Source organism: Cajanus cajan, chromosome 1 (assembly GCF_000230855.2).
Source record: "Cajanus cajan strain Asha chromosome 1, NIPB_CcT2T_4, whole genome shotgun sequence".
Classification (NCBI taxonomy): domain Eukaryota; kingdom Viridiplantae; phylum Streptophyta; class Magnoliopsida; order Fabales; family Fabaceae; genus Cajanus; species Cajanus cajan.
Window position 1 is genome coordinate 10,899,446 of NC_138517.1, and position 72,089 is coordinate 10,971,534.

Here is a 72,089-nt window from a genome sequence, read left to right on the forward strand (position 1 = left end):
TATGTTGATGGATTGTTGGATTGTATGATGAAAATGTTGAATTTGGTGTTTTAGTTCCAAGGAGGAGAAATTGGTGAAATTGGTGGATTTGAGTGATTTTGATTGTGTTGGAATTCTTATGTGAAATGGAAGCTTATTGATGTGTATAAGTGTTATCTTGCTATGCATATTGGTGATTTTCTAATTTTCAAGTGGTTTGAGCCAAATTTGTGAGTCTATAAATGCAAAACTCACCATCGTGCCAAGCACGCCTTCATGGTGTCAATTAAGGCTTAAATTAGGGGCCTTTGTCTTGTTCACGTTGAGTGTAGGATTGATGGCATTGGGAGTGAGGAGAAAGAATAAATTCCAACCTAGTCACGTCAAGCGTGGTTTGTATGGTGTTAGGCATAAGGTGAAAAAATTGACTCTACTTGAATTGACGTTGAGTGTGAGAAAAGAGAATCATCTCAGGTTGGTTTGAAGTCGAGCATTAGACCTTGCCACACCAAACATGAAGGGCTAGGGTGTCTCCACCTAATCCTTGCTAGGTATGGGTTATATGGCATCAAACATGGGCGAAGTAGAAAAACTCCTTGCCTCGATGGTGTTAGGTGTTGAATGTGTGGCGCTAAGTGCAAGTTGCTTAATGATATCTTGTTATTTGATGAATTAAATGGTGAACAAGGATTTGTTAGGTGAATTTATTGCATATTGTATGTTGATTGACAATAATTGTTCTATGTATGTTGATCAGGAATAACATATACAGATGATTATATCATTGGATTGTTGAGATGCATTGGTATGCCATAAATCAATTTATGCCAATAGTTTAATATACATTGATATAGGGTAATGCATATAGATGCATGTTGTTGAGGTGTGATGTTGAGAATGTTATAGACACTTAAACATGATTTATTGATATGTGAAGGTGTTAATGCTGAGAGTGTTATAGGTATTTAGGCATGTTGAAAGAGAGTTGCCTTATGTTGTGTATATGCTAGTGGGAGAGGCAGATTATTGGTGGAGAGTAGAGGAGTGGTAGTTGACTGGGAGTTTTAAGAGGGTATTCCTTTTAACTCTCCCTTAACCCCTTAATTAAAATAATTAACTATAGTTGCTAATTTCATTCCCTTTTAATTTAATTAAATAAACCAATAATAATACACCTCATTTTATATTCTAGAATATATCAAATAATTAAAATAAATATTAAATCTCTTATCAATTAAAATAAAAATATCCAAATTATTAATTAAATATTTATATTATATTTTTATGAAAAATGAGATGTTACATAAATAAAAGTTTTCTTTAGTTTAATTAATATTTACTATTATATGATCATAAATTATAATTATATATTTAATTGACTAGCAAAGAAAAAGGGGAAAAAATACTTCTAACGAAAAAGATGAATTAAGCTAAAATTAAATGTCAAGCAATATTTCGAAGGAAAAAAATGAAAAAAGAATAATACAAATAGAATTTTAAATACAAATAAAATAAAATAAATGAAGTATAAAAATAAGTTTGAAATTTATTTCTGCTAAGAAAAATAATACAAATGAGAGATCTTAAAAATTTGGAGATAGAAGTGAGTAAAAGAAAATGGAACAAAAAGTTTATTAGTACAAATCCAAAAAATAAAGGAAAAATATTGAATTAAAGGAATAAAATAGATTTTATAGTAATGTTTTAACTAAGTTGAAAATATTGAAAGAAAATAATATTCACAAACATTATTTTAGTCTCGCACGTCCCTTTAAGACATCATTAAGTCTCATAATCACCAATCCACCAATAATATAAAAAAGAATTCAAATATTTTAGAGGGATTTAAATTTTACAATGAGAGATGAAAGAAATAAGATAACATAAGAGATCTTATATATTTATGTGTATTGCATAGGAAGAGTTGTTTATAATTATAAATGTTGTTATTGAATGTGCAACAAATAAATTCTTCTCATTAAGTCTTAGTAATAGTCGTTTCTTTTGATGATTTATACAAGTATAACTGTTTTCTGTTATTTTCAATCTTCTGTTTTGCTTTCTTTTCGGTTACAGACTTTGTATATATTAATTCAGTTTTTCTGGTGCAATAATGAGTAAGCCGTTGTTGATCATTTTATAATTTTCTTTTACCTTCCGTCTGCATTTCTTTGTTATGGTATCAGAGCTCTTCTCTTGAAGGGCTCTGCTGCGTTTTCCGCGTTCTTTCTTCTATCTTCGTCACCATGAATGAAGCGTTTGAACAAAAACTTGCTGTTCATAGCTACCTCTACCTTCATCCAAATGAGAACCCTGCCACTGCGTTAGTTTCTCCTTTGCTTGATTCAACAAATTATCATTCATGGAGTCGTTCAATGCTAATTGCATTAAGTGCAAAGAATAAGGTTGAATTCGTTGATGGAAGTGCACCACAACCTTCTCCCTTAGATCCTATGCATGCTTCTTGGCGTCGCTGCAATAATATGGTAGTTTCTTGGCTTGTACATTTAGTTTCAATGCCTATCCGCCATAGCATTCTTTGGATGGATAAAGCGGATGAGATTTGGAAGGACTTGAAATCACGCTATTCGCAAGGCGATTTAATTCGTGTGTCAGATTTGCAATTTGAAGCTTCTTCAATGAAGCAAGGTGACCTTACTATCACTGAATTTTTCACCAAATTACGTGTTGTGTGGGACGAACTTGACAATTTTAGGCCGGATCCTGTTTGTACTTGTACTATCAAATGTTCATGAAAAGTATTTTCAATTATTGCTCAACGCAAATTAGAAGATCGTGCAATGCAGTTTCTACATGGCTTGAACGATCAGTATAGTAATGTTCGTTCTCACGTTTTGCTCATGGATCCTTTACCTCCTATTTCTAAAATTTTCTCTTATGTGGCTCAACAAGAGCGTCAACTTCTTAGACCTATTATTCCAGATATCAAAGAGCCATTGATTAACGCTACTACTTCTTTTTCATGCACTCATTGTGGAAGTCTTGGACACACTGAGAGCGTTTGTTATCGTAACCATGGGTTTCCATCTCACAATGATAACAAACACAATAAAGTCACTTTTAATCGTAATGGTAAGCTTTGTACACATTGTGGGAAAATGGGACACACGATTGATGTTTGTTATCGCAAGCACGGGTTCCCACCAAGACACAAATTATCTACTAAACATACTGTGATTAACAGTACCGTGACAGGTAATGGTCGAGTCACGGAAAATGATCAACAACAGCCACCTGAGAATCCAGATCTTCGCTTCTCTCCACAGCAGTTTCAAGCCTTGTTGGCTTTAATACAACAACCAGACAATGGTGGTTCAGCATCTTCTTCATCTCATGTCAATCAAATTAGTTCTATTTCACCCTCTTCTCCTGCAGGTATATGTAAACACTCTTTTGTTTGTTCTGTAAGTCAATCTGTGGCTTCTTGGATCATTGATTCGGGTGCTACGGATCACATCTCTTCTTCTTTACAAAAATTTTCTTCCTATGTCATGATCAATCCTGTCGTTATTAAACTTCCTACTAGTCAGACTGTCACTGCTACCCATTCTGGTGTAGTCAAATTTTCTGAGTCTTTATTTCTTGTTGATGTGTTATATATTCCTTCTTTTACTTTCAACCTTATTTCACTTTCTAAACTTGTTTCTTCTCTTTAATGTGAACTAATCTTTTCTCATAACTCATGTATAATTCAGGATTCGAACAACAAGAAGAGGATTAGTACAGTTGATGTAAATGGTGGTCTTTACACCCTTGCTCTTCAACCCATTGTCAATCATTTTGTGTATTCTACTATTGTCCACCCACAATGTAACAAATTGCCTATTGATTTGTGGCATTTTCGTCTAGGACATCTTTCTCATGAACGAATGTTTATCATGAAACAATATTATTCTTGTTTGTCTGTTGATAAAACATTTATCTGTAACACCTGTCATCATGCTAAGCAATGTAAGCTTCCGTACCATTAATTCATTCACACGCTTCACAACCTTTTGAACTATTGCATATGGATATTTGGGGTCCATGCACTTTAACTTCTATGCATGGTCACAGATACTTTTTAACTGTTGTGGATGATCACACACGATTCACTTGGATTTTTCTCATGACTTCAAAATCTGAAACACGCGTTCACATAATTAACTTTATCACTCAGATTGAAAAACAATTTTCTAAAACTGTTAAAGTCATATGTACTGATAATGGAGTTGAATTCAATATGCATCAATATTTTTGGTCCAAAGGCATTATACATCAAACCACTTGTATTGAGACTCCTCAACAAAACGGTATTGTTGAACGTAAGCATCAACACATTTTAAATGTCACTCGTGCATTACTTTTTCAATCTCATTTACCTTCAAGTTTCTGGTTTTTTGCTTTATTGCATGCTGTTCTTCTCATAAATTGTATCCCTACACCTTTTCTACATAATAAATCACCTTTTGAAATTCTTTATAATCATCCTTTTGATATTTCCATTTTATGTGTGTTTGGTTGTTTGTGTTACACTGGTACCATTACTGCACATCGCACAAAACTGGATCCACGTGCACATCCATCTGTATTTCTTGGTTTTAAACCTCATACTAAAGGATATTTGGTTTTCAACTTGCATTCTCATCAACTGGTTGTGTCTCGCAATGTTATTTTTTATGAGGATCACTTTCCTTATGTTCATCATACTCACCATGAATTGTCTTCTGAGCCTTCTCTTCCTTTATCTACATCTTTTTCCCCTGTTGCACTAGTCGATCCTATTTTATCTGGGTCTAATATTTCTTCTGTTCCACCCATTACTACCTCTTCCACTGATACATCTTCCACTGATATTCCTAGTCTTTCTTCTCCCCACCTTCGTCGTTCCAATCTTCCTAGACAGCCTCCCACTTATCTTAAAGATTTTCGTAGTGTTTTTACATCAACTGGCCCGTCTTCTTCCAAAGGTGTTCGTTATCCTCTTGAGCGTTCTCTTTCTTATAGTCGTCTTTCTCCTTCTTTTCACAAATTCATTTTGTCTATCTCATCTTCTACTGAACCAAAGACATATGCTGAGGCTTCCAAGTCTGATTGTTGGCTTAAAGTTATGCATGACGTGATTATTGCACTTGAAGCAAATGACACTTGGGTTCTAACTGATCTTCCTCCGAATAAAACTGCAATTGGTTGTCGATGGGTTTACAAGATTAAGCATAATGCAGACGGTTCAATTGAACGTTATAAAGCTCGACTCGTTGCTAAGGGTTACACTCAAATGGAAGGACTCGATTTTCTTGACACTTTTTCTCCTGTGGCTAAGTTAACCACTGTTCGCCTTCTCCTTGCACTTACTGCCATTCACAAATGGCATCTCAAACAACTCGACATGAACAATGCATTCTTGCATGGGGATCTTCATGAGGAAGTATATATGTAACTTCCTCCTGGTTTGCATGGTGCTAAATCAAGACAGGTTTGTCGATTGCAACGTTCAATCTACGGGCTTAAGCAAGCCAGTCGTCAGTGGTATGCTAGGCTTTCTTCTTTTCTCATGACTCATGGTTATAGAAAATCTGCTTCTGATCATTCACTTTTCCTCAAGTTCTCACAATCTATTGTTACTGCACTTCTCATTTACGTTGATGATATTGTGCTTGCTGGTGATGATATTCATGAAATTAATCTCATTACTTCCCTTCTTGATAATGCTTTTAAGATCAAAGACCTTGGTGACTTGAAATTTTTTCTTGGCCTCGAGGTGGCTCGTACTGTTGCAGGTATTCATTTGTGTCAGCGTAAATATGTTCTCGATATTCTGTCAGATAATGGTATGCTTGCGTCACGACCTGTTTCCACTCCAATGGATTATTGCAGTCGCCTTCATGCTAGTTCTGGTGAACCTCTTCATGATCCTTCAATCTATCGTCATTTAATTGGACGTCTCATATATCTTACTACAACTCGTCCCGATATTATGTATGTCGTTCAACACTTGAGTCAGTTTGTTTCGCATCCTACTTCAGCCCATTATCAAGCTGCCTTTTGAGTTCTTCGGTACTTAAAAGGTACACCTGGGTCAGGTATTTTTTTGTCTGCTACTAGCACTCTTCAACTCAAATCCTTCAATGATTCAGATTGGGTTGGGTGCATTGATTCTAGGCGTTCGATTACTGGTTTTTCTGTATATCTTGGTTCATCTTTAATATCTTGGCGTTCCAAGAAGCAATCTATTGTTTCTAGAAGTTCTTATGAGGTTGAGTATCGTGCTTTGGCATCCACAATGTGTGAGCTTCAATGGCTCACTTTTCTTTTGGAAGATTTTCGTGTTCAGTTCATTCGCCCTGCTTTATTGTATTGTGATAATCAATCTGCACTTCGTATTGCTTCTAATCAAGTATTTCATGAGCGTACAAAACATATTGATATTGATTGTCATATTGTTCGCGATAAAGTTCAAGCTGGAGTTATCAAATTGTTGCCTATTTCTTCCACTTCTCAACTTGCAGACATCTACACAAAGGCTCTTTCTCCAGCTGTGTTTCAAGGTTTTTGTTCCAAGCTGGGAATGCTCAATATTCATTCCCAACTTGAGGGGGGATCTTAGTAATTGTCGTTTCTTTGTGATGAGTTGTACAAGTGTAACTGTTTTCTGTTATTTTCAATCTTCTGTTTTGCTTTCTTTTCAGTTATAGACTTTGTATATATTCAGTTATTTTGGTGCAATAATGAGTAAGCCGTTGTTGATCATTTTATAATTTTCTTTTACCTTCCGTCTGCATTTCTTTGTTATTAAGCATTAATCATAAAGAAATTTATGTTAGAGTTAAAATAATAAATTCTTTTTTATTAATGATTGTGAGAAATCATGTGTACATTAGATAACATAAGAGGTCTCAGAGCACCTTCAATAGAGGTTTCTTAACCTATCCCTTATATCTAAGCACTATATAATAAGAAATGTTCATTGCAGTTGACTTATGTGGCATAAAAAGTTAAAAAAAATTTAACTTCATCCCTTGCTGAAGCAACAAAGCTTGGGCTATGAGTCTTCCACATGGAGTGTTGTGATTGGTTGGAGAAACCTTTTCTCTCCATGTTGGAACCAAAAACAAAACAAGGGATAAAAAAAAAAAAAGAAGAAAACAAGTTACCAGAGAACCAAAAACAAAGCAAAGTCATACAAAACATGAACAAACATCCACAATCTGTCGTCATGAACGAAGTGAAAGACAAAGTGAAGGAGGAAAAAAAAAGTTGCCACCCCCCACACTTACCCGTCACTCAGCGCCGTTGTGAACGGCCCAAAATCTGTCACCCAAAGCTTCCGCAAACAACCCAAAGAGAAGAGAGGAGAGAGAGTGAGAGGAAGAGAAGATGGTAAAGATTGGCAAAAAGTGTGGGTGCTTAGAAGCAACCCTATTGGAATATAAATTGTAAAAATATAATATGAGTTACTTATGTGTAATGTGATACAATAAAACCCATTAAAAAGTGAAAGGGAGATACTTTAGAAGTAACTCCCATTTTAGATACTTTTATATATTTATGTACATTGCATATTTGCATAAAAAGAGTTGTTTGTGATTATAAAGATTGTTATTGAATGGATAACAAAAAAAATTCCCCTTCGTATGATTATGAAAGTAAGGAAGAAGAAATTTGATAATGAAAAAAAGAAATGAAGAAAATTTAATTTAATTTTTGAATTCATCTTAAGAAATCATTCGGAGGTCTTATGTATGTATATGCATTGTATAGAAAGAATTATTTTTAGCTATGAAAGTTGTTATTGAATTAATAATAAATAAATTTTATCTTACTGGTCTTTATATATTAAATACAAATTCTTATTTTGTACGATAGTTTTTTTATAAAAAAATTTTATGAGCTCTACATGAATCCTTTAATGTAATTTTTATTTATTTATATTTATTGTAAAACTTTCCATAATTAATATATTTAATATTTCATTATAACGTTACAATTTTAGTTTCGTATAATTAATGCTTGCTTTTGTAAAAAAAAATTCCGAGGAAATAATACTTCTTGTATGTTTAGAAGGAAATAATAATTCAGAAATTGTTTTCTTTTAATTTTGTTTATTTATTTATATTATTTTAAAAAAAATTCATAATTGATAATTAATGTAATTATTTTTTTTAGAAAAATTACATGAATTTCCGTTACAATTTTCTATATGCGGATATTCTTTATGAAAATTTTGTGAGAGAAATTTTACCATAATTTTGTTATTTGTATTTATTTTAAACCTATTAATAAGTAATAATTAATACAATTAATGTTTTGTTAACTACATTACAATTTCAATTTTTTATAATTAATATTTTATTTTTGGAAAATTTTGTGGGAAAATCATATTATGAAGAGGATTATTAGGTGCAGATATTACAGAGAAGAAGAAAAAAAATTATTACATAAAAAAATTAGGATAAAATTGCTCCCTATATTATAAAATAAGATAAAATAAGGTTCTACTCTCTTCATCTTAAAATAAATGCAGTTTAAGATTTTTATATTCTCACTAAAAATAAATATATTACTTGTCGTAGTGATCCAATACTTTATGAAAAGATAAAGTAATAATAATAATAATTAATATTAATGTTCTCATTAATTATATAAAAAAAATAAATATTAAAATTACAATCAATTTGAAATGGGAAAAATCGTAAAATTTTATAAATTTTACTATCTCTATTTCTATATATAAGACTTAATTCATTAAAATTAAGAAAAATAATTAATATTTTTTTTACAAAAAGTTTAAACTAAGAAAGGATATGACTCCACACAAGGTTAAAACCAAACACAAACTCCTCGAAAATTTTTAATAGGATTATAAATTGCTGATGTGAAAAAGTCGTAAGTATATAATTGTCGTCAAATAATAAATTATTAAATTTATAAGAACTATGTTTTTGACCTTATAATTATTAATATTTAATTAAATTGAACAAATGAAATTTAAAATCAATCATAAATAAAATTTAGAAATAAAAAATAAGAGTAATAATAGATTTCACATATAAGAGAAATTTTCAGGATTGAGGGTTCATTCAATGGGTTATTATATGTTTAAATGTTTTACTCAAATATTTATATATTTTTCTTAAAGGTAAATTAATTTAAGATATTATCCGTTCTTTCTTAAGGTACAAAAGTGTATTTAATTAAATTGACTCCTATTTTTGTGATAACTTATATTTAATTAAACCATTTATTTAAGATCTATGTTAATCTAGTTTATCCTCAAAGGATTAAACATATTCCCGTGATTTAAAGCTAAAGCCTATTTTTTTAAGTTTCAATATTTAGGTTCATTTCTCAGCACTTTTTTAAATATCTAAAATTATGAAAAATGAGAAATAATCGTTTTGCATGTATAAATTGTAAAGAAATAAGATCAAGAAGAGAACAAAAATTAAATATCTAAATGATTCATAATAGCATAAAGGTTCCCAAGGACTAAGTCTCGTTAAAAAAAAAAAAAAAAAAAAAGAGGCTACTCAAACATATTCATATTAATTTTCCTAAAAGAAAAGAATATATATTAGCAAACCTAAGAATCGAAAAAACACCAATACAAATTTCTCATTTGCAATTAACATGCATTTATTATGGAACAAAAATGAAATAGGGTATAGTAGAAAACATCAAAATCAATGTATGAAAAACATAAAAATTTATCATACTTCTTGATATGTTTAACAACCTTAAACGACTATTATAAAAAAATGAAGATAATATATTCTAACCAATTAGAGTATATATCATATATTATTATTTCTCTCTTTGAATTAATATTTATCTTTCTTTTAGTCAAGTAGAATGTATACTTTTTAAATAGTTTATAATTAATAGTTTATAATTAATGTATATTACCAAATTAAGAGAATATAATTTAATCAGATATATGTTTTCTAAAAATAATTAATATACAAGATAAAATAAATTAATTCTTATATAAAAATATAAATAATTATTATAAATTAAATCTTATAAATAAGAATAAAAAGTAGATTATAGTATTTATAAATAAAAACATTTTTTAACTTTTACACATTATTTTTTCCTTCTTAATCCTTGACATTATAAGTACTAAAATATAAAATTATGAAATTATGGGATAAAAAAACAAAAATTAGTATATGAAAGAAGTAAGATAGAATATTTTTAATCATAAAAACTAAAATTTAAATTTATGAAATTACAAAGAAAAAGTAATTAATTTTTATTTTTATTAAAAAGTTCACCCATTTTTTAGGCGGCGCAAAACCTAACACATGATATCTACCAATTTAACTTTAGAGAATTATTTATTGTTTTCTTCTCAAACTTCAGAATCTGAGATGAAAAAAGTCAGAATAATTTCAGGGATTCAGTTATAATAGAATAAACTTCCAGTATTTTTTTTCTCTCTCTCTCTCTCTAATAATAATAATAATAAAAACAAACTAAAAGCATCACTATTGTATTCGAGGTTTCAAAATTCAACCGACGAAGAAGAAAAAGGTCACCAAGCACATACAAACACGTCTCTGTAGTGTGGAAATCATAATATCATTTCACTTATAAAAAGGCACAAACCAAACATAGTCTTTCCCCCTATCAAAAGCTGGCAAGACCTTTTTTCCACCTATTGATATCTTCTGCAACATCCTCTCACAGTGTTCTTCTTCATCATGTCTTTACTCTCAGATCTTATCAACCTCAATCTCTCAGAATCCACAGAAAAGGTCATTGCTGAGTACATATGGTGAGCTTTCTCACATAGGCCTCATGCAAAAAACAGGGGACTCTGTTTCGGGTTCTGTTTATGAAATCTTTTATTGGACAAAATAGTTATTATTATTACCATTAGCCAATCCCTTTATGGATATACTGTTGTTTCTGATTCAGGGTATATTTTGTCTTGAGTGATCCTTTTGGAACTTTTCTTCCTTTGACATGTTGTTCCATTAAACACACAACACAATAAGCAATGATTTTTTTTTTTTTAATGGATGAATGGTGGAATAATTTCTTGAGCATGATCAGTTCCTGAAAAAGCAAAGGAAAATTATTTAATTTTTTTTGTGTGATTATAAACAGGGTTGGTGGATCTGGTATGGACCTCAGAAGCAAAGCCAGGGTAATTTTTTTTCTTCTTTTTATTAATCACAAGTGATGAAAAATAATTAATTATGTAAACTTTTCATTTTTCTCTATTTTATTTTAATTAGTTTTTTTTGGGTGATTTTTCTATGTGCAGACTCTTCCTGGACCAGTGAGTGACCCTGCAAAACTTCCCAAATGGAACTATGATGGGTCTAGCACAGATCAAGCTCCTGGGGATGACAGTGAAGTCATCCTATAGTATGATTCAAACCCTTCATGCACTTCTCTTTACTTATTATTTTTTTTCACAAAATGTTGATGAGAGGTGTTTCCTTTTTATTTTTGTCATATTTATTGGATAACAGCCCACAAGCTATTTTCAAGGATCCTTTCAGGAGAGGCAATAATATTCTTGTAAGATTATGAAGCCAAATATTTGGCTTATATAGTTGTAGTTTAGCAAGCAATTATTTTCTTGGTTCATCAAATTGTCTTTGTGGGTCAAGTGTTAACTTTTTTTTTTTTTATTTAAAAACTATAGGTGATTTGTGATGTCTACACCCCAGCTGGAGAACCACTTCCAACAAACAAGAGGTATGATGCTGCCAAAATTTTCAGTCACCCTGAAGTTGCTAAAGAGGAACCATGGTATGTAATTCTTTGTATCCCACTTTTGATTCATTACTTTTTTTTCAACCATTGAATGCTTCCAGATTCTAGAGACTCCTTTTAGAAACCACTTTTTATATTGTATTGTGTACATGAAATTATATTTTAATATTTCCTTATATTAACAGGTATGGTATTGAGCAAGAGTATACCTTGTTGCAGAAAGATGTAAATTGGCCACTTGGGTGGCCACTTGGAGGGTTTCCTGGACCACAGGTAATTTTTTTTTAAAGTAAATAATTAATGTACTAAATCAAAATGTCATGCAATCACAAGATGCCATCATTGCCATGTAAAGTTAACTTGATTAACTTTTGTAAAATGTACAAACTTTTTACATTGGGAGTTCACACCTACCAATTAAACTGATTTTTCTTCCATTTTTTTTTTGGTATTACTTTTTATGTTCCATTTGTATTTTCTTGTTTTGGATTTGTCCCAATTCTCAAATGCTTCAAGCTAGTTACATGTTACCATTTCTTTATTTGGTACTATGTATGATGTATCCCAAATTTGATTGTGCTATATTGCAATAACTGAAACGCAGTAATTTATGTCTTGTACGTCTTTCTCATTTGCTTCAGCATCCCAAAGTGGTTTTGCTGGTTACGTAAGATTGTGGGTCATTTAATTCATTCGTAGTATCTTTGAACAAAGACAAAAGTCACAAATTATTTCTTATTTCATAAATTTCCACTAAGCAAAAAATTAAATGTTGTTTTTAATATTTTGTCCTATAGTCAATTAAACATGAGTACAAATTAAATTACTACTCCTACTTTTAATTAACTCTTCTTTAACTGCCTGGATGGGAAGTAAAATATATTGATGACATTTTAGTGACCCTTCTGTAATGAAATCAAATTCAAAGTAAAACGCAATCCCAATAATTTTTTGTTGAGAACTTGGTTTTGAAACCGTAAATTCTACTCTTGATTACAAGTTACAACACATGCATCTTCCACAGAACCAGCTTCTTTCATGTCTCTTTGCAAATAAGAGTTTGATTTTGAATTATGGAATTGTTTTGCATTTTCATCAATAACTATAAAATATCACTTTAATTATATTTTTAACAATTCTTTTTCATGGAGAATACATTTCTGCTAATCAAATATAATACAATATATAAAAGGAATTATTGACAGTTCTTGTTCAAAATATGCAGAAATGCATCAATTGGTGTGCATGAATAAGTGGGGTAGATTAAATGTTACTCATAATAAAATAAAAAATTGATGTGCAAGATGAGCACTCATGTGCTTAATTTACAGTGTAACCAAGGCCTCTTGAAAGAAAAGAGCCAAGTAAAGATACTATTTATTTTTCTTCCTTTTTTTTCTTCTTCTTAATATCCATGCTCCTTGTATAAACTAAACCAATGTTGGTTTGAACAGGGCCCTTACTACTGTGGAATTGGTGCTGATAAAGCTTATGGCCGTGATATCGTAGATGCACATTACAAAGCTTGTCTTTATGCTGGCATTAACATTAGTGGCATCAATGGAGAGGTTATGCCTGGTCAGGTATAAACAAACACTTAATTACTAGTGAGTTTGATTAACAAATTAAAAGTACAATGTTTTATCAGTAAGAATATTAGATAATGTTGTTGTCAATACATTTGCTCCGTGAATTTTACTAAAAAAGTTACAGTATTTATTAATTCCTTAACTAATACTAACTTCAAAAACAGTCTTTTTTTATTCCTACTATTTAATTGGCTTGAATTTGAAAATTAATATTTCTGAAATTTGTCCTTATTTTATAGTGGGAATTCCAAGTTGGTCCTTCTGTTGGTATTTCTGCTGGAGATGAGGTGTGGGCTGCTCGCTATATTTTGGAGGTAATTTAACATTTTATTCATTTTTCTAACTATTTTGAAGGATTACGTATTATCAACATAATTAGTGAAAATATAAATATTGATGAAATGTTTTTATGTTACAGAGGATTACAGAAATAGCTGGAGCAATTGTTTCATTTGATCCCAAGCCTATTCCGGTTAGATATGTCCTTGTCACTTCTAAAATTTGTCGATAACTTTGTCTTAGTTGAAAGCTTAAAGCATGTTAAAGAATAATTAATCTTATTATTTTCATATTTCATATTTTGACTTTATTGGTTACATTGTTGGTATTATTAGGGAGATTGGAATGGAGCTGGGGCTCACACTAACTACAGGTAACATAACTTATGTTATATATTTTTACTTCTTTGGATTATTCTTTGAAATGTTTTCATATTCTGAGACTTGCAATGGTGATTCCAGCACCAAATCCATGAGAGATGATGGTGGTTATGAGATAATCAAGAAAGCCATTGAAAAGCTTGGATTGAAACACAAGGAGCACATTGCAGCATATGGAAAAGGGAACGAGAGACGTCTCACTGGAAAACATGAAACTGCAGACATCAACACCTTCTCTTGGGTAAAAACCTACAAATATAATTATGCATGTGACGAATAATTTTATACTATCATCTAATCACAAATTACATGTTCTAATAATGTAAAAATATATTCATTGAAAATCATGCAATATAAAGTAATGATTTTCAATAACTGAGGATCTTGGTAACTTTGTTTTTTAAGGATCCTGATGTTTCAGATTAGCAATTAATATTATTTATTTATTTTGTTTAGGGTGTGGCAAACCGTGGAAGCTCAATTAGAGTTGGAAGAGACACAGAGAAAAATGGCAAGGGTTACTTTGAGGACAGAAGGCCTGCATCAAATATGGATCCCTATGTAGTCACCTCCATGATCGCAGAGACTACCATCCTCTGGAAGCCATGAAGTCACACTCATTTGCCTCTAGATTTTTATTAAACCATTCAATGTTGTGTGTTCAATCCCATTTGATCTACGGTCTGCAAGGTGTTGTTTTCTTAGGAATTGCCTAGTGCCCTTTTAAGCATAGCATTTGCTCCATGTGCCCTGTGTGTATGGCTGAGAATAATTGCTTCTTGATTTTCTCCCTTTAGATTTATAGATCAATGGTGTTATCATGTTATGGGTTACTATTATTCAATTTTTCTTTCCGTGTTGTTTAGTGCATTTAGAAGGGTTTAGTTGTGAAAAATCATTAACACAACTAATCCAGTCCTTATGCTTTTAAGACATGATCTGATATACTGTTTTACCTTTATAAAAATTATTCCGTAGAACGAGTTATACATGTTTTTAAGGAGAAAAAAAAATACACTTTCCATTACCCTATGTGCAATCAATGGACCACAATGACCTAAATGGGGATTGTAAATTCATTGTAGATTTCTAGACTCACGTGAATGAACCCGTGTTACATTGAAGAAAAAACAAAGTTGAATAAAATATATCTATCTATCTATATATATAAAAAAAATTGTGAGAGTAATTAAATGGGGCTTAATTACATTCCAAGAATTCAGTAATTGAAGATTGTGAGTGATTTTAAAATTATGGAACAAATTTGGCAATGTTGTGAGTGATAAGGGTGTCAGATATATCATCTATCATGTGGGCACGATGGGTGGCGAATCAGATAATTTGTCTGTTTCCACAAAATAAGAGTAAATATATAGATATTGGTGAAGTAAGATGGCGTATGATTTTGGGCAATTAAGATTTGGCAGAAAAATGCTCTGCCGCTAACACGACATTTCTGTCCTTATGGGTACACTTTGTCTCATATGCACGCGCCACGTTGTAGAGTTCAAAAACATACTCATGTCTTGCCCGATAATGTCTACACTTTCTCTACTTAAATATAATTTTAATTAATCCATGTGTTAATTAAAAAGTTTACATTTTCTTTTAATTATAATTATTTTTCTTTCAAATTGCACTCCTTTAGTTTCATTTACAGGACCAAAATTAAAAATCTTGTTGAGTTTTTATTTTTTAATTAATTATTTTTTATTCATAATTTCATAATTCAAACTTAAGAATTGTGCATATTATTCCAATTTTTATTATTAGGTTGATTATAGTGATTCTTAAAATCAATATAAATCTTTTATTATTAATTATTTTTAAAGAAATATTCTTGATTAAACACATTTTTTTTTATTTAATAAGTAGTTGGGAGAGCAAGTCTCATTTATATTAAAAAATAAATTAATCAACTTTCTTAATTTTTTAGAATTAAATAATAAATAAAGTGTACTAGCTTCTTCTGTTTTCCTAGGGTTGTATTAATTGTCTCTTCTGTGGCCATGAGCTATAAAAGGAGGGGTGCTCTTTCTATGAGTTTGCATAGTATGGGAGGTGTGACAAGGAAAGTCTTGAAATATTCGAATGCCTTCTCCAAACCTCATTTCGAACGAACTTAGTTGGTTTCTTTAAGAGATTGAAAAAGTGTTTAGTTCTTTTGGCCATGTTGAGGATGAAGCAAACCAACAATGCTAGTCGACTAGTTAGTTTTTGTACTTCCTTTACTATTTGTGAATTTCTCATGTTGATAAAGTCTTCACATTTATCATCAATGTCCTTGTGGGTGAGCATGTAACTTAGGAATTTTCCACATGAATTCGAAAGTGCATTTTTCAAGGTTAAGGCCCATGTTTTGTGCTTTGACTTATGTTAGGACAAGTTGTGTAGATTTAATGACGATATCGTCAATATACACTTCCATATTACGATCAATTTATCCTCGGAAGACTTTGTTCACGAGTTTTTGGTATATTATCCATACATTTTCATAAACTATAATAATCACTTTTGATAGAAAAGAAAAAAAAAATCAATAAAATACAATAGTTGTAACATACATTTACAAAGCAATGACCTTCAAATTTTAATATAGTAAAGATAAATCTTTTTAATATCTTAAAGCTTCAATTTAATAAAAATAACTACAAGGACCATTAATGTATATCTTTAAACATTCACCAAAGCAAAAAAGAAAAAAAAAATAAAAGAATAGGAAAAAAAACAAACATAAAATTCAAAATGAATAAATAAACTACATAATAATTGAATTAAAAAAAAAAAAAGCCGAAAGATCAATGTTATTTTTCATGAATGCTCTTACTTTTATTTTTATAAAATAAAAAAACAAATTCATATTCACATACAATCATGAAACATAAATTTAAAAATGAAATAAATACAAAAGAAATGAAAGAGGGAAAATGATTACGTAAGATAGGTAATTAATGGATAACCTATGCAATGCTTCCAAAATATGTCACATATGATTATCGTGCACAACATCGATCACGTAAGTCCGCAATGTTGATTTTAGTGTCTTCCAGTTTAACTTTTTCGTGTGTATTCCTTGTTAATAATAAATATATCACTTGATATATATATATATATATATATATATATATATATATATATATATATATATATATATATATATTTTAAATTATTAAATTTTAATAGAGACTAAAATTAGATAATTATGATATTTGGAATACTAAAATTACTTGATTAAAATTTGAAAGACTAAAATTCCATAAAGCATATTCATCTCAAGAACAATTCAAATTTATTACATGAAAATGAATGATTTTTTTGTATAAGCAAAATTTTTCAATTCATTAAAGGGTAGCCTTCTAAGGTGAAACAACGACTCAAATGCCTCACCAGTTTGACATCATTTTTTTTTAAATTTTACTGTAGAAATGATATTTTAATAAATAAATAATAATAAAAAATATGATTTAATTTATTTATTTTTATCAAACATTGAGATTGAAATGTCTAAAATAGCCATTCTTTGGTTTTCACTCTTCTCCTAACCACTACAGATCAAAGCCTCTCTCTTGGTGCAATAGAGTGCCACAGAGAACAACACCACCTCAATGCTTAACCCCAACGGCATGACCATACTGGTGAAATTGAGAGAGAAAAAATATATCAACGACAATTATTTTCTTCCCTCTTTTTCCCCATTTTTTCAACTAGTTTTGATTTACTTTTTCTTCTCTTTTTTTTGCAAGAGGATAATTCTTATCTTCCTCTTAGATAGACCAAGTTGAAATTTTGATAACTTGAAAGCAAAAAATCTAGACTTGAGTCTCTTGTGAGAATTTGGGTCTAATAATCTCAAATATTTTCAGTTAAAACTTTGTGATAATTTGCTTTTTATTAAATTCTTTGAAGAGGGGACATCTTTGTTTGCAACTAGAACTTGTTTGAGGGTTTTTCTTCACATGTGATCGATGCAGACACAGAAAATTATTTGGGCAAACCAAGCAATAGAGGAGGGCAAAAGGAGAGGGATAGTGGTGGCATGCGATTGAGAGAGTGGAACCATTAATAAATTGCTTCATAAAAATTTTCCATTAAAATACTCTTACACTAAGCACAAGATGTGGCCAAACTATATTTTAAAATTGAAACAAAAAGTTTGAATCTATGAAACAAACAAAAAGTGCTCCAAAGATAAATAAAGTAGATAGAGGATTTAAATCACCTAACTCAAACCGTTCAAGTTAGCCTACCGTGGACCAGCAAATTTTTGGAATGAGATGGGTTGAATAACTTTAGCATAAACTAAAGTTTTGTTAGTCTGGCTCATTAATTGTGGATGTACAAACTATTTGGTCAACCTACCTTTTCTTTTTCAGTTTTTTTATATCCTTAATTAACCTCAGAATTACATGAATAATAATAATTAAATAGTATGTTACATTTATATAAACTAATAATTTATATTATATTATAATATTTCCACAATATTTTATCTGTAAATTTATTATTTTTTAAATCTTCTCATCCTCTACTTTCAATGTATTAAACTATTATTAATCTTATGCTTTCGGTTTTGGACCGTCAAATAGGCTGATCAACAGAAAACTATTGCGTAGGGAGAAAATTAAGTAATAAGTAATTCAATATACTAACACCTGTTAAATATTTAATCATATTTTCAAATTCCTTGGAGCCATGTGGAACTCCTAATTTAATTTTTTTTAACCCATTCCTCTACATGATTTTGATTCACTTCTTTCAAGAAATTTGACTCAAGGCATGGTGAAGGGGCATTAGCCATTAACGATCATCATGCATCGGTCACTCAAATGAAGGGTAAAAATAAAAAATGATAGTGTTTTCTAATAACATGTTATCATTGTGAAATATTCACTAAAAATTATTAATTAAGTTTATCAAGAAACCTATGAATCTTATTAGAGTTTTTGTTTTATGCTTACTTTTTGCTTTCTTGGTAAATTACTAAGCAATGCCTTCTATTCACCAACCACTCTCCCCAAAATGCAATATGCTAATCATGATTCTAACAAAAAAAAATAAAAAGCCTAATCATGATTGGCGTGACATGAACACAAATGACAAATCATATTGGATTCCACTAGCATTGTACTACTTAAGTTTTCAAATGTTGATTGGCGAATGAAAAACCATTGTTTACGGCTGATCCAATGTATCTTTAATTCAAATTCAATTGTTTTTGAGTAATTAATGTGGATGTTGAGAGTTTCCAAGATAAAACGTTAAAACTACCTTTCTATATATATATATTTTTTTTTTTCTAATAAAAATTGAATAAATCCGTGAAATTTTAAATTTGTATTTGAATTTCGGTACTTTACGAAGTCCTTTATTGAAACCATGAATCTTCTCTGCCGTTTATAAAGATCCGGCAAAAATATTTAAACCTATAAAGTACGAAGAGTGAAATATAAACCTTAAAGATCTATTCAAATCTTTGGACAAAATTGAATCTTTCCTGAAAGACCAGAGCACCCAAATTAGAATCATGGAAGACTTCAAAACAAAGAATTTCGCGTTTTACAATTGAATCTTTCTTCTCTTCTAAGTTTCTTTTTTCCTATGCAACTAACTGAACCATTAAAAATTGTGAAACCCAGAAAGACCAATTCCCCAAGCCCCAACAATATAAACTTGAGATAACATATCAAAACAGAAAAGAAAAAAAATCTAAATCTAAATACACAAATAAATAAATAAAACTGCATATGATATATCCAATAACACTATTATTAATATTTACATGAAAAAAGGAAAATGGAGAATATAGCTAAATTCCTAAATATCCCCTGTTCAAAAAACAGAGGAAAACAGAACAGGAGCAGGGGAAGCAAACAAAACCTCCCTCTTCAACCTGTGTACATGAACATACTAATCCAAAGCCCTTAACCATATTCTGACCCTATGACTCACCAACTGAAATGGGTTGCCCGGAAATCCCCAACGGCGACCGGGAAATCGGCCGATCACGGCCGATTTCCCGGAGCACAGGTCGGACCTCTGGCTTGCCAGGGGACCAATCAATGATCTTCTCTGACTCTTGCTTGATCTTCCTAACCTGGCTGTGAATTGGGACACCCTTCCCTTCATCTTTCATCATCTTCATGTTCTCCATGCTCTCTTACTATAGCCAAAAAGAGAAAAAAGGAAAAAGAGGCTTCAATTGACAAAGTTTCCTAGCTATCCTTCTAATTGTGCTTCTCTATATGTGACAAAAACACTTCACAATAACATGTACCATATAATATACAAGTGTGGCTATATATATTTGTGAGTGTGAACGCAAAAGGAATTCAAGATTGAAACGTAAGGGGGAAGAGAATAGGGAAGTTTGGTGGGAAATCTCTATCTTTATGTGATCGGTTTTGAAGATGACTAAATTGGACCACGTCGTTGACACTATAACATGTGCAACCGAATCATCACCGTTGGATTGCTTTGATGGGGTCAATCGTGTGGCAACTTAGATTAGAATTTAGAAACTTAAAACTATTGTATTGTGTTCTCGGATAATTGGACCATTATGTTTTTTTTTATATTTTATGTGTTGTAATTTTTTTTGTCACGTTTTGTTTTGTTTATGGTGAATTATGTTCAAAAGCATCAACAAGATCTGTTGTTTCTGTTTCTTGTTATTTTCAAATTTCTTCATGCATATCTTTTGTGTGTATTTTTTGTGGATGGGTCGATAATGGTGCTCTGTATATGGCCATAATCAAATGGATAATTATCAATATATCCATTCGGATTTGATTCCTTTTCTTACCAAGTTGCCAAATTGGATGATGACTGAGCATTAATGGTATGAGCAAATAGCGGTTGTTTTGTTTTTTTGGTAGTAAAAGTAATTAATAGAAAGCGGTTGATATTGCATTTTATATTCTTATTATTTTGATATTATTATTAAGTTCTATATTTTTCATGTGTGGAATGTAAAAAAATAGAGTATGTTCATGGATATGGTCAAAGTTTGACCAAATACCTTTATTTTGTTTATTTGTGTATGTGAGTAGGAGTTCTACCAAATGCAAAACCTCCAAAACTTGAAAACTTTGTATTTTGACTTGTGATTTGACGGTGGAATGAGAAAGTGGATAGGGATATGTATAAAAAAAAAAAAATAGAAGATATGGATTCAATTAATCAATAAGCATAGTTTTTTTTTTTCATGCTATTAATTGACCACAGTTTTGATACTTTCTCTTTTTCTGGTTTGGGCATGCATGTAGTTTATAGAGTGGAAGCAGTTTTTTTAAATATGTTTTTTTTAAACTGTTATTGTTAATTACTCATTAAAAGAGAAATATTAAAATAAAAAATTATGTTAATATATATATATATATATATATATATATATATTTACAACCATGGTATTGATACATCAAAAACAATAAACATTTCGTGTTAATTAATGTTGATATTCGATGTTATTTATTTTAAAGTTTTGGAGATGGGTATAAAAAGCAAAAGACTCTAAATTCATTTTAATACTTATTTAAATATTTTTTATTATATTTAATTTCAAATATACTCCATTATATATATATATGATAAATAAATATACATATTACTAGAGCATCTTCATTATTGTATTAAAGATAAGAATCATTCTTGCACAAATGCACCATTAGAGAGAACTAAGTTCTTGGTTTCGAGCATATGATTTGGTAAAAGAACTCAGTTCTTGAATTTTTTTTATTCGTATGTTTTTCATAAAGAGATTTTGCACTTTTCTCCAAACACGAGCAAAATTCAAATGATTTGTCAAATTAGCATCCTACCTGCTAAGTGCTAACCACATAAAATGTTCTCAACACTTAATACAATGCGTCTCTTTCAATTTAAATATCGATAGATCTGGTTATGGCAATGAAAAGAAAATGTAGAATAATGTAAAAGAGTCGTTTTAAGTTTTTAAATGAATGCATTATTTGAGTTAAAATTTTGCTAAAATTGTTAATAAGTTAAAGTTGATTGCACCATTTAAAGTGCTCCAATAGGCAATAGACACATAGTACGGTCTTTATTATGCTAGTATAATAATTTAAATTTATTAATTATTATGATAAACATGTTTTGTCACTTTAAATAATATTTCACAGCACAGATCTTCTCACAACATTAAAAAAAAAAAAAAAGAAGTTGACTAGATATCAAGCGAAAAATAAATACCTTCACATTTTTTTATTAAACTTTTCTTAAACGCGTAATATTTTATAATATTTTAATTTCTTAAAATAATAAATTTAAATCTAGTTCAACCTTATAAAATTTACTTTAATTAATAATCTAATTTTAGTATCGTTAAGCATTAAAAAGAATACTAAAATAAGGGTTAAATTAAATCAAAACAATATGATGCCATTTTTTTTTGTTCAAAGTTTCTCTCAGTCATGCATAGAAGAAAAAAAAGTAATGAAATTCTCCTTAGAAAGACATGATCGAATCTGATCCCAAATAATTATTTTTACACAATAAAATTAAACAGGAAAAAAAAATGGAGCCTCTTCTAAAAGGAAAAGGTGAAGGAACTAGGGAAGGAATCCATGGCCACAACAGAAAAGAACGAAAACCTAACAGAAGGAGAGAAAAGTCAAAGAAGTTAGGAAGCATGATGAGGGCACTGTAGTAATTTGGAATTGAACAGAAAATGAAACATCATGGTTGAAAACTTGAAATGGTTGGGTGGCTGAGCGGTTAAGTTTGTTAGAAAAGGACACGTGTCGTTGTTCCAGTCAACTACCACTGTCCCGAAATTACGTACTTGTCCCGCTACTCACAATTTTAATATTCCTCAATGTTCTCGAAACTTTCTTTCGTATATATCATGCTTCCTACTTCCTATTCATCCACATGAACATCACCATTATCACGCCACGTGCATTCTTTATTTTATTTTTTAGTTTGAATTGTTAGGTAATGATGATTCAGGGTTGAGCTCAATAATATAATAACATTTTTTACTATTATGATTAATGATGAATGCAAGATTCTGTGTTACTATTATCAAGAGAATGCGTAGTAAATGGAAGATGACGAGGGTAAGTGGTTAGTGAGTCTCTTATCTTGCAGTTGCAGGCATTGGTATCTCAATTTTACTATTGAGCATGTGTATGAGGAATATGAGTTCTCAGGCATGTTTCCTACTCTTGGAGTTCAATATGTGCAGGGACACTTACCATATTTTTAATGCTCTGGACTGAACAAAAAATAATGTTGTTAGTCTCATAATTAATGTCCTTTATTTTATTATTAATTACAAAATCAAAAATAATCCTTTCAAAATCAAAATTCTTTAAAAAATTATTGAGTAGAAAATAAAAATTTATATGATAAGAATGTTGTTTATTTAGATAACATGTTCAAATAATTAAACAAAAATGCAAAAAAAAATATTATAATTTATGAATCAAATATAGAATTTTTAATGATGAAATGACAATAAGATAAAATAATAGTATATAATTGGTTGTTTTTAAACATTTATCTTAAGCTATCAAATTATTGTAACGGAAAAAGATTAGCAATGGTAGCATTCATATTAAAAAGAAGTTTGTCACATGCAGTTTAATTTCATAAAGAGGTCATAACTAAGACAATGGAGAGAAAATCACATTGATTAGAGATAATATAAAAAGAGAGAAAGTTTTAGGTAATTCCTTTTTATTAACACGAGAGGTTCAGATTAAGAGATATTGAAAGAAATAAGTCAATAATATATTATATTTTTTTCTTTACATTTAATATCATTCACTTATTTTCCTAAAATTATGGGTGAATTTTCCCATAATGATGGTAATTTTTTGTGTAAAAATGAAAATATCACCTATTAATTGATTAACTGTTGATGACTAATTTGTTTTTATAATACTTTTTATAATTTAATTATGTAAATTTTATTTTAATATTAATATAGAACAAAAAAAAAATGGTACCCCTTTGAAAATAGGGTCATGGACGATCACCCACCTTGACTGTGCTTAAGGCCACTACTACTTAGGTGACTATATTTCGATTCAAGAAGTCCTTTATTCCATTATAAGTAATGGGAGGTTTTAATGCTCATAGACCGAATGGATTTCAAGGTATTTGCTAAAGTAATGGAATTTTGTGGGGGAGACATTGGTGAAGTTGATCCAAGATATTTTTCAGCACCAGCAGAGAGTGGCAAAAATTAATGATACCCTTATTTCTTTGATTCCTAAGGGAGATAACTCACCTTAAGGATTTAAGGCCTATCAATTTGTGCAATGTGTCTTATAAGATTATTACTAAGATTTTAGCTCATCACTTGAGACCTTTGATGGAGAAGTTAGTTGGATCGTGCCAAGCCAATTATATTTCTAACCATCAGAATAGAGATACTATCATTTTAGTCAAGGAAGTCTTCCACACTATGATGAATACAAAGGGTTTTTCGAATTGGATGACTATTAAGATTGATTTGAAGAAGGCCTATGATCGACTTAGCTGAGATTTTATTAGGGATACTCTTTAGGACATTGGTTGTCCTGATAATTTTATTGATCTTATGTATCTCTTCTTCCCGGATGAAAGTCTCATGGAATGGGGAGGATTTAAAGGAATTTCTCCCCTAAAGGGGGTTCGTTAAAGTGACCCTATATCGTTGTACTTGTTTGTTTTATGTTTAGAATGTTTATTTCAAGTTATCTATATGGAGGTGGATGCTAAACATTGGAAAGCCATTAAAATTGTTAGGAGATCCCCTCGACTATCTCACTTTACTTTTGCAAATGAACTCCTTTTATTTGTAGAAGGCAGTGAGGATCAAGCTAATATCATTCTTACAGTTCTTGACACATTTTGTAGGAGCTCTAGTCAGAAGGTTAATAAGGATAAGACTCAAGTTTTCTTTTCAGGAATGTGTGTTGGCAAAGGCAACTCCAAATTAGTCAAAAGTTGGGTTTTCAACTTACACGGGACTTAAGAAAATACTTGGGTAACCCTATCCACTATAAGAGAGTCTCCAAAACTTTTTTCGAGTTATCTTATCCAAAGTAATGAGTGTCCATCTAATTAGAAAGCTAGGAAACTTTTTTTTTGCTACGTTGTCTTACATCAATGAAATCAGTGTTGCAAGCAATGTCCTCATATGCTATGCAATCAACTAGATTACCTTTATCTATTTGTGACAAAGTAAATAAGTAGTGCAGAAGCTTTCTTTGGGGGGACATTGCTAATCACCAAAGGATACATATGTTGTGTGGAAGGTTTTATTTAAACCCAAAGTTGTTACAATGAAATGTGGTTAGGAATTGTGCACACAGAAGGAAGCTTTATGGGAAGGAAAATTGGTTTATAAAGTTACAAGGAGTGTACCTCAAGAATTATTGTTTAAGTTGGTCAAGGACTTCATTGATGTTATGGGGGATTGGAATTTAGCTATCTGCATAATTCTACTTTGGATTATATTAGAGTGGTTCCTCTCCCTAATGATTTGAGGGTTTCATATATTGTTTCTTGGAAGGGGTCAAATGATGGTGTTTTTTCTATGTCATCTGCTTATGCTTGCATTATTTATAGTATGCTGATGGTGAAGGACCTTTTACTTATGGTTGTGTGGGGGTGGCATGGTTTTGAGAGGATTCAAGTTATGTTATGGAAAGTTTATGTTAATGCTCTGCTTATTAATGAGATTCATTGTGTTAGACATTTGTCTACTAAACCATCTTGTTTAAGATGTTGTGGACTGGTTAAGAGTTTAGATAATCTTTTCAATGGGTGTTCTCTAGCCAGTGGAGTGCAAGATCTACTCTTGCTTATATCTAAGAGAAAATAATTTTTTACTCGATTTATTTATGATTGACTTCTATCCAATTTGTGTGACAATGTCCAAATTAGGGGTCAAAATCGGTATATTATTTTTGTAGTCTCATTAGAGCATCTACAATGGGAGTTGCTTATAAGCAACTCCCAACCATTTTAAATGGGTCCTACTGTGCCACGTCACTTTTAAGCAACTCATTATATTTTTACAATTTTTACTCCAATAGAAGTTTCTTATAAGCACTCCTACTTTTTTACAACTCATACTACACTTTTTGACACTTCACATTATATTTTATTATAAATTTTTTAAAAATTAATTATTATGAATAATATATATATATATATATAAATAACAAATAAAAAATTATATAATAAAAAAATTATATAATAAAAAAATTATAATAATAAAAAGAAATAGCTTAGTATATCCTACAATAAAAAATTTAAAAACTATTTTATTTGAGAAAATATTTTTATTTTTATCTTTAAAAATATTTTTTATTTTTATCTTTAAAAATATTTTTTATTTTTGAATTTTTAGATTTAGAAAACTAGTTTAGTTTGAGTTCTTGTTTTCTATTTAGAAAATAAAAATACTGAAAATGTGTTTGATTTAATTATTTTTTAATAAAATTTTATGAAATGTATTTTTTTATTATAAAATATAAAAAATAAAAATAGAAAATAAAATGTAAAAAATAAAAACAGAAAATAAGATATAAAAATAAAAAATAAACGTCTCTCGTTCCCTCTTTCTCTTTCAGCTCTCTTTTTTCTCTCTCAATCTCTCTCTCGTCTCTCATTCTCTCTTGTGGTTGGTGGCTGGTGGCTGGTGGGTGTTGGCCGTGGCTGGTGGCTGGGGGCTGATCGGGGGAGCGCACGCGCGACTGAGGGGTTCGGTTGGGGTTTCCGCGCGCGCGGCTGGGGTTTCTGGTCGGGGGTTGCGCGCGGCTGAGGGGTCTGGTCGGGGTTTCGCGCACGCTGTTGGGAGGTCCGGTCGGTCAGGGGGTTCCGTGCGCGGCTAAGGGGTCCAGTCGGAGGTTTTGCTCGCGGCTGACGGGGTCGGTCAGGGGTTGCGCGCACAACTGAGGGGGTTCGGTGGGGGGTTTCCGCACGGCAGAGGGGTTCCGGTCAGGGGGTTTCGCGCGGCGGAGTTTTCCAGACATGCATGCACTCTGAGAACATGGCCAACGGAGGGAGTCGACCAAGAACAATAACAGGTGAGGGAGGTTTTATCAGTTTTTTTTTTTTGCAAAACCGTTTCAGCGTGGATGACCCTCATCCAATCAAATCTCTTCATTTTCAATTTGTCAGGGATAAGAACCGTTGCTTCTGCAAGCAACAAAGAGAAAAATTTAAGAACGAACGCTGCCACGTAGCTTTACTCCAACGGGGATTTCTTGTAAGCACCGTTGCTTACAATTAAGACACGGAACAGGCACCTCCCGCTGGAGGTGCTCTTAGATACTTTATGGTTCTACTCGTGCACTTGCATAAAAAATAATATTGCATTCATTGGTCAATTAATATAAATGGATATAAAAATTAATTAAAAAAATACCAATGTTTGCATCTCAGCAAATATTAAGTTAAATAGAAAATTTTTATGCAAGTTATTTCTAATGGTTAGGCTCTTCTTCAGGAAACTTCAAAAATTCAATTGAATTATAGATCAGAAGGAATTCTAATTTTGATTTTCAAACACCATCATGTGAATATGATAGCTCAAACTCACTTGAATAGAGAGTGTTGATAGTTATTAGCTATATATCATTGTTTTATTGATACACTTTTATTAGAGGATTTAACCTATTCCTAATTTTTCAATTTTGCCTCTTATTTAAAAATAAAATTTATTATTCTTTTGGTCTTTACAATTTCATAAACTTTATCTTTTGATCACTATAATTAAAAATATTTTATTTTATTTTACTTTTTATATATACTATTTTTATTTCCTGTTCTACAAAAATAATTCCATTTTCCAGTCTATTATGCAACGACCAGTTGCAGCTAAGATTCCCTGCTTTGGTTTAGGTAAATTTACTCTTAGAGTAAGTAGATTCTTTAATAATTTATGTTCTATATCAAATTTCAACGATTCAACCGTTGAATTAGAAGTTTTTAATGCATAGATCAAATTTGTAAATTTTTTTAAAATTTAAAAATTATTTGATACTCCGTTTCATTAATTCAAATTGACGGATAATCATTAAAAATATTTTATCCATTAATTTGAATTAATAAAATGGAGTATCAAATAATTTTTAAAATTTTTAAAAAATTACATATTTGATTTATGTATTAAATTTTTTTAATTTAATAGTTGGATAATTGAAATTTGGCATAGAATATAAGTTATTAAGTAATGTAAGTCTACCAATATGACAGATAATCATTAAAAGTATTTTATCTGTTGATTTGAATTAATAAAACAGAGTATCAAATAATTTTTAAAATTGTAGATTTGATCTGTATATTAATTTTTTTTTAATTTAATAGTTAAATTATTAAAATTTGACATAAAATATAAATTATTAAATAATGTAAATCTACTAAAATTTACTTTTGAAGTAATTGGATCTTGTCTCTCTTTTCCCCTCTCCCCTTCTTTTCTCTCTCTCTATATATATATATAATTAAAATATTAATCACTAATTTTCTCGTATAAGCTATACTAGTTTTCGATTAAAATTTGTAATAATCCACATTTTGTTAAATTTTAATTTAAAAATTAATATATGAATTAACATTTTGCACGTTGAAATCATGCATGTACATTTAAAAATGAACCACAATCTGCAGGAGGTCGTGATCCAACATAAGTAATTTGATCGTGCTATATATAATAAGTTAATTAATTACCGCGTGTCAGTTATTTTATATAAGATTTTTCTGCGAAACATTTTAAAACATCATATTTTGGTTTAATAATATCTATTTGTTAAACATTAATATCGTATGAGTGAAAGTAATGACGGGGTAACAGTATCAAAAGATTCAAAACTTTGTATGCTAGTTTTAGTCAAATATATACCCATTAATATAACGATGATAATAACGACCTGCACATAGTTTTACGTCAATAGATGCTTGTAATTAGATAACATGTTTTACACCAATAAAATATGAAATTTATGTCTAGTCATTTTTTAAATTCTCATAAATAAATAATTAAAATAAGAAACTTAATGGAAGGGTATGACACCTTTTATTCTACACACTAATATGAGCATGTAAATTAATGAAGATAGAGAAAAGTTTAAAAACAACATTACTAAATAACTAAAGTTTACAAATCCGGTTAAATAGAGATATCATATAAAAACACTTAATCCCGAGAAATACTAAAATAAATGCTTAATAAAGTGATTACACAAGAAAACTAACATGAAGTCTTAAACATAACAAAATTAAAGTTTTAACTAAACATTGATATGTCACATCTTATTAAAGTACAACACTCAGTACAAGACCTAAGCTTCATCTCCAACCTCGTCCTCAACATGATGATCTTCACCTGCAACACATATACAAAAGCACCAACAACAAAAAAAGCAAGTGGAAAATATCTTATTCTAACTACCGGTGTAAAATATAATCAGATAGTCAAACCCTAAATAACAAGATATAACAAGTCATATATAAACACAATATATTCAATCATCAAAATCACGAAATAGTTTAGCAAACAATTACACATGAATGCATGCAATGCAATGGACACAAACTTCGTTGTAAAGTATGTATGTGACGCCTGCAAAACACTTCAACCTTATACATTTGTCTAAATACACACATAGAGTAGTCTAGAAAAATATGTCATTTCACAATATTATTGTACTCTATATTAGGAGAATATACACTAGGACGTGTTAGATAACGGTGTCACACAAATTACACCCCACACACATAAATAGGTAGAATTGGGGCTAACTAGGTATATCCTCAAGGTCATATGAATCTTTAAGCTTTTACAAACCTTTACTGACGTACAATGTATTTCTTATCGTACCCGTCACTAAAATAACTTATGCAAATAATGCATGTCACACAAGATCCAATGCATATTCATACCACATATATTCATTGTTACATGTTCATGTTACACATGCAAATCATATCCCAATTAGGCAATCATACCCAGACTTTTATCCTGACTATGTCTCGACTTAAGATTTTACAATGCATGACCATCACATGATCTACACATAACACATCATACATCACCATAAATGACCATCAAGATAAGCTCAAGTTACAATCACCATCATTACATCAATTCGATAATAAATTAATGTACCGTACTTAATTAATTAGCATAAATCATGCAAATTACTATACATACCCAAACACAAATATATATATATATATATATATATATATATATATTAAAATCAACAATTGAACACATGTAGGGTAGCATCCCATGTGGGGTACCTTGCACCCAACATAATCCAAACAAAGAGCTCACGTCACTCTTTGTAAGAAACAAGCTCGACATGACTACACATACACTCAATGAAAATGTACATAGGAGCCCTTGAAGCTCTCATGCTCGACGTAAGTGACATAAAGAGTAGCCTATATGCTCTCTTCCACTCTCGTGCCCAACAGTCCTTCATGGCACTTAGTGTCAAATAAGAATCGTCTCAAATATAGAGAAGCAAAATCGGACAATATATGCACAATTGTGAACACATTCTAAAAGTATACCCATATGTTAATAAACCAACAATTACGTGCATTCTCATAAAGATTAATTATTACCTATTAATTTAGTTTACTCTATCATTATGTTTTCACGAGAACCATAGACACTCAAAGATTCATGATTACGTTAATTAACACAAAATCAAATACATATTATTATCATTCATTAGGAGTACAACATATAAGAAGAACATGAAACACAAATTCACAGATCTCACAACAAAATTGAGATTTTTCTCTTACAACATACAAGTATAAAGAAGAGATTAAAAGTCAATTTCATGCTACACAGATATTTCACACTCTAGAATGAGACTACTTACTCTCCCTCACCTTGATGAGAAATTGCAAACAATCGTAAGCCTCCACAGTGGTTACCTTTCATATATTCTAACAGTTCTTCAATTTCTTCAAAGTACAAAGTGTAATCCTACAACACTCTTAACCCTAATTTATAAAACTGCTATTATCCCTATTTTCTTTTTAAATATAATATAATTAAATTACCTTCAATCTAAATCATATATTTCTTAGTACACTTAATTATAAAATTAATTAAAATACAAATATAATTAAATAAATAGCTGCATTATTTCTTAAAAAATCATTTAATTAACTAAAAACTTTTATTAATTTATTTAGAAAATTTGGGACGTTAGAAATTGCTTTCTCAAATTGAATTAGTCCGTGAGAAAAGGTTTAATATATATCAGTCTCATGCACAAAAAATATGTTAAAAACGAACAAGATAAAATGATATTATCAAAACAATGTAGTATTATTATTTAAAATGAACATAATCATGATCACCCTGAGAAAAAAGGTCAAAGAAACTTAATTATCCCTTTGAACAGTTGGTAAAGGACGTTGTTTGAAGTTAACGTTTGTTTCCACGATTAAAAAGATGATAAAATTTGATTGCGTCGCATGCATGCTGTTGTGAAATGTATAAAACTTCAAAGCTAACCTTCATGGAACTTTTCCTACTTTGCCTCTTTCTCTCTCTTCCCACGTAAGTACTAATTGCCATCATGTCGATCCCATATACACATTCCATTAACTAACATGCACTCGATTCAAATGTAAAGTGCAAAGCATATGTAGGGTTCCGTTTGATTTATTCTTTGATTGAATTAATTATGAAAAGTTAAAATAGTTTGTAGTAAAATATTATTTGATATTTAAAATGATTTTTTTAGGAATGAATGTTAAAAAATGATGTGATGTGAAAAAAAATGATGATGAAAAAGAATTTAAAAATTCGAGTGTGAAAAAAATTTAAAGATTAATCTCTTTTTAGGTGAAAATTCAGTAGTGATTGCAACCAAAATTTTAAAGTAGAAGTTTTTACCTGTAATACTAGTTCAAGTTGTAAGATGTTTTGATTCTTAATTCTTAAATAAGATATCAAATACGAATTTTAAATATTGTGATTGAAAATTCACTTCAATAATTTTTTGCCTTAAAGTTATGGATTTGAATTTTAAATTTTGTTTCAATTTTTATTTATTAATTTAGCTCAGCCTCTAAATTTTGAAATCACCACTTTTTAGTCTTACAAATTTAAAATGGGTGTTTTTTTTAATCTCATAAAATATATGTATACTTTATTTTATTTCAATAACTTTTAAATCCGAAACTTTTTTTAAATCCTAATATTTATTTGAAAATATATAAATAACATTTATTTTAATAATTTCAATCTTTTTTAGGTATTATATATTCGAATCATCAAATGTGGTATCACAAACACTAATAGGCATTTTCAAAGATGGTCACTCAACCATCTAGCAAATAATAAGTTGCTAATGAGTGTCATGCAATCAGATAATAAAAATAATGATTTCGTATTTTAAAGACGTAAAAATTAACTATAATATTTTTTTCAAAGTCAAAATTAAAACTTATTCATTTTATAAAGAAAAATCTTATTTAAGCCCAAAATATATAAGTAAATTAATTAAAAATATATTGGATGATTTTCTCAATTTTTTTAACACGAAAAAAACAAAGCTAAGTTTTTTTTATTTTTATTTATTTTAAACTAGTCATATATAAATATATGTTGATCAAAGGTGGGTCAAAGGATGGATGGTACGAGGGGGTGGGTAAGGACAGGGCTATTCAGCCTGCATTACTTTTATTTTATTGATATTGGGTTTACAAACCCATTATTCCACTAGCCACTTGGGCTGCAAGCCTGCAATCGAGCCCCAATGGTTGTCTATTTTCGTTGGCAGAAGATAAACACACCTCCACTCTCATATAAACACAAATCTTTTTAAAAAAAATATATATAAAATACCTAAATTACTCTTAAAAAAAATTATTAAATTTACACCTTTCTCTGCACCCGCACCCCAAGTATATCAAATACAAACCCTCGCAGCAATCTGCGGCGTTCAATTCCTGCGCGAAGGAGAGGGTTATCAGGATGGTGGAGATGTCGGTGGATCCTCTGGAGCCTCCGAAGTTCAAGCATAAGCGTGTTTCGAAGGCCTCGGGGTCGCCGCCAGTGCCGGTGATGCACTCTCCGGCGCGGCCGGTGACGGTGAAGGACCAGCAAGATTGGAAGATTCCTCCGTGTATTTCGAATTGGAAGAATCTGAAGGGTTACACTATTCCTCTTGATAAGAGGCTTGCTGCTGATGGGAGAGGCCTTCAGGATGTTCAAATTAACGACAACTTCGCGAAATTGTCGGAGTCTTTGTATGTGGCGGAGCAGAAGGCGAGGGAGGCGGTGGCAATGAGGTCTAAGGTTCAGAAGGAGATGATGTTGAAGGAGAAGGAGAGGATGGAGCAGGAATTGAGAGCCTTGGCACAGAAGGCGCGGTCGGAGAGGATTGGAGGGGAGAGAATTGGGGTGTCTGTGGCTGCGGCAGCCCTCCGGCGGGTTGCTGCTCTTATTTATTATATATTGCGGGGAAGGGGGGTGTGTGGTGAGGGGAAGGGGGTGCGGGAACGAAGTACGGAAAGGGAGCGTAAATTTAAAATTTTCATTCTTAAGGGTAATTTAGATATTTTATATATTTTTTTTTAAAAAGGAGGTGTGTTTATACGAAAGTGGAGGTGTGTTTATCATCTGTCATTTTCGTTTTATATTTGGCTCATGATATATACACCTCCTTTTTTTTATAAGTACACTTCCTTTTAAAAAAATTATAAAATATTATAATTTTTTAAAAAAGATTTAATTTTACATTTTCAACTTTCAATTTGCTACTTTCTTCTTCTTATTCACACACTTATTTTTTTCTCTTTCAATTTTCACATGTTACCAAAATAGATGGGGTGAAAGAAAAATAAGGGGGTAAATGTAAAAATTAAAAAAAGGAGGAAAGATGTGTGAAAAAAAGTACTAAATTAAATATTGTGAATGTAAAATTAAAAAATTTAAAACAAAAAATTAAAAATATTTTAAATTTTTAATTTTTTTTAAAAAGAGGTGTAGTTATAAAAAAAAGGAGGTGTATATATCATGAACCTTTATATTTTAATACTTCGGACAACTTGTTGTTATTGGGCTAGTTTAAACAATCTTCATTAAGAAAAACGATAGTTTAGTGAAAAGACGAGATGATGATATATTACAATTTTCGTCTAAAACCAAATTTGAGCTACCTAGCATATTCTCACGCAAGTACTGTAACTTGCATAAAGATTTCAATCATCATAAAATAAATCAAAAATAAACAATATTTAAAATAAAAAAAAAGACATTTATGATGTGTAGAGATTCTCAATTTAATATATATATATATATATATATATATATATATATATATATATATATATATATATAATATGAGGAGGGTTCAAATGATATTAGTGTAATTTTTACTAACTATTACACCATTCAATAATTTTATATTAAATGAAATATTTTTCAAAATTTACCGTTAGATTGAAAATTCTTATTCTTAAATTATATATACAAAAAATTATATTAATTTAAAATGATTTGATATCTCATTTTTATAAATCAAAATTGATATAATATGTATATTTCAAAATATATTAAAATATGAAAACTTTGATTATCTATAAATTATTGTTCAAAAAATAATATAAACATACAAAGTAATATGAAATTATAAATTAAACAAACAAAATTCACAAAGTTATCTAATAGTATAATAATTGATAAAAGTTATATTAATGTTATATATATATATATATATATATATATATATATATATATTATTTAGACACTACCTCAATTTAAATTTAAGGGGGTAGTACAACAAAAGAATATAGGAGAACATCCTTTTTACCTTATAATGTATTGAATTATATTGGTATCCCCTCAATAATAATACGAAAGGGGAGTGGCAATAACATGTAATTTTTGCAAGAAATTAAAGTATTTAACATTTCACAACTTTACTAGATATATCATGGCACACAAAGCCACCAACCATATGTTGCATCAATTCATTTCAATCTCTGTAAACTCGTACATGGATGAGACCTTTAAAACACAAAAGAACAAGACAACAGTTAAAATTAAAACAATTATTGGACAAATGTTCTATGATTTCAGCAAAACTAAAATTGTAAAGAAAATAAAGAGTTAATAGTTAACTGATAAACTATCACTTTAGTATCAACCATCCATCGGATAAATTACCCATCAAAATGCATGAAGTGAACACGAGGAAGAGGAAGAAATACAATTACTTACTTCAAAAATAAAACAAAAACTATTTAAAATGTGTGTTCATCCTTCTCTAATAAGTAACAAAGTAGTAAAGCACAACAACTTCATAGCAGCCTTAATATGATCATACACCAGCTAAGTGTACTTAATTTCCAATTTCAAAATCTCATCCTTCATTACTCACCTACCACTTATCTACTCTCAAACTCGAAAATAAATACTATCCTCAAACTCGAAAATAAAATATTATATGATTCTAAAAGACTACGGGCATGTTTGACTTTGTGTCATTGTTCCATATTGATCTTTAAAACCACATCAAAAAGGAGAAATTGATAAAGAAGCAAGTACAAGTTGTTTTTTTGTTGATTCACGTCAACATGTATTAAGGATCAATATTTTTTGATCTTTATAACCATAATTAGATAATTGCAATATTGTTAGTCATTAACCATAAATAGGCAGTTACAGATTTGTTACTAGGATGATTATCTACTATTTGTAAATATATACTACTTTGTATTACTGATGCACCAGTAGAATAGAATTCAATAATAATCAAAATATGCTTTTTGCTTGGGTTCATCTTCTCACATGGTGCGGTGAGAAATTCGTCCAAGAACCCTAGGTTTTCAAAGATCCCCTTTCAGAAATTCATTGTGTCTCTTGACTTTGATTCAACCATGGCAACCCCAAATTCCAATTCAACTCCACCTGCCCTTGCCGATCATCTAGTGAATCCATCAAATCCTTTGTTTCTTCATTCTAATGAGAATCCCTCTCTTGTTCTTGTTACGCCTCTTCTAACAGAACATAATTTTCATGCCTGGTCGCGGAATATGCTTACCGCACTCGAATCAAAGAACAAGGAGCAGTTCATCGATGGTTCGCTTCCTTCTCCTCCAACCTCCGATCCTCTTCGCAGTACGTGGCGGCGCTGCAACAAAACTGTCATGTCTTGGCTGATTCGATCTATGACACCTTCTATTGCCCAATCCGTTCTTTACATGGATACTGCAGCGGAGATTTGGAAGGACCTATGTGAGCGTTTCTCTCATGGTGATAAGTTTCGCATCTCCGATCTTCAAGCTTCTGTTCACGAGTGTAAACAAGGTGATTCCACCGTTTCTCAATACTACACTCATTTAAAGACTCTTTGGAAGCAACTCGAGCAATATCGCTCTGTCTTGATCTGTTCTTGTGATAATCCATGTTCCTGTGGTATCTTGTTGAAAATCAAAAAGGAACGTGAAGATGATTGTGTGATTAAATTTTTGCGTGGTCTCAATGAGGAGTACTCTCAGGTTCGGTCCAACATCTTAATGATGGATCCTATGCCCTCCATTACCAAGACTTTTTCTCTAATTCAACAGCATGAACGCGAAATTGGTGGAACTTCCTTACTCTCCCCCTCTACTGACTCTACATCATTTGCTGCATTAACTGATGCTTCTATGAAACCTTCTTCCTTTGAGCGTGGTGGTTCTTCAAATAATCGTGGTGGTGGTCGTTTTGGTAGAGGCAATGGCAGGGGTAATCGCTTTTGTGCAAAATGCAAGAAGACCAATCACACAATTGATTCTTGTTTTGAAATTTATGGATATCCTGCTGGGTATAGAAACAGAGACAAAAGCAACTCCACTTCAAAGGCTTTTGCCAATTTGACTACGGTTGATTCAGATACAGCCTCTCGGTCTGCTACTCCAGAAGAAAGTTCTAATCAAACTCAGTTTACTCTTTCAAAAGAGCAATATCATGCTTTTTTGGCTCTCATTCAACAAAATAAGGATGTTCCTCACTCTGTGAATCATGTTCAACAAAATCCTAAAAATTCCTCACCAGGTACACCCTTTTCTTCTTCTTTATGGGTGCTTGATAGTGGTGCTACTGACCACATCTGTCCTTCTCAACACCTATTTGATTCTCTTAATCCTATTAAACCTATCTCTATTTCTCTTCCTAATCACACCACGGTTTTAGCAAAATTATCTGGTACTGTTAGATTAGGTGACTTGGTTTTGCCCAATACATTTTATGTACCTCATTTTGCAATGCATTTAATTTCTATTCCCAGGCTTACTTCTTCTGATTGTCTGATACTCTTTTGCGACACCAATTGTCACATTGTGCAGAAATCCACGTCGAAGACGATTGGTGTAGCTAAGAAGAAGCAAGGCCTCTTTTATCTTTTGAACTCTGTTGAACATGACTTGACTGCATCTACTTTACTTGATATCCATCCTTTTTTCAATCAATGTTTTTCCACTATTAATAACACTGTTCATGACACATTGTACAAAAATGCTATTAATAATAATACGTTGAATGATTCTATGTTGTGGCATTCCAAGCTTGGTCATGTTCCCAACAAAGTAATGCAACAAATCTGTTCTCAAAATTCTGCAATTCCTTTTCATAAATTTGAAGTTTGTGATGTCTGTCATTACTCTAAACAAAAGAATTTATCCTTTTCAAACAGTCATACTACATCTTCTAGATTTTTTGAACTAATACATGTTGATATCTGGGGTCCTTTAAATGTTAGCTCTTTTCAAGGATACAAATATTTTTTAACTGTTGTTGATGATTACAGTCGTTTCACTTGGACTCATTTATTAAAAACTAAATCTGAAGTAAAAGCCATACTTCCCTCTTTTATTACTCTAATTGAAAAACAGTTTGATGTTCATTTAAAACGGTTGCGTTCTGACAATGGCAAAGAATTTTATCTTCATGATTTTTTTCAAAATAAAGGTATTTTACATGAAACTTCATGTGTTGAACGCCCACAACAAAATGGAATTGTTGAACGTAAGCATCAACACATTCTAAATGTATGTCGTGCGTTACTTTTTCAAGCTAAACTTCCAAAACAATTTTGGTCATTTGCTGTTAAACAAGCTACTCACATTATTAATCGATTGCCAACTCCCTTATTATCCCAAAAATCACCCTTTGAGATGATTTATAATTGCAAACCTGATCTCACTGAGCTCAAGGTCTTTGGTTGCTTGGCTTTTGCAACCACCTTGTCTTCCAAGAGAACCAAACTTGATCGCCGTGCATCTAAATGCATTTTTCTGGGCTACAAAAATGGTACTAAAGGTTTTCTTCTTTTCAATTTACATAATAAATCTTTTTTAATATCCAGAGATGTGCTATTTTATGAAAAAATATTTCCTTATTCTGCACATGTTCCTTCTATGTCAGCCTCTGATTCTCTCTTATTAGATGTTGTCAAAGACAATGACACCACTATTTATTCTGATCCTTTTCCAACAACTACTTTTTCACATGGGTCTCCTTCCATACCACTTGACACACCTTTACCTTCTTCTGAGACAACTATTTCTACAGATAGACCTCCTTTTTCTCCTATAAACACTTGTCCTATTCCAACTGCTACTTTATCTACACCTGAATTACCCTCTTCAAACACAACTAATGATGCAAGTCAAGTCGTTATGCCTCAGACTAGGGTCTCAACCAGAATTAGAAAACCCCCAAGATATTTACAAGAATATTACTGTGAAAATCTTGCTTCTTCTTCGGCTGCATCTAACTGTCTTTATCCCCTATCTTCTTTTGTTACTTATAATAATTGTTCTCCTTGTCACACTTCTTTTTGTCTTTCTATTTCTGCACAACATGAGCCTACTTCTTTTAAGGAAGCCAACTCAGAGGAATGTTGGAGAAGAGCCATGGAAGCAGAACTTCAAGCTCTGGAGAAGAATCAAACTTGGTCACTAGTTAGACTTCCTGAAGGAAAGCGCCCTGTGGGTTGTAAATGGGTTTACCGTGTCAAATATAAGGTTGATGGCAGTGTGGAACGTTATAAGGCCAGGTTAGTGGCTAAGGGATTCACTCAAACAGAAGGGGTGGACTATTTTGAGACTTTTTCTCCTGTGGTCAAGCTTAGTACTGTTCGATTTCTACTTTCTTTAGCAGCTGCTCATAATTGGTTTCTTCACCAATTAGATGTTGACAATGCCTTTTTGCATGGAGATCTCTTTGAGGAAGTATATATGAAGCCTCCACCAGGTTTCAAGCTTTCCCATCCACGCCTTGTTTGTAAGCTACACAAATCTCTCTACGGCCTTAAACAAGCCAGCAGACAGTGGAACCAAAAATTAACTGAGGCTCTTATTTCCCTTAATTTCATTCAGAGCTCCACAGATCACTCCCTTTTTATCAAAAAGTCTCATTCTTCTATCATAGCTCTTCTGGTTTATGTTGATGATGTGGTATTAACTGGTAATGATATGGCTGAAATTTCTGCTGTCAAAGCATATTTGCATGCTCAATTTCACATCAAGGATCTCGGTCCTCTCAAATTCTTTTTAGGTCTTGAAATTGCTCGATCTCAATCTGGTCTTATCCTTAATCAACGAAAATATTGTTTGGAGCTTCTCTCTGAACATGGTTTAACAGATTGCAAACCTGTGAGCACTCCTATTGATGCTTCTGTTAAGCTTTATGCTTCTGAAGGTCTTCCTTTGGATGATCCTACTATTTTTTGAAGGCTTATTGGTCGCCTTCTTTATTTAACAAATACTAGACCTGATATTAGTTTTGCTGTCCAGCAACTAAGTCAGTTTGTTGACTCTCCAAGGGCCACTCACTTCCAGGCTGCTCTTCGCATTCTAAGATATCTGAAGTCTTCTCCAGCACTTGGTCTATTTTATCCTTCTCAAACTGAGCATCGTCTTCAAGCCTTCTCTGATTCTGACTGGGCTTCTTGTCCCAATACTAGACGCTCTGTTACTGGTTTTTGCATATTTTATGGTTCAGCCTTAATCTCTTGGAAATCTAAGAAACAATCCACTGTTTCTAGATCCTCTTCTGAGGCTGAGTATAGAGCCTTGGCCTCTGTTACTTGTGAGCTCCAATGGCTGTTGTTTTTATGTCATGACTTATCTATCAACATTCCTACTCCATTTTCTATTTTCTGTGATAGTCAGTCTGCAATTTATATAGCAAAAAATCCCACTTTTCATGAACGAACAAAACACATTGAAGTGGACTGTCATCTCACAAGATTAAAGATTCAGCAAGGCTTGATTCATTTGTTTCATGTGCCATCAAAATCTCAACTAGCAGATGTCTTCACCAAAGCTTTGTATCCAAGGAATTTTACAGAAGCTGTCTCCAAGTTGTGTCTCATTGATATATACAACCCAACTTGAGAAGGGGTATTAAGGATCAATATTTTTTGATCTTTATAACCATAATTAGATAATTGCAATATTGTTAGTCATTAACCATAAATAGGCAGTTACAGATTTGTTACTAGGATGATTATCTACTATTTGTAAATATATACTACTTTGTATTACTGATGCACCAGTAGAATAGAATTCAATAATAATCAAAATATGCTTTTTGCTTGGGTTCATCTTCTCACAACATGTAAATGAAGAGTTACCAAATATGCACTACATGTATCTATGATTTTAGACAATTTTTAGGTGATAAGTAATTTATTTTGATCAATTCTTTTTCGTAAATTAATTTTTTTAATTATATATCATATAACAATTTATCTTAATAGCTAGTAAACATGTGTAATTTATAGCTAGTCTTGACTCTCGATTAAGAAGTGAGGAGTAATAAGTCTTCTCTCATATTCAAATTGAGAGGTGGTCACATTTTTGGTACATGATTTTAGTCACAAATTAATAAAAAGTTGAGTTATGTTTTCATCTAAAAACTGTTCTATTTTACTCTCAGTTTCATATTATTTTATTTTAACTTATTCCTTTATAATTACTTTTCTATCACTAAACATCCAATAGTTTAGCCTAAACCAAAAATTCACCACGATAAAAAATTGTGGTTAATAAATAATAAGCCTAATAAAATTATTGTTAAATGAAATAAAAGTAAGAGATAAGGAGATTTATTGATGCAAAAGTGTACAGAGTGAGTTCAGTGATAAAAAGTATAAAAAAGAATAAGTTGAAAAAATGTAAAATAAGATGATAAAACATAAGTGTGCAATTCTCCCACTTGAAACTCATCACATGCATAGACTGTAACGCAAATGACAGCCTAGTGTTGGAGTTTGAAAATGACATTCTCTTGTTCACCTCTTTGCACTCTCATCCATCTTGATCTCTTTAAAGTCTCTCTTCCTTTATTTGTTCATATAAAGTAACCTTCTTTGTTTTATTCATTTATGGACTTTGATCCTTTAAAAAAAAAAGTTAAATCACCAACGACTATGTAAAGTTTTTTTACAATGACAATCAATCATATCTTTTAATAGTATCATGTTATTTGTTTATTTGATGAAATAAAAATAAAATAAAATAATTTAAAAGATATGATTGGTTATCAGTGTAAAAAATTTTACACTAACAGTGTATATGTGATTAACTCTTAAAAAATATATATAGTTTACCTTTTATTTAAGAATTAATCACTTATACACTGTCAGTATAAATTTTTTTTACATTGTCAACTAATTATATCTTTTAATTGTATCATGTCACTGTTAAAAGTAAATGTATTTATAGTGACATGACACAATTAAAAAATATAATTGATTGTTAGTGTAAAAAAACTTTACACTGACAGTGTACAGGTGATTAACTCTTTATTTAATCCATACAAATGATAATGATACTTGTTTCTTAATCAAATTCTTTAGAATTTAAATCATATTTTTTTGGTATGAAATAAATTATTTCTTATATTGTGTGTGTTTGTAAAAATGTCATACTCCTTCAACAAACTACAACAAAATACAAATTAAAAACGACCCATCATACTTTGCACATACAACTTAATTTATGTATGGAAAATTTGTTGAGATGTGTAGAACTTGGGTGATTGATTATTGGTGCATTTGAGGTGTGGAATTTTGATGTTCATTGAGTTGAGGGTGACCCTCTAGGTAGGTAGGTAGCACACTTATCCTGTGGCCATTTCTATATGAAGGTATGTATGTATGCATATTGCTTGTGAACTTGACATAGTGGTGAATAGTGACACGTAAACCCTAGATGAACCAGTTATTTATGGAGACGTGGGCCTCACAAACTAGAACTTAACCTCTTTGTGGAAAGTGTGTTGGATTCTTCCCTATCTTAGCCCAATAGCCACGTCAACCACTCATTGCATTTGCATTACATCAACACGTTAATTACTTTACTTGGACTTTCACATCCCCTCTCTAATCATCATCAACTAGTAGCACACAAACATCCAACTGCTCAAAACTCAAAAGTTTTTCCTCCTTTATAGAATCAAAAATCATACAATTTACTCTTTTTTTTCAATAATTTTTTATTAATATTCAAATTACCTAATTCTTCTTAAGTTCTTTCTTATAAGACACAAATCAAGATTTCTTTTATAACAATCGACTAAAATGCTTCTTCTATTAACTATTTTACAAATATATATATATATATATATATATATATATATATATATATATACCTTTAAGTAGAGTCCCTTTTCTGAATTCAGTAAGTAATTAATAGAATGAGAGTTTTATTAATATTAGAGGTGATTTTGAGAATACATATTATATAAATATTTAAATATATTTTTAATTTATGTAAAACGGACGAGTTTTGATCTTGTTTTTCTAAAAGAAATTATATATTTTTCATCTCTTAAAATTTAAAATCATTTTTTTGGTCTTGATAAATAAAATTTATTTTGATGATTATAAAATATTTTTGTTTAACTTTCATCCTTCTAAAAAAATGAAATTAATTTCAATCTCTAGTTTTATTTTAAGATAAATAAATAATATTTATTTTAAGTATCTTAAAAAAAAATAGAAATGTCATATATTAATATAATATTGTAAACACTATTAAGTATTTGATGATATTTGATCTTTTATTCATATAAGTAATTAATGAGTATCAGTTATAATAATGAACTAAAATGATTATCAATTTTATTGGGATGAAAAATGTGAAATTTGCTTTATATCTATCTAAGATAAAATTAACTTATTTTATATTGATTAAAAATATATTTAAGTTATATATAAATTTAAGATAAATTTAATGCTATCAATTAGTTATCTTGATTATAATAAACCAGGTAATTAGATCTTAAAAAAATTAAAGGGGTATTTTTTTCTCAATGAATGCTACACCAATCTCAATTGATCAAGTAGCATAATAAGTTTTTCTTTTAATTTTTCTTGAATGTGTGGTAACTTTGTTGGCCGTAAATAGTGAATGGACCACACCTAGAACATTAATTGTTGCGCCTATAAAGCAATAGAACCATATGTTATCTTCACATGTTAATCGATATCATATCACAGATTTTTAAATATTATCTATCGGCGAAACTTTTATTTTTATGTTAGTTTTTAGACTTACACTTAATTTTAATGAATCTTGATATATATATATATATATATATATATATATATATATATATATATATATATATATATATATATATATATAAAATTTATTCTTTATTTCAATTATTTTAAAAACAAATAAAAATTGGATATTGTTAAGATACGTAAAGTGTCGTGGTCAACTATCGAAAATAATATCGGTATTGTGGTTTAATAACAACTCAATCAACTAATTGCTCTTTTAATTTTAGAATAAAAAGATTATAAAGTTTTAGGTTTTTTATTCAATCGAAATAACAAATAACACAAGTATTAGAAAATTCAATAAATAATAATATATAAAAAAGTTACGTGTCAAAAATCTCTTACGAGTCAATGGCAATGGAAAAAGAAGCCAAACTATTACTCACTTCTTCTATATATGTAGGTAAATAAATTCTTTCTCACAAAATTTGCAATCTTTGAAACAGAAAATGAGACCAATAGGAGCTAAATCAAGACCTTTTGAGTGAACATTTAGGTTTTGATTAACCAGGAAAAATGATCTTTTCTAGAAAGCTTTAGTGGTTTCAAAGATTGATTTCACATGAATTTTCTAGAAAACTTGTGTAGTTTCAAAGATTCACATAGAGTGGAAAAGTCTATGTAGTAACCCAATTTCGTCCGGGAAATGTCAATTTTTGTTTTAAAAAAAAATATATATATATATATATATAGCAAAAAAGGTATATTTTAAAAAAAATAAAAATAAAAAAAAAATAATAAAAAAAAAAATGTGAACAGTAATTTCGGTGTGAATAGTATTTCCGTGAGTGAATAGTATTTTTACTGTTCATGAATAGTATTTTTTACTGTTCATGAATAGTATTTCCGTGAGTGAATAGTACCTGAATAGTAACTTTGTAATTCCTATAAATAGAGGGAGGGAGTGAAAGAAAAAAAGGGGAGAGGGAGAGAGAGAGAAAAAAAAAAGAGAAAGAGAGAGAGAGAGAGAGAAAGAGAGAGGAGGTTCTGCCCTAGTTCCGATCCCTAAGAGAGGAGGAGGTTCTGCCCGAAGTTTCTGTTTATCCAGAGGCTAGTAGCTGAAAGAGGAAATAGAGAGAAAGGGAGGGAGATCCGTGGTGGAAGTCACGTTCATCATCTCTTGTGTACAGTTCTATTTGTCATACTCTCCATTTAAATATCTAAGACATTTTTAATAATCAATTTCAAGTTTATTATTCCAAAATATTCATTGAATGGAAGGCTGAGCCTCCTATTAATTTATGAATTGTAATCATGTTTAGATGGAAGGCCGAGCCTCCTTATTTTCTCTTATCCTCTGTTATTTCCTTTTAAGCTTTCTACTTTACTCTATTTATCTTTAATTTCGTCTAAAACCTCATAACAATCTCTAGCAATAATTATAATTAAAATTTCATTGAATTGACTTTGGTGTACACCTTAGTTAATTTTATATTTTTAAGATGAATGAGCTGCGACAGTTCAAGAATCCTATATTTAACAAAAATAAATTTAAATAAAAAAATATCAACACACAAACATTTTCTACAAAGAACTACGTGACTCTGATTCTTCATTACACATGAAGATACGTAGGAGCAAGAACTAAATCTTGTCGAGCCAAAAAATAAAAAAATATATTATCCTCCTTTTTATATAACAATAATAATTTTAACCTTTTTTTCAATGCATAATTTAAATTAGTTAAATAAAATATATTTGATAATTTTAGTGAGATAAATATTTTATAAATTATAAATAATTAGTTTAATTAATTAAAGGTAATCGTCTTAGGACGAACGTTGTGAGGTGCTAATACCTTCCTCATACGTAATCGACTCCCGAACTCAAAAATTTGGTTTTCGCAGACTATTTTCTATTTTATGGTTTTTCCAATGTTTTTTCCGTAAAAAATAACATTGGTGGCGACTCCTCTTTTCCAATTTATTTTTTGCCGTCCCGTCGCGACTGAGGTTGCTACAGATGGCGACTCCACTGGGGACTATTTTTGAGAGTCAAGCCTATAATAATTAGTTAAACTAATTAATAATTTTTTTTAAAATGTTTATCTCACTTTTTATTTTATTTTATTTTTTGTTTATGTTCCTTATTTGTTGTTTGTCTTATATGCATGAATTATATAAATATGTGTTGTGGAATTTGAACTTTAGGATAGAAGAATTTTATTTTCTATATCATATGTGATGTGTTTTGTAGATTGGATAGTATAGGATTGCTCCCTTCACACACTTCACTTGCACAATTTCACACACGTTTATGAGTGGGGTCCTATGCCCGGACTTGAGTGCAACTTAGGATAGTAAGAGGTTGAGTAGTAGTAACCTTCTTGATGAACATCTTGTTTGGTTATTATGAAGGCCTCACTTAGAGTTTGATCCTTTCAAGGGTATTATCACCTCTAATAGTTTACCTATTATTGTGACTAATATCCTAAGAAGGGTTATTGGCTCTAGGAACCTGTTTTAGAACCATAGTCCCACCCTTTTGAGAGGAACACATATTAGGGGTCTATAGAGCTTTCAACTTAGGAATGCCCTTGTTAAGTATCACAGGAGCAATATTCTACCTCTATTTTCAAATTACATAAAACATAAAAAAAAAAGATTTTTTTTTTATTTCATAACAAGTATCATGCATTTCATTTCATGAAAATTTTAAAAAAATAAACTCTTACATCCTATCATGCATTTCAAAAAGAATCCCATAAAATAAAATAGATAACTTCATTGATAGCATGCTGCATTCATTTCTAGGTTGTTGGAGAGTCATAAAGACTTAAGTCGCTGTGAACACCTTTCGAGAAGTCATGGAATCAGGTTTAAGGAAAACTTTAAAGTTAAAGGTCAGACAAACTAACTTGAGCAGTTTGAGAACTCTCAGTAACATGTTAAAAGGCGGTCAGCGACGAACTTTTGTTGTTCGATATGGAAAAATCCTTAACCTATTGGAAGTAGACATACAAGAGGGAGCTGTCACTGCCCTAGCCCAATTTTATGATCCTCCCTTGAGATCCTTCCTTTTTCAAGATTTTCAACTGGCACCATTACTTGAGGAATTCGAACAAATACTAGGTATTGGCTTAGGAAATAAAAAGCCGTATATGTACATGGGACATTATCCTTCATTAGCCAAAGTTGCCATCTCCTTAGGGACTAATGTCAGAGAACTAGCAAGCAAGAAAGAGACGAAAGGGAGAATTGAAGGTTTCTCGCGAACTAACCTTGAGCGATATGCGCTAAGCTTAGCAGAGAATGAGAGATGGGGTGCTTTCATGGATGTGCTCGCCCTCATTATTTATGGGATTGTCTTATTCCCAAACATTGAAAACTTTATTGACTTTGCTGCAATTGATGTCTTCTTAGCTTTCAAACATGAGAAAAGAAGTCCTGTACCAGCCATTCTTGCAGATACATATCATTCTCTTACCTTGCGTCATGAAAAAAAGGGTGGGACAATTTTGTGTTGTATACCAATACTATACTTGTGGTTCACATCCTACATGTTCAAGAGAGGAAGTCAGATTGAGATTAAAAATAAGAGTGAATGGGCTTACAGCATAGCTAATCTTAGCGAAAAGACCATTTCTTGGTACTTGCGAGAACAAAACATCGATAAAGTGATTTGTCAATGTGGAGATTTCCCAAACGTACCACTCATGGGTACAAAAGGATGTGTAAACTACAATCCCTCTCTTGCGCTGAGACAACTCGGTTATCCGATTAGGAGCCCACCGGTTGAAGATTCGATCACTCCTTTCATGGTCTATGATATGACTAAGGAGTTGGATTTGCTTAACAAGATTAGACAGTCTTGGGATAAAGTGATTAAAAAAGGGAGGGAATTGGGAAAAAGAAATTGTAATGTGGAGTTGAGTTATCAGCAGTGGCTCAATGAGAGAGTCCAACATGTTAAATTACCATTCCAAGGTCCTATTCCAGTTATTAAAGAAATACCAATTCAAGAACCCATGAGTCAAGAAGAGGTCGAAAAACTTAAAAAAGAGTTGGCTAAATCTGAGAAAGAAAAAGAAGATATGAAGAAGGAGTTAATACAGGCCCGCCAAGAGTATCAAGCAATGCAAAGAGAAATTTCCCAAGTAAGACAATGTGTTGAACTAGCCAATAAGCGAGCGAGAATTGAAGAAGGAAGTAAGTTAAATACCCGCAGTTGTTTAGAGGCCGCTTCCACAGAATTAAAGATGCGAAGAAATGAACGTGATCAAGCTAGGGTTGATGGTGAACGATGGAGAGAGGCTTGGGAAACATCCAAAAAAGCTGAAAAAGCAGCACAAAAACAACTGGAGGATTTGAAAGAACAACTCAAAAGGGTAGTGGCAGAGTATGAAAGTAGAGTTCAAGATGAAAAAAGACTAAATATGGACTATCAAGCCACATTGGGAGAGATAAATCATCAGGTTATGGGCCTACAGGAAGAAATAAGGCAATTAAGGGACGTCATCGGAATACATGAAGAAAATCAAAGAATTTGGGCATATAATCTTGTGGATCGAGTTCAGCAAGTTAAAAACATGCTCCATGACACTTCTCACCTACTACAACGAGCTGAGGGAATGGCAATCCCACATTCCACTCCCAAAGAAATCTATGACTTCCTTGAATACTGTAGAGATATGATAGCAAAAATGAGAGAGATGGTTGTTAGCGGTGAATAATTTAAGTTATCATGATGTATTATACTATTGTTATTAATAAAATTTGCCAGCTAAGAGAGGATGTTCATGCAAAAGCTACTCGTTTCATATTACGCTGTGACATTCTAAAGGAAAAGTTTAATTGATAATGATCACAAAGATCCACTGATTCCATGACCTAGTATCTAGAACGTGACGATCTAAGAAACAATTAAAGAAAGATGATCCACGTGATTCATGTGATTTATGTCTCTCCAACAATTTAACATTTTCACATACATGATGCATAGTCACATTTTCATATCATTACATACTCATTAAATTTTCTTATACAGTTTTATAAAAGAAATCAATTATTGAGGCAAAGAAAGCATCCCTTCGACACCCTTACGGGACACGTACAAAGACCAAAATCATGGAAGGGATGGTAGATGACTTGGAGCAACAGCATGAGGAGCTGAGAGGAGATGTAAATCAGTTGAAAGAACAAATGGGAAAAATTTTGGACTTGTTGCAGTCAATGGAATCCAAAAAAGGGGCAAATGGAGAGTCGTCTAAACAGCCTCATGAGTCACCTGATTACCCTCCTGGGTTTACTCCACGCACGCAACCTAACCCGAATGTTCAAAGGTACACACCACCTGTCATCCTAACGACCTCAGAAAATGACCATCATGTTTCCACTTCAAACCTTCAAGGCCAAGTTCCATTACCTCCATATGGTTTACCTCCGGGATACACGCCACCTGTGGCTAATATTCCTGAGGGTAATCCATCTACCTCCACCTTAAACCCATCACATCCAACACAAACCCAAAACCTAACCCTTGAAGCTAATGACCCACAAATTCCAACCCACTCAATTGCTCATGCACCACCTAATGTAAGTCATGGCGAAAGGCCTCCTAATAACCAGGGATTAGTTCCTGCACCAACTGTTATTGTATACCATCGTCATTCGGAAAATATTTCCCATGATGATAAGCTTCAATCGTTGGAAGATAGATTAAAGGCCATAGAGGGATTCGACAATTATGGTTTCAATGCTGTGGACTTGTGTCTAGTTCCTGATGTTATAATTCCTCCCAAGTTTAAAGTTCCAGAACTTGATAAATACAAGGGAGATACATGCCCAAGGAATCATCTCACTATGTATTGTCGAAAGATGGCTTCCTGTGCTCATGATGACAAATTGTTGATTCACTTCTTCCAAGAAAGCCTTATTGGAGCAGCATTAAGTTGGTACATGAGCCTGGAGCGAGGAAGAGTACGCACATGGAAAGACTTGGCAGAGGCTTTCTTGAAACAGTACAAGTATAATATGGACATGGCCCCAGATCGCACACAGTTACAAAATATGATAAAGAAAGAGAATGAGACCTTCAAGGAATATGCCCAACGATGGAGAGGGGTAGCTGCTCAGGTACAACCTCCATTATTGGAAAAAGAGATGGTCACGATGTTCATTGATACACTCCAATCTCCATTTTATGACAGGATGATTGGAAATGTATCATCAAACTTTTCAGATTTGGTCATCATTGGAGATAGGGTTGAGATGGGAGTTAGAAATGGGAAGATTGCACACATGACAACAGGATCCACAACCATCAAGAAACCCTTAGAAACCACAAATAAGAGGAAAGGAGGTGAAACAAATGCAATGATGACAACACAAGTCAGACCTAACTACAATCCTATTTCTTTCATACCCAATTATAGACCCCAATATATGTATAACCCACAAATTGCAGCAGTTTCTTTGCCACCATACCCGCAACCTTATCCATCTAGAATGCCTTATCGGCCACCTACAGCGCCACCACAATTTCAAGTACCCCAAGAAAATCAATCGGCAATTTCGCCTCCCATGGTGAATAATGCTCAAAGAAGGGGAAATAATCAACCAAGGACTCTAGCTCCGATCCCTATGACCTACACTGAACTGCTACCACATCTGGTTCAAAATGCTCTAGTTGAGCCTCTTCCTATAAAGCCTGTCCAACCTCCATATCCAAGAGGTTTTGATTCAAATGCCAAATGTGAATATCATGCTGGGGCAATAGGCCATTCAACTGAGAAATGTTGGGGTTTGAAACACAAGGTACAAGACTTGATAGATGCAGGATTATTAAGCTTTAAGGAAAGCGAGCCGAATGTAAGAAATAATCCACTTCCAGGTCATGGGACTTCATCGGTTAATGCTATCAAAGAAGAATGTACTCCACAAGTGACAGAAGTAGAGAAGATCCGAACCCCCATGAGATTCATTTTTTCAGAATTGTGCAAATATGGGATGATTAAGGGAGAGTCTCGCAAAGTAGGAGTATGCGATTTCCACCCTACAACCACACATTCTATTGAGGAATGTGGCAAATTCAAGGAAATATTACAAGGCATGATTAACTCAAACTTTGTTCAGGTGAGCCAGGTGCGTACAAAAGAGGATGTATTGATGATTCAATCAAACGAAAAGTCCAGCATGACTACTCCAAAACCACTGGTAATCACTTTCACAAAAAACACTTTCGCGTCAACACCTAGTACCCTTAAGCCACTTGTTGTGCAAATTCCAGCTCCTTTCCATTACAAGGACACTAAGGCGGTTCCGTGGTGTTACGAAATGAAGGTAGAAAGTGAATATGTGAATGCCCAACAAAAAGAAGGAATTGACACTACAGAAACCAACGTAACAAATATCGCAGGAGTAGGTGGAATGACCCGTAGTGGTAGAGTCTATACTCCAGAAGAGTTAAGAGTAGAAGGCTTGACAAAAAACCATAAGCAAAAGGAAAATACAATTATCAATGAAGAGGTTTCAAGTGTTAAGAGGAGAGATGATGAAAAAGTCATGGGGAAAAAGAAAAAGGAAGTGTCGGATGAAGAAGTCTCAGAATTTCTTAAGTTTATTCGACAAAGTGAGTACAAGCTCATTGATCAATTAAATCATACTCCTGCAAGGGTATCTTTGTTATCAGTGCTGATGAATTCTGAAAGTCATAGAAAATTATTGATGAAGATCTTGAATGAAGCTCATGTGTCCAATGACATCACATTAGACACATTTGGCGGCATTGTTGGTAACATTACAGCCAATAACCACCTCACTTTCACAGATGATGAAGTCCCAGCTGAAGGAAGGGGACATAACAAGGCTTTACACATCTCTGTGAAATGCGCAAATCACATTTTGGCTAGAGTGCTTATCGATAATGGGTCCTCATTAAATGTGATGCCCAAGTCAACACTGGATCGATTGTCTTGTGATGGGACACATATGAAACCCAGTTCTATGATTGTGAGGGCCTTTGATGGATCACGAAGGGAAGTTATGGGGGAGATCGAAATCCCTGTCCAAATTGGCCCATTCACCTTCAACATAACTTTTCAAGTCATGGATATTAAACCTGCATACAGTTGTTTATTGGGAAGACCATGGATCCATTCAGCTGGGGTTGTTCCCTCTTCTTTACATCAGAAGCTGAAATTTATTGTGGAGGACAAGCTAGTGATTGTCTCGGGTGAGGAAGACATGTTGGTGAGTTGTCCTGCTCCCACCCGTTATATTGAAGCAGCTGAGGAGGCTTTGGAAACTTCGTTTCAGTCATTGGAAATAATTAGTACTGCTTATGTTGAATCTCCAATGGGAAGTCCACAACCATCAAGTGCATCCATGATGGTTGCAAAGGTCATGATGAATGGAGGGTATCAGCCAGGACTTGGGTTGGGAACATGCTTGGAAGGAGTCACGAAATTAATAGAATTGCCAGAAAACAAGGGTCGATGGGGGTTAGGGTACAAACCTACTCAAGCCGATAAAAGAAGAATGGCAGAAGAAAATAGAGAGAAAAGGTTGGCTCGTCTAGAGAATCGAGAGCCTAAAGTTCAGAGGATTCCCATTTGTCATCTTTATCAAAGCTTTCAAAGTGGAGGGGTGGTGCACGCAGACCAAGTGGCTATGATTAAGGAAGATAATGATGATAATCACGCCCACTTTGTGTGTCCGTGTGATCCATGTGAAGAGCTCCATAATTGGAAGATCATTGAATTTCCTGTGACTCTTAATTCAATTTCAAAGTAATTGTCACACAAACTCTACAATTATTCCCGTGATTTTAGTATGACTTTTGTTAATGGGCTTGCATGTTGTCTTTCAGTATATCATATGAATGAAATGCATTTTGATCTTTTTGTCATATGTTCTCTCTATCCTTTAATCTTTCTTTTCTCTCATTTATTGCTCCAACCTTCATTTTCTTTCATCAACCCTAAATTGCAGATTCAATAATAACCATGCCAAAAATAATAACGCTAATATCCCATGTCACGATTTTGATCACCCCATTAATGAGGCTGAAGAAGATGACAATGACCTGAGCACTCCACCAGAAATAGAAAGGTTGATAGAACAAGAGGATCGGGTGATCCAACCCCATGAAGAGGAACTTGAAGTAATCAATCTGGGAAATGAAAATGATAAAAAAGAAATAAAAATAGGAGTTGCTATAAAAGGGGAAGAAAGAAATAAGTTGCTTAAGTTGTTATTTGAGTATGCTGATGTCTTCGCGTGGTCATACCAAGACATGCCTGGGTTGGATTCTAGCATAGTTGAGCATCACTTGCCATTGAACCCAGAATGCACACCAGTTAAGCAAAAATTGAGACGCATGAAGCCAGAGGTCTCTTTAAAAATAAAAGAAGAAGTAAAGAAACAATTTGATGTTGGATTCCTTGCAGTGGCAAAGTACCCTCAATGGGTTGCCAATATAGTTCCTGTCCCAAAGAAAGATGGAAAAGTTCGAATGTGTGTTGACTATAGAGACCTTAACAGAGCTAGTCCCAAAGATGACTTTCCATTGCCACATATAGATGTTCTAGTGGATAACACTGCCCGACATGCTTTCTTTTCGTTCATGGATGGATTTTCAGGATATAATCAAATAAGGCTGGCTCCTGAAGATATGGAGAAAACTACATTCATTACATCATGGGGAACATTTTGTTATAAAGTGATGCCCTTTGGATTGAAGAATGCTGGAGCAACCTATCAACGAGCTATGGTGACTTTGTTTCATGATATGATGCATAAAGAGATTGAAGTTTATGTCGATGATATGATTGCTAAGTCCAGGACGGAGGTAGAACATATCACAAATCTACAAAAGCTATTTGTGCGGCTAAGGAAGTATAAGCTCCGACTTAACCCTGCCAAATGTACTTTTGGTGTGAAGTCAGGAAAATTGTTGGGATTCGTGGTTAATGAAAATGGTATAGAGGTGGATCCTGACAAAGTGAGAGCAATTTTAGAAATGCCAGCTCCAAGTACTGAAAAAGAAGTTCGTGGTTTCTTGGGGAGGTTGAACTATATTGCCAGGTTCATATCTCAATTAACTGCAACCTGCAATCCGATTTTCAAGTTACTGCGCAAGAGTCAACCAGTGATATGGAATGAAGATTGTCAAAAAGCTTTTGAGAAGATGAAGCAGTATTTACAAAACCCTCCAGTTTTGGTACCTCCCACCTCGGGGAGACCTCTCATTTTGTATATCTCGGTACTTGAGGAATCTATGGGTTGTGCACTGGGGCAACATGATGCATCTGGAAGAAAAGAACAAGCAATCTATTACTTGAGCAAAAAGTTTACAGATTGTGAAAGAAGGTACTCTCTGGTAGAGCGAACCTGTTGTGCTTTGGCTTGGGTTACTCGACGTTTAAGACAATACATGTTAAGTCACACTACTTGGTTAGTGTCCAAGATGGATCCGATCAAGTATATATTTGAAAAGCCTGCTTTAACGGGTCGAATCGCTCGCTGGCAAATGTTATTATCAGAGTATGATATTGTGTATGTAACCCAAAAGGCTGTTAAAGGCAGTGCGTTGGCTGAGTATTTGGCTCATCAACCCATAGACGATTATCAATCAATACAATATGATTTTCCAGATGAAGATATCATGGCTTTGTTTGAGGAGGGAGAGTCCATAAATAGAAAGAAGTGGATGTTGTTATTTGATGGAGCTTCTAATGCATTGGGGCATGGAATTGGGGCAGTGTTGATCACTCCAGAGGACCGATTAATCCCTTTCACTGCAAGGTTGGGTTTTGATTGTACTAACAATGTGGCAGAGTATGAAGCATGTGCAATGGGGGTTCTAGCAGCTTTGGAGTTCAAGGCTAGAGTGTTAGAAGTTTATGGAGACTCAGCATTGGTTGTCCATCAACTCAGAGATGAGTGGGAAACTCGGGATTCTAAATTAATCCCATACCACTCATACATCAAAAATTTAATGGAACAATTTGAGGAAATAACTTTCCATCACATCCCTCGCGAGGAAAATCAACTGGCTGATGCCTTGGCTACATTGTCTTCGATGTTCAAGATTAGTCAAGGAAAAGAGGTTCCACTGATAAGAATACATAATCAAGGTCAACCAGCATATTGTCAAGCAATAGAAGAAGAACCAGATGGAAAACCATGGTTTTATGACATCAAACGCTATCTAAAAGACAGAGAATACCCTCCTAGAGCTTCAGAAAATGACAAGAAAACTTTAAGGAGGTTGGCAATGAGTTTCTTCTTAAATGGAGAAGTACTTTATAAAAGAAATCATGACATGGTATTGCTTAGATGCGTTGATGCTAAAGAAGCTATGGAAATCATGGAAGAAATCCATGAAGGTTCATTTGGAACACATGCAAATGGACATGTAATGGCAAGAAAGATCCTAAGATCTGGCTATTATTGGTTAACCATGGAGGCTGATTGCTGTAGTCATGTGAGGAAGTGTCACAAGTGCCAAATTTATGCAGATAATATTCATGTTCCCTCAACATCTTTGAATGTATTGGCCGCTCCATGGCCCTTTTCAATGTGGGGAATAGACGTGATTGGTCCAATAGAACCAAAAGCATCCAATGGGCATCGATTCATACTTGTTGCTATCGACTATTTCACTAAATGGGTTGAAGCAGCTTCTTATGCCAGTGTGACCAGAAATGTGGTGGTCAAATTCATCAAGAGAGATTTAATTTGTAGATACGGGTTGCCAAGTCGGATCATTACTGACAATGGGACCAATTTGAACAACAAAATGATGAAAGAGTTGTGTGAAAGTTTCAAGATTCAACATCACAATTCTTCACCATATCGCCCTAAGATGAATGGGGCAGTGGAAGCAGCAAACAAGAATATTAAAAAGATTATTCAAAAGATGGTGGTCACCTACAGGGATTGGCACGAAATGCTTTTTTTTGCCCTACATGGATATCGCACTTTCGTTCGCACCTCTACTGGGGCAACTCCATATTCGCTGGTTTATGGTATGGAAGCAGTACTTCCCATTGAGGTTGAGATACCTTCTCTAAGAGTATTGGCTGAAACCAAACTTGAGGAAGCGGAATGGGTTCAGGCTCGCTATGATCAGTTGAACCTCATTGAAGAGAAAAGATTGAATGCCTTATGTCATGGTCAATTATATCAAAAAAGGATCAAGAGAGCTTTTGGCAAAACGGTTCATCCGCGAGAGTTTCAAGAAGGAGATTTGGTATTAAAAAAGATATTGCCACCCCAAAGAGATCATAGAGGGAAATGGACCCCGAATTATGAAGGGCCCTATGTGGTAAAAAAGGCTTTTTCAGGAGGAGCTTTGATTCTCACAAATATGGATGGAGAAGATCTGTTGAATCCGATAAACTCTGATGGAGTCAAGAAATACTATGCATAAAGGAGAGCACAAAATAATAACAAAAAGAAAAGGCTCGCTAGGCTGAAAACCTGAAAAGGCAGCTTAGGCAAAATTTAGAGTGACCTGATAGGCTGAAAACTCGAAAAGAGCGGCCTATGCAAAAGTTAAGGTCTAAAAAAAAATAAAAGAAATACCCATTAGACTGAAGGGGCAACTTTAACAAAGGCAACTTTTCTAAAGAAAGGCGGAGAAGGAGGAAGTAGATATGACAACCAAAGTGCGAAGCCGGGGCAAACTGGAAGGCCAAGGCAACATTAAGATGCTCAACAAGCATTTCACACCTTTAGAGGCCAATTAATGGGGTTCTCAAAATTGTTGATGTGGGGAATTAGTGTTGCTTTCCCCAAAAATATGATATGTTACTCTCCCATTGTTTTGTTTATCTCCACTCTCATATACTTGTGCTTTCTTCCTTGAAGCAATAAAAGCCCATATTCCCCACCATTCGTCATTTTTGTGTGTTTATTTCATTATTATATGCTAAAAGTGCAACATGCGATGCAAGAAAAACCAATAAATAAAGTCAAAAATAAGCTAAAATATCTCAATTACGATGATTGATTCTAAGAGTCACAAAGAAATGAAAGATTCCTAGCTAACTTTATTGAGAAGATTACAAATGTTGACAATTTTGAATTGTACTATCAGACAAGATAGCTTATCTAGCGACGCAATAATTTGACAAAAGGTCAGTCTGAACACTCATGCTCGTGAGGGGGTCAAAGGTTGGAAAAATGATGCAAAAATAATAATAATAATAACGGGATGAAAGGTCAAAACTCATCTTGTTATTATTTTTCCATTAAAACCATTTCATTGCATGTCATGCATACATCATGAACCGATTGAATGTTTATTACAATTTCTAAATTTGAATTTTCCTATACTTACTTGGTTGTTGTCCCGATTCTTAATGTTTCGAGCTCCCGTGCTCACTCTTTAATTTTCAAGCTTCTATCAATCGTCTGAGTCCCCGTGCTCACTCTTTTACTTTTTAAGCCTCTATGTTCACTCTTTTAAAGTTCCAAGCCTCTATCAATATTTCGAGTCCCTGCACTCACTCTCAATCTTTCGAGCCCCTGTGCTCACTCTATCAATCCTTTGGGTCCCCGTACTCACTCTTTTAATCTTTCGAGCCGCTGTGCTCACTCTTTTAAATTTTCAAGCCTCTATGCTCACATATCAATCTTTCGAGCCGCTGTGCTCACTCTTTTAATTTTCAAGCCTCTATAAAACTTTCGGGTCCCCGTGCCCATGCTTTTAATTTTCAAGCCTCTATCAATCCTTTGGGTCCCCGTACTCACTCTTTTAATCTTTCGAGCCGCTGTGCTCACTCTTTTAAATTTTCAAGCCTCTATGCTCACATATCAATCTTTCGAGCCGCTGTGCTCACTCTTTTAAATTTTCAAGCCTCTATGCTCACATATCAATCTTTCGAGCCGCTGTGCTCACTCTTTTAATTTTCAAACCTCTATGCTCACTCTATCAATCTTTTGAGTCCCGTGCTCATTCTTTTAATTTTCGAGCCTTCATGCTCACTCTTTTAATGTTTTGAGTCCCCGCGCTCATGTCTTTTAATGTTTTGAGCTCTCGCGCTCATGTTTTTTTTTTTAATGTTTCGTGTTCCTCGCGCTCATGTTTCTTAATGTTTCAAGCTCAGGGACGAAATTGGTGTTTTCTTTACTTATATTTTACTACGATAATATGGAAACAAGATTTGTTTATATTATCTAGTAAAATTAAGTAAAGAGGGGCAACTGTAGTAACCCAATTTCGTCCGGGAAATGTCAATTTTTGTTTTAAAAAAATATATATATATATATATAGCAAAAAAGGTATATTTTAAAAAAAATAAAAATAAAAAAAAAATAATAAAAAAAAAAATGTGAACAGTAATTTCGGTGTGAATAGTATTTCCGTGAGTGAATAGTATTTTTACTGTTCATGAATAGTATTTTTTACTGTTCATGAATAGTATTTCCGTGAGTGAATAGTACCTGAATAGTAACTTTGTAATTCCTATAAATAGAGGGAGGGAGTGAAAGAAAAAAAGGGGAGAGGGAGAGAGAGAGAAAAAAAAAAGAGAAAGAGAGAGAGAGAGAGAGAAAGAGAGAGGAGGTTCTGCCCTAGTTCCGATCCCTAAGAGAGGAGGAGGTTCTGCCCGAAGTTTCTGTTTATCCAGAGGCTAGTAGCTGAAAGAGGAAATAGAGAGAAAGGGAGGGAGATCCGTGGTGGAAGTCACGTTCATCATCTCTTGTGTACAGTTCTATTTGTCATACTCTCCATTTAAATATCTAAGACATTTTTAATAATCAATTTCAAGTTTATTATTCCAAAATATTCATTGAATGGAAGGCTGAGCCTCCTATTAATTTATGAATTGTAATCATGTTTAGATGGAAGGCCGAGCCTCCTTATTTTCTCTTATCCTCTGTTATTTCCTTTTAAGCTTTCTACTTTACTCTATTTATCTTTAATTTCGTCTAAAACCTCATAACAATCTCTAGCAATAATTATAATTAAAATTTCATTGAATTGACTTTGGTGTACACCTTAGTTAATTTTATATTTTTAAGATGAATGAGCTGCGACAGTTCAAGAATCCTATATTTAACAAAAATAAATTTAAATAAAAAAATATCAACACACAAACATTTTCTACAAAGAACTACGTGACTCTGATTCTTCATTACACATGAAGATACGTAGGAGCAAGAACTAAATCTTGTCGAGCCAAAAAATAAAAAAATATATTATCCTCCTTTTTATATAACAATAATAATTTTAACCTTTTTTTCAATGCATAATTTAAATTAGTTAAATAAAATATATTTGATAATTTTAGTGAGATAAATATTTTATAAATTATAAATAATTAGTTTAATTAATTAAAGGTAATCGTCTTAGGACGAACGTTGTGAGGTGCTAATACCTTCCTCATACGTAATCGACTCCCGAACTCAAAAATTTGGTTTTCGCAGACTATTTTCTATTTTATGGTTTTTCCAATGTTTTTTCCGTAAAAAATAACATTGGTGGCGACTCCTCTTTTCCAATTTATTTTTTGCCGTCCCGTCGCGACTGAGGTTGCTACAGTCTAGAAAATTAATTAAGTACGTCTATGTAAGTGATTATGACATTTTGGCTTCGTTTTACGGCGTTGTTGTTTCGCAGTTTAGAATACTTTTTATTTCAAACAGTGAAAAGCAATTTTGGACTTTTTATTAATGACTTGGACACATGTTTTTCTCGGAAAACAAGTTCGAAGAAATAGTATTCTTTTTAATATTTTCCATTATAACTTGCGTCAACGACCATGATCCATTGATATTTCGTGTCCAAAGTGTTGTGAAGATATGTTTTAATAGACTAAGATGAATCATAATATTAATAATAGTGTTTTATTTTTATGCATGTCCTCACAAAGTCTTGTGATATTAGAATTTGTCAATGATTCATGGTATCGCCTAATAGAAACCCAACATTTAATTATTTGAGATACTAATATTTGTAATTAAGAGATTGCTTTTTTTTCTTCTTCTCAATACATGTTATTCCTTATGTATCAACCTAGAGATTATTAAATCGAAGTTATTATTTAAATTAACGTGATTTTTTATATAAAAATTCCAATTTGAAACAAGTTAAAATTTGACATAATATAAACATTTTTTAGTGTGATCATTCTTTTTTTCCCCCTTAATATCATATTAAATTATGATATCCAATACACAATAACTATTATATGAGTCAAATTCAAGATTTCTTATTAAATTATAATAGATGTACAAAATTGATTTAGAATGGTACGATATACGTAGTTAGAATGAAGTGAGTATATACACTAAAAAAGAGTAAATTAAGTAATTAGTAATTGGAAGTCTTTTTAAGCATATGGAGATGGGAGGATATGTATGATTGGATGATGATCACAAAGGAATCCAAATCCCATAAAAAAGAGAGAAAATCTTGTTAGTGTCCCAAGTGACAGTGGTAGTAATGGGTCCATGTTACCTCCTAGGTACACCACACACATGTATGGGGAACAAATGAGAGATACTTCACTATAAAGTGATGGGTCCAAGAACCAATCTCATCTCCTTTTCCAAAAGTTTGGTCTTTCTTCTCAAAGTTCCATTATTGCCACTACCATCCTTCTTATAAACAACTGCAAATGAATTCCAACAAATATCTTGTCATCATATATCATCATTTAATTTTAAATGCTTTTCTCAATGTCAATTCTAATATCAATTATTTTAATTAAATGATGAGGTTAGGTTTTGCCACAACCAATCGTGTAGCCAAGCCCATAGATTAATCAATCATTTTAATGAGAAATTCTATATATGAGTAATCAAACATCTTTTTCATGATGAGTGACAGTGACCATAAAAGTCAAACCACTAATATTACTCCCATTTCATATTGTATTTCTATTTTGTGTTATGTTTGGTAGTAGTGTGTTTTTAGATTTTAGTTTCTAAATTTAAATTTAAAAATATAACATGTTTAAATAAGAGGGATTGAAATGATTTTTAAATTATTTCAAAAATCAATCTAACTCACTTTTGGGCATAGAAAAAAAAATAGTTATAGTTTTAAGTTTACAAAAGTCGCCTAATTCTTTTTTATATATTTTTTTACCTTTTTTTTTAATCTTTTTCTAGAGTGATGTTGAGATTTCTGTTGAAGTACTTTTGTTATAATTGTAAATCAGTTTAATTCTATCAACGATCTCAAACACGGCAAGTATACCGGCCGTTCAAGTAGTAAAAATATCGTATCCACATGGATTAGAAGGTAATATAAGCATTTATTGACTATTCGTGACTAAAGAATAATTCCAATTTCATAGTTTGTGCAGTGAATTCAAAGTTGTGACTATTGGAATGAAAGCTGTAAATAAATATTGTTTTGTGAGTGGAAAATGTAAGGAATGGTATTGTGGTATTGTGAGGTTGTGGGGGTCAGATTTCACCAAACGTAACACTAATGTATCCTTAATCTCTTGTTGAATTCATTGCTTAGTCAACCCAATAGTTTACTCAAACCTAATCCCTTAGAGAAAGAGCCTAGGTGCGGATATTGAATATCAATCCCTTGAATACCCAATATCTACACCCGCATTACGGGCTAGGGTTTAAGACTACTAATGGGTCAAGCTCTATCCCTAGATACAATCACCACTAGGCATATGTTTCAGAACTAGTTTCAAAGGTTATTTTCCAATACCCATGGAACCTTAAATCATGCAAAGGGTGATCAATCCAAAGCAAGCATTAAGAATAGAAACAAACACAACAAAGAATAAAACAACATGTATATATATCATTAAAACCGTAAAGATTACAATAGAGTACGTTGGTTACATCTAACCCCACAAAATGGGTGAAACCACTCACAACAATGAGGGCAAATACAAAAATAGAGATGGAAGAGGAAGTGAAGAACCGAAGGAAAGATCCGCACACGGACGATCCCAAGCCCTGGGAATCCCTTCCGCAGCTCCTGGAGGCGCCCAATGTGAGAATGGGGGAGAAATCCCCGAAAATGCCTTCAAATACGAGCTTGGGGAGACAGATTAGGGTTCATGCGCCCGGCGCATAAGTCTTCGCGCCCGGCGCATGGCCTTCCAAATGCCCTCTGTCTTCAGGACACGCCCGGCGCAATTCATATTGCGCCCGGCGCAATAGCTTCCAGAGGTGAGATGCTCTGTTTTGCTCGCCCGGCGCGGATCACCTTGCGCCCGGCGCATAACCTCTTCTCTGCTCCTTAGCTCCTTTTAGTTTCCAATCCTATGGATCTTCAATCCTCAAGTCCCTAGCTCAATACCTGCACAAAAAATGAGGTGTATTAAGGTATTGTTAGCTAAATTTGGGTTAGTTATATCTGCACACAAAATGAACCAAAAAGAGAACCATTATATTGCAATGGTTCAAAGGATGAGTGGAATTTGTTCAATAAGTCTCATCCAAAAAGAGGTAAAATTGAGACTTAACAAGTGATAATATAGATTATCCGATCCAATACAAACTACTTCATGAGCCTATATATAAGTAAAAATTCTTAAAAATTTTAGACTTAAATATAAATAAATTTTAATTAACTCAACTTTATTTAGTACTCTTAATCTAAAAACATCCTTATGACAATAAAGGAGACACTATTTACAATTAATATGATTAAGAATATTTTAATAAATATGATATATATTTTATATAAAATTATAAAATTAATTTCTTTTTCTTATATTTGAATACAGAATGAGTAACTTAGTACATGTACGAGCTGTAATACTGGTTGGCTAAAAAAAATCCATATTCAATTTTGACTTCAAAATGAAGCTTAGTCCATTTCAGTAGATTTTTTTAGAGCTAAACCCAAATCTATCTATACAAAAAAAAAAAAAAAGGTTACATTCAATTCAAGCCTAAAATATTTAAAGTTCAAGTCTTGTAATTAAACCCTAAACCTATCAATATGTTAACTTTTAATTTGTTGAATACAGGTTGATCCGCCTAACCTATCTCACATAATTCATTAACACTTAAACTAAACATGTTTACATCAATTTATATTAGTAAGAAAAAATTATATACATAAATGTTTAGTAAGTGATATATTAAAATAATAATTAATTCATAATTTTTATGAAGCGTTAACTCATTGATATACTATTTTATCTTTTCGTAGAACAACTTGTCAACTCATCTCTAAATAGATGAGTTATATTTTGTTAATCCATTTTTACTAGTTGGTCAATTGATCTCATCTCATCATACTTAAAGAAAATTAGAATGAGTTAGAGTGATTTATCGCCGTTAGATTGTACGTTATATTCACAATTGTATTTTAACCAATTTAATAAGGATACTTTCGTTAAAAATTATTAATATTGTTATCATTCTTATTTTTGCAAATACTTTTCTTAATAAGAATACATTGCCTTGATTAAAAAACAAACAGTACAAGACAGAAGGAGAATTTATTAAATTTTGAGACCATCTTTTTTCCTTATTTTATGATTCCTATTTGCACAAAGTTGCTCTTATCCTGCTTAAAATTGTCTACCAAAAGCGACATGCACAAAATCAGATTCCCAATATTTGTGATACTGTTATGGAGCCAAAAAAAAATGTGGAGCCCTGAACTTAGCATCACATATATGGACTTTTGTGTATGGAATATGTAAGGAATTAACCCTAAATGACTTCCATTTGTGATAGAAAGTGGCTAAGGTTGAACATTTCAAAGAGGAAAAAATGAAAAAAGTGGCTCAAGTAGAGTGAGTTGGATCCACGCAACCAAGTATCAGCAATCAACATCAAATAAATTATTAACAAGAGGAAAATGGAGTCCTGTACTTTTTTTTATGGTGAGCATCAAGGTTAGTCAAGATAAAATGATTAGTAAAGTGAAGATAATAATAACCTCTTTTAGTAAAACTTTGTCATATATATAATTAAAAATTAAATCTTACTTAACAATTTGGATCTCAAATTCATCATGGTTAGAATGAGTATCAATGTTCGAAGAGTTTTTATAGAGTTACTCACGAATTATCTGCTAATAACATATTCACACACAATGAAATTTAAACTCGTATCTTTGTAAGTAATATGAAAATATGTTTTTTATCAATCGACCAATCTTCATTAATAGCATTGTATACCATGTACCTTATTATTATAAAATTATATCTACAAGTGTTATTTTATTTCTATCGTCATACCCCCAGTAAATAAGAGAATATTGCACTTATTTCTTTAACTTTGTATATTAATCATTCTTATTTTATTTCTTCTTATAAATAGCAAATCAGAAAAGGTAGTTTAACTTTTTAAATGAAAGTGGCCTCAAGTATTATAAGTACAGATAGAGAAAGGGTTAATGTAATTATTTTTTTTAATAAATATATTATTGGTACAAGCTACAAAATATCTATCAATTTGGTCGATAGCTAATTTTCATCTTGTTTAGCTATTTACAATGGAGTCTTCTATTCTAATCACTTTTTTTTTCATTCACAAAATGTAAATTTAAGACATTACTTAAAAAAGTTGTAATGTTTTTGATTTTATAATTGGTTTATTAATTATAGTCTTTGTCGTTTAGATGTTAATTGATGTTGAGAGCTCCAAGTCAAGAGATCATGAGAGTAAGTTGGTCTCTAGATAACTAAATTATAGATGGTTGGAGTCAGTTCATAAAGTTATTAATTGTGTGTTTGGATGAGAAATTTTACAAATTCAAGGAATTTAAAATTCTTTGTATTTGAATTACTTTGCTTTTAATTTTTATCATTTTTAAAATATTTTGTTTGGATAAGTCAATTCAAATTTCTTAAATTTTAAATTATTAGTTTGGATATGATAATTTGATTCTACCATGGTAAAATTGATTTTAAAAATATATTTATATGTTGATTTTTAAATTAAATTTTATAAAAATAAATATTAGCCCATTTTTAAATATTTAATAATTTTAAAAATTAATATTAGATAATATTTAATAATTTTAAAAAAAATTGAATGTTCAATAATTAAAAACATGAAGAGATAAGATATAAGATAAAATATATAAGTAAAATAATAAAAAATATATATATAATAGTGTGTTTGGATGAGGAATTTAAATGGAGTAATTCATTTATTTGAAGAATTTCAAATTCTTTGAGGTGAATAACCTTGTTTGGATGAAAAATTTATAAGGAATTTGAAATTCAAGCATTTGTGAAATTCCTTGAAATAGTAGAATTTCAAATTCTCCCAAAAAAGTAAGAATTTGAAATTTCTCATATTTTTTTCCTTCTTATTTCACTTATATATTTTATCTTAATTATCTCTTATCTCTTCATATTTTTAATTATTGAATATTCAAAAATATTTTTAAAATTATTAAATATTATCTAATATTAATTTTTAAAATTATTAAATATTTAAAATTTAGCTAATATTTATTTTTATAAAATTTAATTTAAGAATCTCAACATATAAATATATTTTTAAAATCAAATTTACCATGTGGAATCAAATTATCATATTCAACCCAACAATTTAAAATTTGAGAAATTTGAATTGACTTATCCAAACAAAATATTTTAAGAATGATGGAAATTGAAATCAAAGTAATTCAAGTACCAAGAATTTAAAATTCCTTGAATTTGTAAAATTCCTCATTCAAATACACCATAAGAGAATTTGAAATTCTATTATTTCAAGGAATTTCACAAATGCTTGGATTTCAAATTCTTTGTAAATTCTTTATCCAAACAAAGTATTTCACCTCAAAGAATTTGAAATTCTTCAAACAATTGAATTACTCCATTTAAATTCTCCATCCAAACACACTCTAAAGGATTTTCTGAAATTAGGCTTCATAACTTAAGTTTTCAAGGATTCTAGTGAGAGGCTAGTGAGAGTTTCTCTAAGAGCCCCCAATTTCTCCTTCTTTTTTGAGTGGTCTTTCTCTTCGTGTAGTTGTTTGAGGTGTGGTAACTTTGATTCAAAGCTTGTGGAGTAAAGAATTAAATCTTGTTGAGTTGAAGTTATATGGAGTGGGTTTTCTCTTCCTCTTTTAGATTGGATTTTCCAAGAGGTAAAAGAAGTTGTGAATTGAGTTATTAATTGATGCATTATGATGGTTATTATTGTTGAAATTGTCAAATTGTTAACTGTTATGAATGACTAAGAAGGAGAATGAGAGTGGGTCCTTGAGTTGTTGTTTGTGCTAGAAAGAGTTGTGTTGATCTATAAGTTAGTTTTAGTGTTGCATGTTGTAAATAAGGTTTTGAGTTGTTTGTAGTGCCCAAATGTTGTTTTATGCAATGCATCTTGGAAGGCTGCTAGTTTTTAGGTAGATTAGACAAAAAAAAAAGGGTTCTATATAAGTGCAGAATTGATACTATGAAGGGCGTGCCTTCAAAATGTCAAGCATGACTCTAAAAAGGGGTCTTTGCCTTACTCATGCCAGACACAAGATTGGTTGTGTCATGCATGAGGAGAGAAAATCATTTCAAGTTGAAATCAAGTTAGGCACGGGTTGAATGATGTTCGGTGTAAAGAGAAAGACTCATCTCTACCTAAATTCGCGTTGAGCAGTAAAGTGTGTGGCATCGAGCATAAGTTAAGTAGAAACCTTCTACTTAATTAGGCTTGAGCGTGGGTTTTTCCATGCTAGGTGCGTGAGGGTGGAAGACTCTATCTCAACCATGTCAAGTGTGGGTAGTTTGGCATTGGGCATGAGTGAGACAAAAAGCCCCCTGCCTCAACAGCAACAGGCATCATGGGACTGGTTTCGAGCGCAAGTTGCATGAGTTTTTATGTTCCGTTTAAGTTGTTTCAATAGTTAATGCTGATAAATAATTTGTATGAATGATGACGTATAATGATGAATTTATATGTTATAAGTTGATACATTATGTAATGATATTCATGGTGTTAAGTTGTAAGTTGATTAATTAATAAGTTGTATAAGTTGTGAGATGTTATAGTTGAATGAGTTGCTTAAGCTATTAAGTTGTTAAGTTGTTAGGCATGTGGTAGAGATATATGTCTTTGTTAAGATACATAAAAACTAGAGGAGAGTAGGTGTTGCTTTCAAAAATTAATATCCCATTGTGCAGATATATATTGTGGTGTTCTTAGAGTCTAGGTGTTGAAAAACCTTTATTAAGTAAGTTGGCTTCTAAATGGTAAGTTGTTGTGTTGTCTCCTTTAGGTTTTATATGCTATCTGTATATGGACAAGGTCGAGACATACATGTATAAAATGACCAACTGAGTAAAGTATGAAATTGAAAATTTAGTATCTAACCGAGCATTAAAGTGGCATAGTACTTGAAGGGTAGTCAGTGAGATAATATCATAGATGACTTAGTGATGCAAGTTAATATCGTAGTAGACTTATATCCAAATTGTTTTATTCTAACAATAGTACTAAACTTCCTAGAAGTTTATCAAGTTGTTTGAGTTGTACAATGTATTATTAGTAGAAAAGTTGTATGTTATGTGTGTGTGTATATATATATATATAAAGTTGATTAAGCTAAAAATATTGAGTTGTTCAATTGTGTAGTATGATGATTTTTTCACAAGTTTATCTTATATTTTTCTTGTGGTTGAAATTACAATAATCATATTTCGTATGAGAGTGCAACATGATTAACTAAACTACTTGGTTAGCTTGGTGGTGAATCAAGTTGATAATGACTCTCTTTTGCATTGTTGCTGCTCTAATGCAAGTGATCTTATATATTTGTTCGACTATCAAGTAAGACTTATTTTACATGCTATTATGTATTTGACATAATTGTATATATATTTGTACAAAGTCTTATATGATTCAAAAAGATTTTTATTTTTAATTGTTTATTTTCTACCGTACAAATATAGCTTATATGATAACTTATATAACTATTATATAATAATCCTAAATTATTGTTATTATTCTATTCCACTGCATAGTAGCCAAATTGTAATAAAGATAATAATTTGTTGGATCATTACATGAGTTAAATTCGATGATTCATGGCAACGACTTGTAGGTCGACTGCAAATGCTTTTAAGTCTTTAAGAGAAAATAGAATTATTTTTTCCCTTTCTTTTGATAGAAATAGCTGCTTTTTCTTTGCCTTTTTTGTTACAATACTTTAGGATAAGATATGGCATCCCGGCCCAAAGTTAAGAAAAGCGGTTAGACTCAAATCGTTCTTTATTTATAGGGAATATTCTATGATTCTATGTATAAATATATAATATGAATCAGATAATAATTTATTCAAGAAAGAAAGATAAAAAGTATAAAATAAAATAAAATTGGCAGACAATGATATTCATAGAAGAAAATATTTTAGAGAAAAGATATATGTATTGTACAACTAACAAAAAAAAACTGAGATATAATAAAACATACAGTGAAGAGATAAAAGGAAGAAAAAAAATATTATACAAATTATTATATGTATATCTAATAAGAAAAAGAAAAAGGAAATTAAAATATCATCCACTTTGTAACTAACCTACTTATTTTTGTGAGTTGTGATAAACGAAAATTAGATAATTTGTCCAACTCAAGAAGTAAAATGAAACGGGACATTCAACATGTCAGGGTATTTATCCATATTATTATTTTTTATTTTCAAGTAACAATTAAATTTATTTATTTTATTTTATTCAATGTATTTTTTTAATTACTAAACAAGTAAATTGGTTAACTCCCCCAAAAATAAATTAAGTTAATATGTCCCTCCCTATTTTTCACAAACCACTTTTTTATTATTTCTTTGTTGCTAAAAATAACAAAAAATTATAAAAATAATCATTGAGAATTGAATCTAAATTTCTAACTTTCTAACTACATGCATCTCTCCTCACCTAAACCACTTTTTCATTATGACATAAATTTGTTTTAAATTATCAGCTTTTAATTTTAGAACTTCAATAAAATACCGACAAAAATAACATTTTGAATATTTTAACAAAAACTAATTAGTATCGGAAACGCCTTATTAAAGGTGGAGTATAAAAGAAAATTAAAAGAATAAAAATAATTTTTTTTAATTTTTATGTCAATCAACTTATTTATTTCTTTCTTAAGAATAAAATATAAGAATGTGAATGTTATTCTTTTAAACATTCTACACTTGAGAATAAAATTTAAATATTATAAAAAAAGGCAGATTTTCTATCTCTATATTGATGGAAATATGGTAAGATAACCGGAAGAAAAAGACAATTGAAGTTGTCATATCCTTTTCGCTTCTATCATCCTGGCCTCATGAAATGGAATTGTCAAGATAAGTCTACAGCATAGGACAAAGAGTAAAACAAATTTTGCAGGCCATGAACACAAGGCACGTGAAGTCATATATATATAAATAGCACTCAGTCACTCTCAAAAGCACTTTTTTCACTTCTGACTCCTTTTTCTTTTACACTCTTTGAAAACCAAGAGGAATTCAGAGGAGGCGACCAGCAAGATCCTGCTTTAGTTTTAACTCCTACTTATCGAGGTAAAGGAGAAGTGAGAAACCTCGTTCTGGGTGTGGGAATATATATTGGGTAGTGAGATTGACCCTCAATCCTATGTTTGTTGTATGCCCATGTATGAGGAATTTTTCTCAATTGTATCTGTTTCATCTTTGTTTCTCCCTGAATGTTCTAATTGATGTAATTGGTATGTATGTATGAGTAGTGTTTGTGTTTGGATTATAATTGTAGATTTTGGTGTTCCTATGGGTTCCTATGGAAAACCCTAAGGGAATGCATTGGTGATTGTAATAGGAGATTGTTTGAATAGGCAATTATATGAGTAAATTGTATTATTTTAAATGTTTATTGTATGAATTAGAGTGCTTTGTGGGTTCCTAAGAGAACCCTATGAGAAACAGGCAAATATAAATATTTTCTGTTTTGCTTTCTGGTGTTCTGTTGTATTCCTTATTGGATGAGATATACGAATATGTGTTTAATTTCGCAAACATACATGTTTTGATATGAATTAAAGTTCTTTGTGGAGACTATGTGAATATGATGAGATAATGTGAAATGTGAATATGAGACATGAGATATGAGATATGAGGATATGTGATAATGTTATATGACAATGAGACATGATAATGTTATATGACAATGAGACATGATAATATGTGTAAAAGCTTGGGGATTAGTCTTTGGGGATAGCTCAGTTTGTAAGTCTCAGTCTCGCCCATTGTGTGCATGGGATGTATCGTGCACGGCTTAGCTATCCCAACGAGACCCTGATAGTATGTCCTTCTAGTGAGAGTGCGCAGAGAGTGTGGCCCGACATGTACTCTTAGACTACTCTCGTGTATTGCTAGCGGCAATACATCATGTGATATGTGTTACTGGCGCCACATGCATGATAATATGTAGTTTGTGTCCATTACATGTGCATTTTTAATGTTATATGTTAACTTAATATTTTTATGTCTTGGATGAGTGGGATGTGATATTATTGTTAATCTATCTATGCTATGTACATATACATGTCTTGCTTGTGTTTGGCTATCCGGTATGTATTCCTACACCTTGAGCTAGAGTGAGATGTTTCTCACTCCCTTTTCTTTTGTATTGTTTTCCTTTAACTGTTATACAGGTGATTATCAGCATGAAGTTGAGGATGTTGGTGATGAAGCTTAGGCTTCTATGTTGGGCTTTGTTCTAATAGGACATGTGACATTGGAGTGTAGATAGGATTAGATTAGGATGTTGTTCTTATTAAATTATTTTGGAAACCTTAGTATTATTTCTTTGTAATTTTCGCTGATTAAGTTATTTGTTTAAGTTATGGATGTGGTACTCTCTATCTAAACACTTTGGTATTTTTAATTATGAAAGAATGTGTTATTCAAACTTTATTATTTATGTGTTATGGTATGCGGGGTAGAGGTTGTCACAAGAGGGAACTTCAAAATTTGAATATTAAGATATAACATTTCAATTATTTTGAAATTTACAACCGTTGTAATTTATTACCAAATCCTTGTTACAGTGTATCTTTTCAAAAGAACACAAAAAGTTACATCTTTTCATGAAAAGGATACAATCATGGAATTTTTATCTATAAATATGAGTGATTTTTCTTTTAAAAGGTTAGGAACTCAAATGTGAAAAACAATTACAAAAACTTTTTGGCCATAATCACTTGCAAATTCTTTAAGAGTTCTTAAATGATATTCATCTTGTAATATCTACTCTTCAAGAGAGACATTTGTCAAAATTATTCTATCATTCAATCTATAAAGGAAAAAATATTTTTCTTCTAGGTGTTTTTGGATCTCAACACAAGGAAAAGAAATTCTAAGGTATTGAAGGATTCAAGTCTTGTAAGGATTACAAGAATAGTGAAATTTCAAGTTGGAGACTTGAGGACTGAACGTAGGCAAGATTGGCCGAATCAGTATAAAATTGAGTTTGCAATTCCTTCTCCGTACTCTTTTAATTATTCCTTTTATTTGTCTTTAAGAAGTGTGCATCTTCATTTTCTACATATAGATTTTATAAAGGAAGTTAAATTTATAAGAAAATAGTTTGAAAATCTTTAAAAGAGGTATAATTAGAAAACTTAATTCACCCCTCTTAAATTGTATATGAGGCTACTTGTCTAACAGCTACTATACTAACATTGTTAATAAAATTGAATAAAATGACAACATTGAACATTTGTGAAATTTAGACAACCAAATTGTCCATTTAAAAATAGTTGAACCAAATTAAATATTCAAAAAATAAAGAGACCAAATTGAGTAATAATTATTTTCTTTGTCTAGATAAATTTAACTTTTCTTTTATCTATTTGATATTTTCTCTGACATTTTGTTAATTATTATTCAAATTTTCACTCTATTTTTAAAATATTCAATCTAGTCCCACTATTTTTAAAATATTTAATTTGATCTTTTTAATTTTTACAAAATATTTAATATTATCTTTTTTACCTAACGTAGTTAATATCAATTTAAATAAAAAGATAATATTAAATATTTTTAAAAATTAAATTAAATAATTTAAAAATAATGAGATTAAATTAATTACTAAAATAATAAAAAATTTAAAAAAATAATTTAGTGTGTGTATATATATATATATGTTATAAATGTTGAGATACATAGATATGTGATGTGAGTATTAGTTTTTGGGCAGTATCTGTAACGAAAATAACCTTTTAAATTTATTTAAAAGTAATTTATTTTGCGTGGCTTCTCTGCATGTTTTAAGTTACTAGACTAACTTGTGTGCAGTAAATGGTTTTATTAGTTGTTTCTGTTTCGTTCAACAATAAACTTGTGTGCAAACCAGAACCATTTTTTTTAAATGGAAAATAATAAATCTTAATCAGGGAGCTGGAGTATCTTTTTATGGGATCAAATATCAAAATTAAAATTTAAAATTTAAGATATTAAATTTAACCAACGACTAAAAGATTTATAATAATTGGCTACATATCACCAATGTCACAATTATATATATTAAACAAAATATAAAAGTTTTTATCATGGGTAGAAATAAGTTAAACTGCTCAATAAAGACCTATAAGGGTAGAAATAACTTATATCAAACTAAGGTTATTCGGTCAGATTTTTTTAGAGAATAAATTAAATTAAGACTTTTATTAAAAACTAGAATTTAAGTTATTCTAAAAAAA

At 31.6% G+C, this 72,089-nt stretch overlaps 5 protein-coding genes and 1 long non-coding RNA gene across 6 annotated transcripts; 5 read left to right on the forward strand and 1 right to left on the reverse strand.

Moving 5' to 3' along the window:
* The first annotated feature begins 10,550 nt into the window (after positions 1–10,550).
* LOC109790483 (glutamine synthetase PR-2) lies at positions 10,551–14,814 on the forward strand. Its single transcript, XM_020349640.3, has 12 exons — positions 10,551–10,759; positions 11,095–11,134; positions 11,255–11,358; positions 11,466–11,514; positions 11,642–11,748; positions 11,898–11,985; positions 13,167–13,295; positions 13,541–13,615; positions 13,720–13,773; positions 13,916–13,953; positions 14,042–14,201; positions 14,417–14,814. Exons 1-12 carry the CDS (start codon positions 10,686–10,688, stop codon positions 14,567–14,569), a joined length of 1,071 nt encoding a protein of 356 aa, XP_020205229.1. The 5' UTR covers positions 10,551–10,685; the 3' UTR covers positions 14,570–14,814.
* A 4,875-nt stretch (positions 14,815–19,689) lies between these two features.
* LOC109790487 (uncharacterized) lies at positions 19,690–20,283 on the reverse strand. The gene has a single exon (XM_020349645.3). The coding sequence runs from the start codon at positions 20,109–20,111 to the stop codon at positions 19,899–19,901; it is 213 nt and encodes a 70-aa protein (XP_020205234.1). The 5' UTR covers positions 20,112–20,283; the 3' UTR covers positions 19,690–19,898.
* Positions 20,284–26,368: 6,085 nt separating this feature from the next.
* Positions 26,369–27,177, forward strand: LOC114915244 (uncharacterized). Its single transcript, XR_003803188.2, has 2 exons — positions 26,369–27,006; positions 27,101–27,177. It is a non-coding gene; the product is annotated as an uncharacterized LOC114915244 (long non-coding RNA).
* Positions 27,178–32,933: 5,756 nt separating this feature from the next.
* On the forward strand, positions 32,934–35,647 carry LOC145958357 (SNW/SKI-interacting protein-like). Its single transcript, XM_083075335.1, has 2 exons — positions 32,934–33,392; positions 35,621–35,647. The coding sequence occupies exons 1-2, from the start codon at positions 32,934–32,936 to the stop codon at positions 35,645–35,647; spliced, it is 486 nt and encodes a 161-aa protein (XP_082931461.1).
* A 14-nt stretch (positions 35,648–35,661) lies between these two features.
* LOC145958182 (uncharacterized) lies at positions 35,662–37,629 on the forward strand. Its single transcript, XM_083074794.1, has 2 exons — positions 35,662–37,001; positions 37,292–37,629. Exons 1-2 carry the CDS (start codon positions 35,843–35,845, stop codon positions 37,321–37,323), a joined length of 1,191 nt encoding a protein of 396 aa, XP_082930920.1. The 5' UTR covers positions 35,662–35,842; the 3' UTR covers positions 37,324–37,629.
* A 10,961-nt stretch (positions 37,630–48,590) lies between these two features.
* Positions 48,591–52,256, forward strand: LOC145958369 (uncharacterized). The gene has a single exon (XM_083075375.1). It carries the CDS (start codon positions 48,591–48,593, stop codon positions 52,254–52,256), a length of 3,666 nt encoding a protein of 1,221 aa, XP_082931501.1.
* The last annotated feature ends 19,833 nt before the right edge of the window (positions 52,257–72,089 follow it).

Coding starts and splice junctions, on each gene's coding strand:
- LOC109790483 (XM_020349640.3), top strand. CDS start 10,686: ATGTCTTTACTCTCAGATCTTATCAACCTCAATCTCTCAGAATCCACA. Junction 11,135..11,254: donor ACCTCAGAAGCAAAGCCAGG/GTAATTTTTTTT, acceptor TTCTATGTGCAG/ACTCTTCCTGGACCAGTGAG. Junction 13,774..13,915: donor TTGATCCCAAGCCTATTCCG/GTTAGATATGTC, acceptor TGGTATTATTAG/GGAGATTGGAATGGAGCTGG.
- LOC145958369 (XM_083075375.1), top strand. CDS start 48,591: ATGGAAGGGATGGTAGATGACTTGGAGCAACAGCATGAGGAGCTGAGA.
- LOC145958357 (XM_083075335.1), top strand. CDS start 32,934: ATGGTGGAGATGTCGGTGGATCCTCTGGAGCCTCCGAAGTTCAAGCAT. Junction 33,393..35,620: donor CTGCGGCAGCCCTCCGGCGG/GTTGCTGCTCTT, acceptor AACCATAAATAG/GCAGTTACAGATTTGTTACT.
- LOC109790487 (XM_020349645.3), bottom strand. CDS start 20,111: ATGGAGAACATGAAGATGATGAAAGATGAAGGGAAGGGTGTCCCAATT.
- LOC145958182 (XM_083074794.1), top strand. CDS start 35,843: ATGGCAACCCCAAATTCCAATTCAACTCCACCTGCCCTTGCCGATCAT. Junction 37,002..37,291: donor TCCTAAAAATTCCTCACCAG/GTACACCCTTTT, acceptor CACATTGTGCAG/AAATCCACGTCGAAGACGAT.